The sequence below is a fragment of the Triticum dicoccoides genome, chromosome 5A, assembly GCF_002162155.2.
Source record: "Triticum dicoccoides isolate Atlit2015 ecotype Zavitan chromosome 5A, WEW_v2.0, whole genome shotgun sequence".
Lineage (NCBI taxonomy): Eukaryota > Viridiplantae > Streptophyta > Magnoliopsida > Poales > Poaceae > Triticum > Triticum dicoccoides.
The window spans coordinates 351,632,307-351,704,395 of NC_041388.1; positions in this window are offsets into that span (position 1 = coordinate 351,632,307).

Sequence of the window (72,089 nt, forward strand, 5' to 3'; positions counted from 1 at the left end):
TAAACCTACATCACCATCGCATGACGCGGCTGATCGGCCACCTCATGGCCATGACAGAGAGGCCTCACGGCCCTCCGCTCAAGCTGCACCCCGACGTCGCTCGAAAAATACCAAGGCACGGGGAAATGCGCCAGACCTGCGTGATATATTGGAGGACAAGGCAAGGCAAACAAGATCGATCTACGGATCATGTGCGCGCCCCACGACATGAGATGATAACCGTCATGCCGGATATAGCAAATTCGGCCGGGCCGAACACAGCAGACAAAGCTCATTTGAGCTACGTCGTGATATAGCCCAATATAGAGGCGCCGCACACCCACTATGCTTCACAGATGAAATAATGGATCATCAAATCCCAGAGGGTTTCAAACCCGTAAACATCGAATCATACGATGGCACAACAGACCCTGCGGTATGGATCGAGGACTATCTCCTTCACATCCACATGGCCCGCGGTGATGATCTACACGCCATCAAATACCTCCCACTCAAGCTTAAAGGACCAGCTCGGCATTGGCTTAATAGCTTGCCAGCAGAATCAATTGGTTGTTGGGAGGAACTGGAATCCGCATTTCTCGACAATTTCTAGCGCACTTATGTGCGACCACCAGATGCCGATGACCTAAGCCACATAATTCAGCAGCCAGAGGAATCAACCAGACAATTCTGGACACGGTTCCTGACCAAGAAAAAGTAGATCATCGATTTTCCGGATGCAGAGGCCATAGCAGCCTTCAAACATAACATCCGTGATTAGTGGCTTGCCCGACACCTAGGGCAGGAAAAGCCGAAATCCATGGCCGCCCTCACGACACTCATGACCCGCTTTTGCGCGGGAGAAGACAGCTGGCTAGCTCGTAGTAACAACATGACCAAGAGCCCTGGTAATTTGGATACCAAGGACAACAATGGCAGGTCGCGTCGCAACAAGCACAAGTGTCGCATTAACGGCGACAGTGCTGAGGATACGGTAGTTAACGCGTGATTCAGAGGCTCTAAACCCGGTCAGCGGAAAAAGCCATTCAAAAGAAATACTTCGGGCCCATCCAGTTTGGACCGAATACTCGATCGCTCGTGCCAGATACAGGCACCCCCGAAAAGCCAGCCAATCACACCAACAGGGATATTTGGGTGTTCAAGCAGGCAGGGAAGTTACATGCCGAAAACAAAGACAAGGGGCTACATAGCGATGACGAGGAGGAGCCCCGGCCGTCGAACAATAGTGGACAGAAGGGTTTGCCCCCACAAGTGCGGACGGTGAACATGATATACGCAACCCACATTCCCAAGCGGGAGCGGAAGCGTGCACTCAGGGACGTATATGCGTTAGAGCCAGTCGCCTCAAAGTTCAACCCATGGTCCTCCTGCCCGATCACTTTCGATCGAAGGGACCACCCCACTAGCATTCATCATGGAGGACTCGCCGCATTGGTTCTTGACCCAATCATTGACGGATTTCACCTCACTAGAGTCCTCATGGACGGCGGCAGCAGCCTGAACCTGCTTTATCGGGATACAGTGCGGAAAATGGGCATAGATCCCTCAAGGATTAAACCCACAAAAACGACCTTTAAAGTCGTCATACAAAGTGTAGAGGCCAACTGTACAGGCTCAATCACACTTGAAGTGATCTTCGGATCTCCGAATAATTTCCGAAGCGAGGAGTTAATCTTCGAGATAGTCCCGTTCCGCAGTGGCTATCATGCACTGCTCGGGCAAACTGCATTTGCCAAGTTCAATGAGGTACCGCATTACGCATACCTCAATCTCAAGATGCCAGGCCCTCGAGGAGTCATTACGGTCAATGGAAACACCGAACGCTCTCTCCGTATGGAGGAGCATACGGCGGCTCTCGTAGCGGAAGTACAAAGCAGCCTCTCAAGGCAATTCTCCAGTCCGGCCATTAAACGTCAGGACACCGTCAAGCGCGCCCGGAGTAACCTACAGCAAGACCACGCGCCTGGCACGTTTCGAGCAGGCATAGCAATGCGGCCCCAACCCCAGCCCTCACGAACTTGCGAAACCAGTGCTGCATGTACACAACTACGCTCTGGAAATACCATGGATACAGGGGGAAGGACACCATCACGGCACGCCCAAAACATGGCTTAAACCGCACTAGGGGCTGCCGATTTCTTACTTTTATCTTACTTTCAGGTCTCCATTCTTCGGAAGGCCTAACGGGCAGTACAATTGCCGCACAAACGATTCAAGAACTAGGGAAGCAGAAAGCCACGCGGCACTACGAAACTCCCAGGTGGTCTCTATAATGAGCAGTATACCTGTTTCGCATACCGTTCCGCAGCCCGCCCCTGGAAAGGACATGTCAAATAGTCCAACCTTTTGCTTATCGCACTATTTGTATCATTCTGCTTTGATCACAGCTTTTTTAAATAAACAATGCATAGCTTTTGTCTATTATTGCATTACCTTTTTTTACAAATATATGTTCATTAATGACATGTTGCATCCATACACTTTGGTACGGCCAATACGCCAGGGGCTTAAGTACCCCACAACACGGTGTGAAAAGTCCAAACACTTTCACAAGTGCGGCACCCCGAACTTATAGCATTATATGCATCGGCTCCGAATCATGTCTTGGGTCAATAGTTCGGTTTGCCCGGCTCCTATGTTTTGGTACCTTACGTTCCGTTATATCGGCTAAGGTAGCGCTAGGAGAACTACTGCGATTGTGCCCCAGTTGAGCTGGGCTAAGCACCTCAGTAGAGAAAGCTAAAACTGACCGTCATGATGAGGCGAGAGCTGGTCGCTATTCGAGAGGTTTTCGAGTCCCTAAAGACTTATGCTGCTTAGAGCGAGGAGTCGGCTTTGTCCGGCCTAGGCATGGATAGTGCCCCGATCTCGGTCTTCCGAACACTAGGGGCTTCGCTGAAATTTAAAATTATAGAATTCTATGGCTAAGTAAGAGTGTTCAAGCATTATAGTCCGATTGCCTTGTTCGTTGTGTTGAGCGCCTCCCTCGAAGGACCCAAGAATGGGAAAAAGAGCGCTCAAGTTTATCCCGAACACCCCAGCACTCGCGGCATGGGGGCAGAAGCCAACGACTCCCATCTCTCAAATTTGATAAACGGCCGCACAGAAGGTAATATTTTAAATTGAAAAATCATTGCTTAGCGCACATGAACAAGTTTTCAGCGCACAGGACAAAACGAGCGAGTTTACTGAAAAATTACATCCCTGGAACATTCATCCGCCATAAAGCGGGCACCCTTCAGAACGCCCTCATAGTACATCTTGGGGTGGCGATGCTCCTTGCCTGGCGGTGGCCCGTCCTTCACAAGCTTCTCCGCATCTAGCTTGCCCCAGTGCACCTTAGCACGGGCAAGCGCCCTACGGGCACCTTCGATGCAGATGGAGCGCTTGATGACTTCGAGCCTTGGAAAGGCCTCCACCAGCCGCCTCACCAGCCCAAAGTAGCTCCCAGGCAGAGCCTCTCCAGGCCACAGCCAAACTATGAGGCCCTTCATGGCTTGTTCGGCCACCTTGTGGAGCTCGACCAGCTGCTTTAGCTGGTCGCTCAAGGGCACAGGGAGTCTGGCCTCAGCATACTGAGACCAGAACACCTTCTCTATCGAGCTGCCCTCCTCGGCTCGGTAGAATGCGGCGGCATCGGACACGCTGCGGGGCAAATCTGCGAATGCTCCTGGAGAAATTCGGATTCGGGTAAGTAACAAGTAATTTACTTTCACATGCTTGCTTTGCATAAAGAAAGCCTTACCCGCCGCTATCTTTTTCATTGCCTCAACCTCCTGGAGGGACTTCTGGGCTTCGGCCTTGGCAGACTTGGCACTCTCAATGGCCACCGCGAGCTTGGACTCTCGCGTCTTTGAGTCAAGTTCCAAACTCTCATGTTTTTTCATGAGAGCCTGGAGCTCTTGCCGCACCTCGCCAACCTGCGCCTCATATTTCTCCCGCTCGGTGCACTCCGTGGCCGCCCTCTTCTCGGCCTTGGACCACACTTGCTTAAGGGTCGCCACCTCCGTTGTGGCCCCCTACAATAGCCACGTTAGTCCTGTCACTTTTTGCAATTGCACCTTTTATATATTTAAATGAGGTATTTCTTACCTTCCTTATCCTCGAGCTGCTTCTTGGCAAGCCCGAGCTCCTGCTCGCACTACTCGAGGTTCTGCTTCAGCGCGTCCACCTCCGCAGTCAGTGCAGCGGATGCCAGCAGCGAAGCCTGCATACGCATATTGACTTACTTTTGTTAGACTCCTGCGAATGTTATTAGATCCTCTATTCGGCTTTTCTTTCCGAACGCCAAACAGAGCATCAGGGGCTACTGTCTATGCGGTAATATTTTTACATATCCTTTACTTACCTCAAAGCCTGTTAGAAGGCTAGCATAGGCTTCAGTCAGTCCGCTCTTGGCGGACTGAACCTTCTGGATCACCGTACTCATCACAGTACGGTGCTCCTCGTCGATGGAGGTGCCGTTAAGCACCTCCAGCAGATTGTCCGGCGCCTCTGATTGGACGGGGGCCACCGACTCAGTAGGCTTGCTCCTCTTGGAAGGAGATCGCCTGCCGGACTCCGAAACCTTTAAAGGTTCCGGAGCAGTGTCTGGCCTAGGGCCGGACTTGGAGCCCTTAGGGGTTCTATCCCCTTGGCGCCTGGAGTCCGGGAGGTCGCCCTGCGGCGCCTCTAGGACCACCTCCTCCTGGCTTGGAGCCTCTTGGGACAACACTTCCGCGTCATCCGTAGGGCGGGGGGAGGTAGCCGTCGGAAGAGATTTTACATCCGACGAGTCCAGGGAACCGCTCGACGACACGTCGAGCCGATCTTTGGGTGGACTGCATAATCATGTTCGACGTAAGGAAAAGCCGTGCATTTAAGGAATACTATGACTTACTCTGGTATCCGGATACTCACAATTTCGCCAGGGGCTTGGCCTTGTGCGGTCACTCCTCTTCACCGTCGTCGGCGTTGGTGGAGTAGTCCGGAAGAAGGGTTTTCCCCTTCTTGGACCCTCTGGCCTCCCCAGTTGGGGCGGCCTTCCTTTTCTTTCCTTCCCCCGCTGGAGGGGGAGAGGTCTCTTTTTCCTCCTCCTCATCTTCACGGGAGGATTGCGTCTCGGAGTCGTCGGACGACGAATCCGACACCTCCACACGCCGGGCACTCTTTCGAGTCCTCGTGGCCTTCTTCTTGGCCTTCTTCTCTGGCACCACATAGGGTGCCGGAACCAGCAGCTTTTCCTAGTGAGCATCTGCTGGGTCTTCGGGCAAAGGAGTTGGACAGCTGATCTGTCCGGACGTCTCCTGCAAATCCTGTCAAAGGTAAGGGAGTTTAGATCCTGCATAGAGTCAAACTATGCAAACAAAGAACCTGTAAAAGGTAAAAACAGCTTACCGCACTAGCGTGACGCTGCGTGCTGAATCCGCGATCCTCGGTAGCGGATGCGGCAGCCTCGGTGCCCTTTAATAGCACCTTCCAGGCATCTTCGTACGTCATGTCGAAGAGCTTGTCCAGAGTTCGGTGCTGCGCCGGGTCGAACTCCCACAGGTTGAAGGCCCATTGTTAACACTGGAGGATCCGGTGGATGAGCATAACCTGGACTACGTTGACAAGTTTGAGCTTCTTGTTCACCAGGGTTTGGATGCATGTTTGCAGTCCAGTCACCTCTCCTTTGTTGCCCCACGACATGCCCGTCTCTTTCTAGGACATGAGCCGCATAGGAGGTCCGGATCGGAACTCGGGGGCTGCGACCCATTCAGGGTCACGCGGCTCGGTGATGTAGAACCACCACGATTGCCACCCCTTTAGGGTCTCCACGAAGGAGTCCTCGATCCATAGGACGTTGGGCATCTTGCCCACCATGGCTCCTCCGCACTCCGCCTGGTTGCCACACACCACCTTTGGCTTGACATTGAAAGTCTTGAGCCATCGGCCGAAATGGGGGCGGATGCAGAGGAAAGCCTCGCACATGACGATAAACACCGAGATGTTGAGGACGAAGTTCGGGGCCAGATTGTGGAAATCTTGGCCATAGTAGAACATGAGCCCCTGGACAAATGGGTGGAGAGGAAGCCTAATCCTTGGAGGAAATGGGGGAGGAACACCACCCTCTCATGGGGCCTAGGGGTGGGGACGAGCTGCCCCTCTTCGGGAACCCGGTGCGCGATGTCGTTAGACAAGTATCCGGCCTTCCTTAGTTTTTTGATGTGTCCCTCCATAACGGAGGGGACCATCCACTTGCCTCCCGCTCCGGACATGGCTGGAGAAGGTTGAGGTGGGGAGTGCGGACTTGGGCGCTAGAGCTCGAGTGCGCGGAAATGGATAGGCAAAGGAGGAAGAAGGCGTAGGTGAAAAGGTGGATCCTTATCTTCTTATATGGGCGGATGCAACTACGTGTCCCCATCAGCCAGGTAAAACTCGCTTATCTCCCAAGCGCCGTAATCAATGGCGCGGTTGGGTTACCCATGCCCGTATTGATGAGAATCCCGAAATAAGGGGCACGATCTCTGCTTTGACAAGACGTGCCAAGGAAACCGCCTCGCTAAACATGCGGAGGTGGTATAGTAAAAACGATTCAAGTAAAAGCTTGGCCGTGGTGTGATGTCACGCCATGAAATACGTCAACAGATTAGATTTGTGTAAATGTTATTCTCTCTATGGCAATATGTGGAACTTATTTTGCAGAGCCGGACACTATCCTTGTGTTCGCAATCTTCTATGAAGTATTCGGAGGGTGAACCCGCCTTGCAATGCCGAAGACAATCTGCGCGCCGGACTCGTCATCATTGAAGCCTGGTTCAGGGGCTACTGAGGGAGTCCTGGATTAGGGGGTGTTCGGATAGCCGGACTATACCTTCGGCCAGACCCCTGGACTATGAAGATACAAGATTGAAGACTTCGTCCCGTGTCCGGAAGGGACTTTCCTTGGCGTGGAAGGCAAGCTTGGCGATGCGGATATGTAGATCTCCTACCATTGTAACCGACTCTGCGTAACCCTAGCCCTCTCTGGTGTCTATATAAACCAGAGGGTTTTAGTCTGTAGGACAACAACAAGAAGAACAATCATACCATAGGCTAGCTTCTAGGGTTTAGCCTCCTTGATCTCGTGGTAGATCTACTCTTGTACTACCCATATCATCAATATTAATCAAGCAGGAGTAGGGTATTACCTCCATCAAGAGGGCCCGAACCTGGGTAAAAACATCGTGTCCCTTGTCTCCTGTTACCATCCGCCTAGACGCACAGTTTGGGACCCCTACCCGATATCCACCGGTTTTGACACCGACAATCATGTATATAGGCATCACGTCTGAGACAAGTAGACCGACTCCTGTCTGCATCTACTACTATTACTCCACACATCGACCGCTATCCAGCATGCATCTAGAGGATTAAGTTCATAAGAATGGAGTAACGCCTTAAGCAAGATGACATGATGTAGAGGGATAAATTCATGCAATATGATAAAAACTCCATCTTGTTATCCTCGATGGCAACAATACAATACGTGCCTTTCTGCCCCTACTATCACTAGGAAAGGACACCGCAAGATTGAACCCAAAGCTAAGCACTTCTCCCATTGCAAGAAAGATCAATCTGGTAGCCAAACCAAACTGATAATTCGAATAGACTTGCAAAGATAACCAATCATACATAAAAGAATTCAGAAGATTCAAATATTGTTCATAGATAAACTTGATCATAAACCCACAATTCATCGGTCTCAACAAAGACACCCCGAAATAAGATTACATCGAATAGGTCTCCATGAGAGAGGGGGAGAACATTGTATTGAGATCCAAAAAGAGAGAGGAAGCCATCTAGCTAATAACTATGGACCTGAATGTCTGAGGTAAACTACTCACACTTCATCGGAGAGGCTATGGTGTTGATGTAGAAGCCCTCCGTGATCGATGCCCCCTCCGGCGAAGCTCCAGAACAGGCCCCAAGATGGGATCTCGTGGGTACAGAAGGTTTTGGCGGTGGAATTAGTTTTTTTTTGCTCCATATCTGATCGTTTAGGGTACGTAGGTATATATAGGAGGAAGGAGTACGTCGGTGGAGCAACATGGGGCCCATGAGGATGGAGGGCGTGCCTGGGGGGTAGGCGCGCCCCCTACCTCATGGCTTCCTGGAAGCTTCCTTGACTTAGGGTCTAAGTCTCCTGGATCATGTTCGTTCCGAAAATCACGTTCCCGAAGGTTTCATTCCATTTGGACTCTGTTTGATATTCTTTTTCTGTGAAACTCTGAAATAGGCAAAAAAACAACTATTCTGGGTTGGCCCTCCGGTTAATAGGTTAGTCCCAAAAATAATATAAAAGTGAATAATAAAGTCCAATAATGTCCAAAACAGAAGATAATATAGCATGGAGCAATCAAAAATTATAGATACGTTGGAGACGTATCAAGCAGCTGATGTATTTTACATCTAGCACTTTGTGGTTATGCATTTTACGTCATCTATTGGAGATGCTATTAGAATTCCACTCAGGTTAACGTTGTCTCTCTTGTCCTGGTTCAGCCTCAGCGTCGTACATCTCACCGGAGCTGCTCCAACGACGAAACCCTCCATCATAGCAGAGCAGTACCCCGGGGTCCACCTTAAGATGCCTAAGATCTTCTTCCCCTCCTCCGACAGCCAAGTCCGCCGGATCATCCTCACCGACCAACCCATTCATGCTGAGATCGACATGGCTTCACCAAAGAGGTTGTACACTTGTTGCATCTATTGTTTACTCTACATGTTATATATGTTGTCCACTGAGCACATGTAGTAATGTGAAATACGATTAGTTTCTCATACTATATGACAAGTAGTGAGGTACCAGGAAACTTAGCTATCCGTGATGGACTCTCTTGAATGCCATCAGTATTTATCTCTACATATTTGAGCTGTGCATTTGTCGATGGGCCTGGGAGTTGAGCTAGTAGGGAAGTGGCCTGGGTCCAAAGTAGTAGAAGTAGCAAAAAAACATTTTTTGAGTGTAGGCTTTTCATTGCTCAAGCCTGCCTACTAAATCGCCAGTGCTTGAAAGGAAAAGTGAAGGATAAACATAGGAATTGGAAATTTTCCTATGGTACTACTATTCATGCATTTGGTTCAAAGGAATGGAGCAAAGGAAAACTGTAGGATTTGTTCCTTTAGTGTCTCCTTGAAAGAAAAACCGTAGGAATTTTAATATCCACTTGTCCTCCTTTTCAAATTCCTATTCATGAAGCACAAGACTAAGAGATAGTAGCATAATAGCATTATAACCGTACATTTTCTTGTGGTTTGACTTAATCTCACCATGCTTCTTTGCATCCTGTGATCTTCCAATTCTTGTGAACCAAACACCCAGATTGGCAGAAATCTTGTGTTTTTTAATTCTCTGTTTTGCACGTGCATTCCTATCCTATTACTGTGTATTTCCTATCCCTGTGTTCTTAAATCCTCCAATTCAAATGAGCCCTTACAGAATTACTTCTCTTACAGATAGTTGTCAAAGAAAACCTTGTGTGGTTTGTCCCGCTCCCGCTGCACCATCGTCCACCCCAGCTCAGCTGCTCCAATGACAGAAGGGTCTAGCACAACGGGCATCTGGCCTCCAGATTGTCTTTCGGCACCTCGGATCTTCTTCCCCGCCGCCGGCAGCCATGACAACTGCATTACCATCATCAACCGAGCAGATGTCCTCGAGGACTACACGGGTCTGCAAGAGAGGTCGCACTCTTTCATGTCTGCTTACGTTATGCATCACTTAATATTACATGCTACTTTATCGTCATGTCCACCGATTAGACTCTGATTCGGCTCCAAACTAATGGTCAAACTTGAGTTTTTAATGGTTGTGGGGTACATATCGGGGCCACAATTAATAGTATCTATCTACTATCTGGTTAATCTCTGGTGTCTACTATGAGTTTCATGTTGGGTGGGAAACAAACAGTAAAGAAGCCATTATCTGTATTTTTAACTAAAGCCATTATCTGCCTGCTATCATTGGTTTTGGGTCTATCCACAGGTTGCTACCATCACTCTGGATTTATGCATGCACTCCTTACATAATCTCACTATGTTTTATTCCTATGCATGTTAGTTATTGTACACAATGGAACTGAACATGTAGAGCAAAAGAGACGAGCCTTGCGTGGCAAACAAAATTTCATGCAGACGTCACTCCATGGTAGGCGCAAAGGAAGCGCCCCTCCACCCATTTCGGATTGTAATCGAGAGGAAGATATTTGTTCTAAGGGGGGTTCAGAAGGAGAAGACCACTCCTATTTACCCCCTGAGGTCTTCGCTGTAACTTGGCATGCTGATGTTAGTTATATCATGCATATGGTGCCTTGCATTGCTTACTTTATACATCAAATATGTCATCTGCTTAGTTTAGACATGCTTTGTGTGAATGCCATCTTTTTAGTTTATTCTTCGTTTATGTGAATTATGCAATGCCAACTTGTTTAGCCAGGCATCATATATGTGAATTTTGCAATGCCATCCTGCTTAGCCAGTCATCTTATATGTGAATTATATCAGGCCATCCTTTTTTTTGTTGTGTATTACATTTGTCAACAATTTTAGTACATTAAACTACTCTTCGTGTGCATCAGCCATTTGACACGGCGATGGAAAATTCTGGAGTGAAAACAAGGTCTTCAGAGCAGACTATGCTATCTGATGAAGCGCAGATCTCGCTGGTTACGGATAGCTCCTCAAAGGAGTGTTCAGAGACAGATGACCAGTCCTATTCCCCCCCGAGGTGTATGCTCTAACTTGAAAGGGTTATGTTGCTCATATCATGCGTATGGTGTCTTGCATTGCTATGTCATTTGATTAGTTTAGACATGCTTTGTGTGAATGCCACCTGTTTAGTGTCTAATTACCATATATGTGAATTATGCATTGCCATCTTGTTGCAAGACATTATATATGTGAATTATGCAATTCTATCTTGTTGCAAAGTCATTATATATGTTAATTATGCAATTCCATGTTGTTTAGCCAATCATCATGTATGTGAATTATATCATGCTATCATTTTTTGTATTACGTGTTCCATTTGTCGACAACATTTGTATATTCAACTACTCTTCCTATGCATCAGCCATTTGAAGCAGTAATGGAAGTATCTCAAGTGAAAACAAGGTATTCAGAGAAGACAATGCTACCTGCTGAAGCAGACATCTTGTTGGTTATAGAGAGCACCTCAGAGGAGGATTCAGAGACTGATGACCAGTCCTATTTCCCCTTGAGGTCTATGCTCAAACTGGGTAGGGTTATATTACCCATGTCATGCATGTTGTCTTGCATTGCTTAGTTTTTACGTCATATATGGATTGCCATCTGCTTACTTGCTTACTACATAACTCATATATTTGAATTATATCATGCCATCATGTTTACATACACATCATCTATCTGAATTATGGCATGGCAACCCATTTAATAAAGACATCATATAGTTATATCAGCTCATCCTGTTTAGTGTTTACAGTCATCATATTTTGAATTATGTCATTCTATCAGTGAATTATATCATGCTATCATGTTTCCATAGGCAGCATGTATGTGAATTATGGCATGCCAACCTATTTAATAAACATGTTATATAGTTATATCATGTCATCCTGTTTACATAGTCATCATATTTTGAACTATGTCTGTCGGAGTAATGGGCCACGGGTAGGCTAACCCGTGGCCCAGAACCTTTCAAGACATCGGGGCTGACTGCGCCCCTTAAGAAGCCAGGATGGAGAGCCGCCTTCTGGGGGGCGGCTGGAGGGACATCCGGCTGCCTATAAGCGGCCGAGTCGTCGAAGCGAGGGCAAGACAAGTGGACTCCTATCCGGAGGCTTCTAGAGAAGCCGGCCCCGAGGAGTCGGCCACAGCACCAGCAAAGCCCGTGCCCTCATCAAGGGGGGCGGGACGGGAGGTGGCTATAGTATAGCCTATCCCCTCCCCTTTTCCAGGGGCTAGCGTGGCCACAGTACACCGTACGGCGGAGATCTCCGCCCGGCGCGGCACTGTTGCCATGCCATCCCTGACATCATCACAAGCGGGTGGAGTCCTGTTCCCACGATGGCCTGTCGGTACGGCCCCAGGATGGCGGGCCCCGCCAGTCAGCGAGAGTCCAGAAGACGGCGAGAGCCCTACCAGTCGGACTCGATGGAGGTCGGCCCCTAGGAGTCGGCCTGCCCCTTCCACGGGCCCCACGCTCCATTAACCAGACGAGATGCGGAGTGGCTACAGTAATCGTCCGCCAGACGGCGAAGCTATAGCCACGGCCCCCTAACCAAGCCTGCGTCATTAGAGACACGACTACAGTGACCAGCTGCCAACAAGACCCGAGGGCGGCGGAGACGTCCTGTCGGCCCCGTACCCAACCAGTCAGCGGGGCGCACCAGGCGGCGGGCCCCAGCAGTCGGCGGAGAAGCCGACGGCCGAAGAGACTGACGGCTGGGCCCTACATCCGTCCAGATTACCATTGTACCCATAGGGGGTAGGCCTATATAACCCCCCCGGGGCACCCATGCAAAGGGTTCCAACCCATTAGGACTAGACCAGACCATAGAGGAAGGAGAGAGCTAGCCTTGCCTTCTCCTACCTCTAGGATACAGCTCCAGGAGCACCTTTGTATTCACTTGTGGCTTAGTGATCATGCGGAGACCCCGCAGTGCAGGACTAGGTGTGTTTTCTCCTAGGAGAGCCCCGAACCTGGGTAAAGTACGCCGGTGTTCGTGTCTACGCCTCATCCCGCTTCCGGGCACCGGCGACGTTCTACTCGCTCCCACCATGATAAGCCATCCCCTGGCATATGTCGCACCCAACCTCCGACAATGTCTATCCATCTTTTTTAGTTAGTCAGCATAATGTGAAATTGTTTCATGCTATCATGTTTAGTTAGCCATCATATATGTGAAATTGTGTCATGCTATCCTGTTTGGATAGACAACACAACTGTGAATTATTTCATGCCCTCTTTTATTCCCCACTATCCATTGCACCTGTCTACCGGAAAATGTTTGTACATTCAATTACTTTTCTTGTTTATCAGCCATTCAAATTGGAGAGGGTGATGGCAGTATCTAAGGGAGTAACAACACGATCTTCAGAAAAGATAGTGCTACCAGTTGATGTAGATAGAACCACGGTTGTACTTGCCCAAGAACCAACCCCACCACACATAACCCAGACTCTCGTAGATTGTACCCCTACCCAGTTGGACACAGAACCAGCTACACCCCTTCTAACCCCAACCCCAGCAGATAGTAACCCAGTTCCAGTTGACACAACACCGTTTCCACCACAGAGCACCCAAACATGAGTAGTTAGTAAGGGAACTGCAGTGCCCAAAGCACGAGGACCACCACTCCGAATCCCAACTCAACGCTTATAGGAGAAGAAGAATTGTTCTTAGGTCACGTTTTGTAGCTATGGTTCATACTCCTTTGCTCTTGCATCACTGTATTTACTCATACCAACTATTTTCAAATTTCAAGGATGGAATTGAAACTCCAATGGTGCAACAGGTATGTTTAAACCTGTTTCTTTAACTGGTTTGCTGTTGTAACTTGCTCTATGTTGATTTCAGTTTCAATTGAATAAATAGTTATGTTCTCATGTCATGCACATTACAAGTGTTGTTATTGCTCTATAGTTTCCCACACTTATATTCTGTCTATTCTACTTTGTCTTGAACAAATATTATTTGAATTGTGTCTCTATGTTGATTTGTCAACAAAAACGAGAATGATATAGACCATAAAGTGACAATGGTATCTAGATATATATTTGTTTCATGTTGTTATCCTGTCCACTTTACTACTGAACTGATTTACCAAAATGAGTTTCATATACAACATGGTAAACCTGTCATGTGCCTGCTTGTTTCTCTTTTAGAATGCGGACAAAATATTGGAGAACAGTACCCCGTTATGCAATGGTAAAGGAAGTAATGCAGATAAGGTTCAAGATAGTGAGAAATCCCTGTTGGTCTCCAAGAAAGCTGATAAAAACTATCTTGACGATAGTGAGAGAACCCAAAATTCATGTCTTGATGTAGTCTTCAAGTTACTGGCCACTACTACTGGCACAAGTACTTCGAACTCGCTTCTTGAATCAGTTCGTCTTCTTGAGTCTGAACTTCAAGTTGAAAGACATCGATCAGATGTGCTACGACAGGAAGCTGAAGGACTGAGGAAGTCTCTGCAGAATTCAGATGCATACTTTCTAGTGCAACACCAAGCACTGGATGATTTAAGCGCCAAACAAGAGAAAGTTAATAAGCTTGCTAAGCATCTTTCCAGCACTATGGGTACCTAGGATATTGTTTCTTGAGCTCTTCTGAAGTGGTTTCAATTCTGGACTTGTTTTGCTGTGGCGTTTATTTTCACTGGTCGCCAACTTTGACAACCAGTGTATATGATATGCGGCTTTGTTCCCTATATTTGCACTGGTGGCGAACTTTGATGCCCAGTGGATGTAATATGTGTAATAGTCGTGATAGTCAACCGTAAGTTTCTTGCTTATTTATTTCCTTGTTGTCTTGTTTATTTGTTTGCTTGTAGTCAGTGCAGTTCTTTTTCCGCGGTTTGCTAGTGGCCGCAATAACCTATTTTTTAAGACTAGGCCACAATAACCATGGGCTACATATTTACTGTAGTTACCATGGGCCTCCTACGGGTCGTAGAAACAATGGGCCTTCTAAGGGCCGTAGTGTCAATGGGCCTTCTAAGGGTCGTAGCATCAATGGGCCTTCTAGGGGCCGTATGATCGATCAGCCAAACATGGGCCAATAACATACCGCATTATGGGTCGTAAGCGGGCTAGATTTGGAATCACCCGTTCATGGGCCGACCATAATGGGCCATTGTTAATCGGCAGTATTTGATGACGCTATGAAAACGGCCCAACAGATTAACGGGCCACAAACGGGCCGATTGTAACCACAGGCTGAGTTTGGCCCACAAGCAGAAAAGGCCAGTAATGGGTTGTAAGTAACCGAATGCTGGAAATAAGCCCAATAATAAATGGGCCCTGAGAAGGCCGAAACATAACATGGGTTGGAAATGGCCCAATGGAATAATGGGCTGTTAATGGGCATAAAGCGATACATTGTTCATTGCGGGCCAGATTTACCACGGGTCATTAATGGGCCAAGAGTTAAAAATGGCCTCGTATGGGCCGAAAGACATCATGGGCCATACATTGGCCGGAAGTTACAACGGACTGGAATCATATTGGACGGCCCAGATGAAGCTACTGGGCTTAATTCTAATAGGCCATAACGGGTCGTGAGTTAGCGGGCTGTAAATGGGCTATATATAAACAGGCCGTTAACATGCTTTCCCTGGGCTAGCGCGTTACCTTTTGACCAAGTCAAACAGGCCGGCTTTTTCACTTGAATGGGCCTCTGTTGGGCCATACCACGTGTCGACGTATGATAGGTTCCTCCTGTCCAATGAATGGATGGCATCTGTCCCAACGGTGAGCCAACACGTGTTTCCTCCGGCCAATGACAATTTTACATGTGGAAAATGCTCATTGGTCCGGGCTGTTAACGGGTGATACGTCTCAAACGTATCTATAATTTTTAATTACTCCATACTATATTATCTACTGTTTTGGACTATATTGGGCTTTATTTTCCACTTCTATATTATTTTTGGGACTAACCTATTAACCGGAGGCCCAGCCCAGAATTATTGTTTTTTTTTGCCTATTTCAGTGTTTCAAAGAAACGGAATATCAAACGGAGTCCAAACGGAATGAAACCTTCGGGAACATGATTTTCTCACCGAACGTGATCCAGGAGACTTGGACCCTACTCCAAGGGAGCCAAGAGGTGGTCACGAGGGTGGGGGTGCCCCCCTTAGGGCGCGCCCCCTGCCACGTGGTCCCCTCGGAGCTCCACCGATGTACTCCTTCCTCCTATATATACCTACGTACCCCCAAACGATTAGATACAGAGCCAAAAACCTAATTCCACTGCCACAACTTTCTGTATCCACGAGATCCCATCTTGGGGCCTGTTTCGGAGCTCCGCCGGAGAGGGCCATCATCACGGAGGGCTTCTACATCATCATATATAGCCCCTCCGATGAAGTGTGAGCAGCTTACCTCAGACCTTCGGGTCCATAGTTAGTAGCTAGATGGCTTCTTCTCTCTTTTTGGATCTCAATGCAATGTTCTCCCCCTCTCTTGTGGAGATCTATTCGATTTAATCTTCTTTTTGCGGTGTGTTTGTTGAGACCGATGAATTGTGGGTTTATGATCAAGTCTATCTATGAATAATATTTGAATCTCCTCTGAATTCTTTTATGTATGATTGGTTATCTTTGCAAGTCTCTTCAAATTATCAGTTTGGTTTGACCTATTAGATTGGTTTTTCTTGCCATGGGAGAAGTGCTTAGCTTTGGGTTCGATCTTGCGGTGTCCTTTCCCAGTGACAGAAGGGGCAGCAAGGCACGTATTGCATCGTTTCCATTGAGGATAATAAGATGGGGTTTATTTCATATTGCATGAATTTATCTCTCTACATCATGTCATCTTGCTTAAGGTGTTACTCTGTTTTAACTTAATACTCTAGATGCATGCTGGATAGCGGTCGATGCATGGAGTAATAGTAGTAGATGCAGGCAGGAGTCGGTCTACTTGTCTCGGACGTGATGCCTATATACATGATCATACCTAGATATTCTCATAACTATGCTCAATTCTGTCAATTGCTCAACAGTAATTTGTTCACCCACCATAGAATACTTATGCTCTCGAGAGAAGCCACTAGTGAAACCTATGGCCCCCAGGTCTATTCTCATCATATTAATCTCCATCACTTTAATCTTGCTTTGCTTTTTTGCTTTGCCTTTTACTTTTCACTTTGCATCTCTATATCAAAAACACCAAAAATATTATCTATCATCTCTATCAGATCTCACTCTTGTAAGTGACCATGAAGGGATTGACAACCCCTAATCGCGTTGGTTGCATTGAGCTATTGTTTTGTGTAGGTACGAGGGACTTGAGCGTAGCCTCCTACTGGATTGATACCCTAGTTCTCAAAAACTGAGGGAAATACTTATGCTACTCTCCTGCATCATCCTTTCCTCTTTGGGAAAATCCAACGCAAGCTCAAGAGGTAGCAATGGGTTATCGGATCCAAAACCGGACCCGATAGCTTAACGGCGACCCGTTATGGTGGATGCGACGTGTCAGTCACCCTTGACGAAAGCACTTCTATAACTCATGATTTATTGTCATGGAAGTGGACACTTTCGTGATGATAATTTTGGTAATTTCATGGAACACTTCTACGACAGCACAGGTATGACTATCTTGATTCTGTCATAAAATCTTCATGGATGTGCATGCATGACAGAAAATTGACCTACTATGACAAACACGTATCATCACGGAAGTGTATTTTGTTCGTAGTGACATGTGTGCGACAGTATGAGAGACGCGACACATGGACACTGTCATGGACTTAATACGGCAGATGTCCTAGCAAATGGACTTAGGTGTGGAGCCATCGCGACGTAGTTAGCTTGAAGGGGTTAACCGGGACAAAGGACATAGAGAGTTTACCCAGGTTCGGCCCCTCTTAACAAGGTAAAATCCTACTCCTTCTTTAGGTTGTATTGCTTGGGTTTCGATTACCAGGGAGTGAATGCGCTTGACCTAGTTCTCGACCTCTTGTCTCTTGAGTTAACCTGCGGATGGATCACCCCTTTATATACACCGATTGATGCCCGGCGGCATACAGAGTCCCGGCCGGCTCATACGCAACGTGTCCGGATCGGTGACTAACTAAGCTTGCCTTACAATACAAGTTATACATCTAGCGGTTCATCCTCTTGGGCCTCAAGTCGCCTCTGGGTCTTGGGCCGTCAATAGGCTTGCCATGACCCGCCAACTTCATTATAAGTCGCAAGTGGTATGACCCGGCCCCTCCTGGGCGGCTCATACCCAATAGTTATATCCCCAAAATTAGGCCCCATGTTGATATGAACTTGTTCACATCAATCTTCAATACTTGACTTAGTAGAATCTTGCATCATCAATTTTTATGAACTTGCTATAACCCGCCATGACGTCAGCTCACAGAATCATTTTAACCTGCCATGACGTCATCTTGCATTAACATCACACATAGCTCAGAACATCTTAACAGATCTTTATCTTTAATGGACATTCCAAAATTTGAGGCACCCGTGCAGCCACATAATCATTTTTTGGCCTCCTCGATTCCCGTGCATGCCTGTTATCCATCTCCTGATAAATAGGGACAGGGGTCCTTTTCATTTTTTCCTTGCCTCCTCGTCTTCGTCTTCCTCTGCAAACCCGAGCTCCGCCGCCGCCGACCTCCGTCCACTTCATCATCTCAGGCTACTGCATCAGCCTGACTAGACCAGAGAACGCCGGCGCACCACCGCCGTCCATCAGCATCTATAAGTACTCATCTCCTTATACCTCATATCTACATTAGGGTTTGCTTTGTTCATCGGTGTTCTTCGTCGTTCTTCGTTTTCTCCTTTAGCTCAAGTAGATTTTAGATCTGAACTGTAGCGATCCGACCTCAGACGGTCAAATCTCTATGCTTAAGTGTCATCCCTAGATCGGTAATGCTGACACACACAGTACTCGAGCATTTATAACAGAATTCAATCGCACACTTATTACATCGAATGTCTCAAAAGAGAACTATAACAATAATATGGCTGAAGGCCATCTAATCAAGATAACAGCGCAAGCTTCAAAGGTAGATGAGTCCATCAACTCCAACGGTATAGCTGAGTGCACGACAACGACCTAGCACACCTTACTCTTCATCTAAAAACTCTGCAACATAATACGTTGTAGCCTGTGTAGGTCAGCACATGGAATATGCTGGAAAAATGACACTACAGAGCAATGAACATGTAACAGCTATAACTATATGCATATTTGGTTGGTGGAGGCTCTATATTTATCATTTGCAGAAAGCTAGTTTTTCCCTGCAGCGAAGGAATAGATTTTATTTAACTACAAAGTTTGTTGAAAACATTGAGAAGGTTCCTCCAACTCAATCCCAGAATAATAATTATCAACACAACAAATTAATTAAGTAGAGTGAGGGAGTCCTGGATTAGGGGGTGTGCGGATAGCCTGACTATACCTTCAGCCGGACTCCTGGACTATGAAGATACAAGATTGAAGACTTCGTCCCGTGTCCGGAAGGGACTTTCCTTGGCGTGGAAGGCAAGCTTGGCGATACGGATATGTAGATCTCCTACCATTGTAACCGACTCTATGTAACCCTAACCCTCTCTGGTGTCTATATAAACAGGAGGCTTTTAGTTTGTAGGACAACACATAACAATCATACCATAGGCTAGCTTCTAGGGTTTAGCCTCCGTGATCTCGTGGTAGATCTACTCTTGTACTACCCATATCATCAATATTAGTCAAGCAGGACATAGGGTTTTACCTCCATCAAGAGGGCCCAAACCAGGGTAAAACTTCGTGTCCCTTGTCTCCTGTTACCATCCACCTAGATGCACAGTTCTGGACCCCCCACCCGAAATCTGCCGGTTTTGACACCGACATAGAGTGATGAGATAAAATCAATAATTCAAATACCAGATACTCAAGATGTCCATAACCGGGGACACGGCTAACCATGATTAGTTTATACACTCTGCAGAGGTTTGCACACTTTTCCCCACAAGACTCAATCTCCTCCGTTGGATTTCTCGCACTACATGATGTTTGAGAAACGGATGACCGAGACATAGTATTTCCGAAGAGGTGCCCTTATCCGATAGATAGGCCGGTACAACTACAATCCCCTACATCTGCTAGCCCATCATGGAAAGGATTCCCACAACTTACTCAACTATGCCAGAGCCCATAATGGCATGTGGCTGCACACGGAAGTTTCCAGCATGAATAATCTTATGTCCCTTTGAGCATGGGTGGCATTCCATAGGATGATCACACGGGTACTCCGGGATATCCCAGGACAACGCTGGATTGCTCCAGGTGCCCAGACAACCATTGGGTGCTCCAGAGTGCCTCAACCAATCCACCCAGATGTGTGTTAAAGTAGCCACCTTAAGTTAACCATTAATTAAAATTCTCACATCTGTCATGGATCACTCATACCAAACCACGTCTACGAGCATATCATAGCGGTAATGGCATAACGTAGAAGTAACTCCCAGGGTTTGTAATAAAGACAATAGGTTCTACCTCATCAACTACTTCCCGATACCCACATGTTATCAAGTCCTAACCATGCAATGTTTGAGGATTGAAAACTAATGCATAAAAGTTGGGTAACAAAGGTGTCGGCATTCTGGGAATGGGGGTCCCCAGACTTGCCTGCCTGCGGCCCACAACGTGGCTCTACTAGCAGCCCCGTACCGCCCATCTTCACTAGCAAGCACTTAAGACCCTCGGGAGGGGCCAAGCCTCGCGAGGCGGATGACCAAAGACCTCCTCGGGAGAGGCCTCACTAGGCTGGCTCGCGAGGTGCGGAGAGATCAAGGCAAGGGGTACCTCGCGAGGTTCCCGTGATGCAAGCCATGAGGACCAAGGCCAGGCGGGCGCCAGCGATCGCAGCGTCCTCGTTTCCTCTTTGTTGCTAAGGAGGCAAGTGCAGGCGAGGAGTAACGAGGCATCAGGAAAAGGTTTCCATATCGGTGCAATGAGACCAAGACCAGCAGGACGGAGGTCACCGTGGAGCCCAAGATGGCGTAACCACCAGAGCCTTTGGCAGGCAAAGACCACCTTTAGTCAGGATAGCTTGTACTAGTTGTCCCCTTTCAAATTGGCCGCTGTAGCATCCCTTCCCGCTCAATATTTGGGAAGAGGAACAGGGCCTCTATAAATAGGACTAGCCACCACCGTAGGACGAAACTCATATTGAGCAATCCTCACCCACACACATTCACCAAGAACAAGAACACCTCTCATCAGGAGGCTGTTCTTCCCTTGTATTGTTCGTCCTCAGCCCGAGAGGCAATCCACCCCCACCACACTAGAGTAGGGTATTACACCACAACGGTGGCCCAAAACAGTATAAATCTCGTGTCCCTTGTGTTGTGAGTTCGACGAGCCAGGCTTTGAGATCACGGTGAGGCTGAGGGCATGATTAGTTAGGGAGATATCTTCGTGCGCACCCCAGTGTTCGAACCTTAAGGGTTTTGTCGGAACCCGAAATCTGACATTTGGCGGGCCAGGTAGGGGTGCGCCGGAGTTTTCCTTCCGCTGATCTGCATCCCATCGCTTCATCTCATCCATGTCGGACGCCCGCCGAGCCCGCGCTGAGTGCAGGGCCGCCCTCGCTGCCCGCGTCGCTCAGACGGTGTCGGATGTGGCGTTCCGGCAAACCCTTAAGGTTCGAACACTTGGGTGCGCGCGAAGTATTTCCCTCCTACCGATATACGCCCTAGCTCGCTAAGATCTCGTAGACGAACTCGACGAACTCGCAACACAGAAAGACGTGAGGTTTGTACTGGTTCGGGCCACCGTTGTGGTGTAATACCCTACTCCAGTGTGGTGGTGGTGGATTGCCTCTCGGGCTGGTGATGAACAGTACAAGGGAAGAACAGCCACCTGAGGTTGAGGTGTTCTTGTGGCTAGGCGCTCAATCGGGTTGGATCAAGCTAAGATGAGATGCCTCTACTATGGTGGCTAGCTCTGCTTATATAGGCCCTGGTCCTCTTCCCAAATATCGAGCGGTAAGGGAGCCAACAATGGCGGGCAAATTTGAAGGGGGATAGCTAGTACAAGCTATCCTGACAAAAGCGGTCTTCGCCTGCGAAAAGCTCTGGTGGTGATGCCGTCTTAGGCTCCATGATGACCTCCGTCTTGCCATCCTTCTGGTCTTGGTCTCGTTGCACCAATGTAGCAACCATTGCCTGATGCCTCGGTACTCTTCGCCTGCGCTGGCCTCCTTAGCACCAAAGAGGAAATAAGGACGCTGCGTGCGCTAGCACCCGCCTGGCACCCGCCTGGTGTCGTTCGTCATGGCTCACGTCATGAGAGCCTCATGAGGTTTGCCCCTCCTTGATATCTCCGCTCCTCGTGAGCCTGCCTGGCTAGGCTACTCCAGAGGAGGTCCTGCATCGTCCGCCATGCGAGGCTTGGACCCTCGCGAGGGTCTTGGATGCCTTGTTGATGAAGATGGGCCGTACAGCCTGCTTGCTTAGCCACGCCGGGGGCCGAGGGCAGGCAAGTCTGGGGACCCCCGTTCCCAGAACGCCAAGAGTAGCCCCCGAGCCCAAGGTGTGCTCGGGCTTGGCTTCGCGGCGAAGCCAACGGTCAAGTTCGGAGCACCGAGGGCCCCAAAAGCCTGCGGGCTCGGTTGATGCATGGCAGTTGATTGGACATGGGCGTCTCCGCTTCCCACGCTGCCTTGGCAACTGCTTGACCTGACAAAAGGCTGGTGCAGACAGCACTTACCTTCATTGCTTCTTCCTTGCCTCGCTCCAGATCCCCTTTCTTGCTCCTCGCCACCGCTACCTCGAGATCCGCTCCAATCTCATCCTGCACCCACAATCCATGGCGCCGCACAAAGCCAAGACTTCCTCAGCACCGGCTTGGTATGAGCCGGCCCTTGAGGCGCCCACCATCACGGAGAAAAGCCTCACCTCCGTGCGCCTGCTGACGGCGGGCGAGAGCAATGAGTGGGGGGCGACCGAGCTCTGGCTTGCCTCTGACGTGCCGGAGCCCGAGGGAAGCACCTTCTTCCCCTTCTTCTCGAGCGGTCTCGCCGTCGGGTTGGTTCCTCCCTTCTCTGATTTCTTCTATGAAGTCCTCGACCACTATGGTCTGCAGGCGTTGCATCTCCATCCCAACTCTGTCCTTCTCCTCTCCATCTTCACCTACTATAGTGAGGCGTACCTGGGCGTGATGCCGTCCATGGCGTTGCTTCGCCATTTCTTCTTCCTTCATGTCAGCGAGGGTCACATCTCCGAATGCGCTAACTTCGTCGCATGCGGCAAGGCCAACTCGATCTCGAGCACCGGGAAGAGGGCTGACAACATCCGATCCAAATGGGTCATGATGGATGCCCAGCGTGCCGATCCGCGCCTGGCGTTGCCGACGGAGGCGCCTCGGCGGGGCAAGGGGTGGCCCAAAGCGGAGCTTGTCGACAAGCGGGCATCATAAGTGTTGGGGCAGATGATGACCGACCTAAAGCCGGGCAACGCGAGGGTGGCCAAGATAACAGGGGCGATGCTCCTGAGGGAGTTCTTGATGGTGTGGGTTACCCCACTCCAGGCGCACGCACGCCCCCTCTGGGAGCTTGAAGAAGAGGAGAACATGACCCTCCTGAGGCCAGGGGATCTACCTGGCAATGAATTGGACGCCGTCCTGCGCCTCATAGTCAGGGACAACCAGGAGTACCCTCCTAGCGCCTTCGTTCCCCTGTTCCAACGCAGGGACTGGGAGGAATTCGTCGGCTCCAGGCCAACTTTTGATGCGCGCGGGCTGGTGCCGTCGGCGCTTCCGGGAGCTCCTCCGGCATAGAAACTGGTGGAGGTGTCTTCTGGCAAGTCCCGCGGAGATGGGGAAGAGGAGGTGGACTCGGAGAAGACCCTGGAAGAGGTGGGGGAGACTTCCCCTCTGAGCAAGGCCGAGATTCTCCGCGCTCTTCTTGATGATGCCGAGGCCGACGCCTACCAAGGGGAGAGGGAGAAACCCCTGATCCCGACGAAGGGTAGGTCGTCGCTGGTGGCCCGTGGTGCCGCCTCCACCCTAACACCTCCTGGGGCTGGCTCCGATTCTGCCTCCGAACTGCCTGGCACCGCCGGAGCCCGAACGCCTGCCCCTCAGGTCCCGATGCTATCAGGCTTCAAGCTTCACGGTGGACCGGTAGGTGCCTTGAGCTTCGCTATATCTCTGATGGAACTTGCTATTTCCTGACGCTCACCCTTGGTTGATCAGGCCGACATCTTCGGCGAAGAACAAGAAGGAAGATACGGCGGTTGTGCCCCCCTCCATAGAGAAAGGAGGCAGCAGCGCCTGCATCTCCCCAGCTCGGTCGTCCTCGTGGGGCCAAGAGGAACGTCGCTGCGAGGAATCATCCCCCATGGCCTCGCTGGTTGCGTAGGTGCCGGCGCTTGGCGCGGCTGACGAGGTCCCAGCTACTCCGGGGCCTGTGGTCTCCCAAGCCCTGGTGGCGATGTCGCTTCCTCCTACTGCTGCACCTCCACCCCGTGGTTCTTCCGCTCCTGCTTCTGTCTTGGAGCGTGCCCTTTCGGAGATGACCCAGCTGCAGGCGGATATCCTGAGCGCGGACCCACGCCTGGTGGCCGGGCGTTTGGAGTTGGCCTCTGGCTAGCTTCACTCCGACCTGGCGGTTCGCACGGCGCTGGGCCAGGCTGCTGCGGCTTCCAAGAAGGAGAAGCAAGGAGCCGCCAGCACTGCAGCCGATCGTGAGGCGGCGCTAAAAGACGCCAAGGCTGCCCGTGACCACTGCCAAGTGCTGGAGGGCGAGTTGCAGAGCCTGAACGACAAGCACGCCGATGAGGTACGCTGCCGCAAAGCGAAGGAGGAGGAGATGAAGGCCCAGGAGGAAGCTGTCAAGAACCGTGATGCTGAGCTGGCAGAGATGGGGAAGAAGCAGGCTGCCGAGCGCAGGCGGTTGGAAGAGTTGGAGTGGAAGATGGGGACGAGGGAGGCCGATCTTGATGCCAAGGCGTGAGTCCTGGACGAAGACCGCGTGGCCTTCGCTGATCTCGAGAAGAGATCTCGCAAGGCGCTGAAGTTGCTCTACGAGCACGGCCTGGAGAAGCCGCTGAACACCAATGAGGACGGCCCCGCCCAGCTGCTTCCTCTTGTGGCATTGGTCCCATGGAGGAGGCAGAAGCTCGCGTCCTGTCTTCAGTTGCACTGACTCGCGTCTTCATCCACCTGCACCTCCGCGACCCCAACGCTCGCCATGATGAGCTGCTAGTGCCTGTGGCTGAAGATCACTGCGAAGCCGCCGCCGCAGCTGTACAAGGTCAAGTGGAGGACTTGCTGGAGTGGTTCCGTGGCTTTGTCTCCGATCCTCTATCTGGCGACACCGTGGATCCTGCGGCTGGTGGTGAAGGTGAGAACATTGTTACCCACGGGGGAGCACCTTCCGCAAGCGATGGCGATATCCAGGGGTGACCTGCGGCTATTCTTCCCCTTTCGTTCCTGCATCATACATCAGGCCTCATGGAGGCGTTTAGACTTTTCATTTAGTATTGTGAGAACAATATGCTTGTAATATTTGCTTCGAGATTTTGCGATTTCCTTCCTATTTTCTTTGCGTTCTGCGTCGGTAGAGCCCGGCTCTGCGCATACGTCAACCGCCATTGGGCCGACCGGAGACCAGGACAGACCATGGAGTGAGGGGCTACGTGACCAATTAGGCTCCTGAGTCGCGATGCTCAGGGGTCCCCCTTGACGTGCAAACAATTTCCATACGTGCCCTCGCCAAGGCCTAGGGAGGGGCGCGACGCCCAGGTCCGGGGGACCTGGTTTGGGTGGCGTGCGCTTGGGCGTGACCCGAGCGCAGCCCCCTACCCAGCCCCCTCATGCGACTCTCCCGAGGGAAGGCGTCATGGTGAGGCTGGGCCCTGAGCTCTGGGCTCCCTGAGGTTAGTGCGACCGTGGGGCCGCACTCAGTTGTTTATCACCAACGCGGAGCATAGTGCTTCCGCTTGTGCACGGGCATAGCCGCTCCTCGGCAGTGTCAACAGCCAGCGCGGAGCATGGTGCTTCCACGTGGGCGTGGGATGGGGCCCCCTCCAGGAGGAGCCCCCGGGGCGTGTACAGCCCCGCCCTGACACGTGGCTTGCACGGCAGGGCTACGAGGTGTATCTGGGCACTCGTGAGCTAGCGCAGAACTCACGAGGTCCTACCTCAAGGCGGGTTGCGCCTGGTCTTGAGTCTTGGTGACTGTATGTCCCTGCAAGGAGGTTAGATGCAAGCACTCTAGGTCCTCAGGTCCTGGCCCTCGAGCGAGCTCAGCCGCCGCTGGTATGCCAGGTCACGATGCCGTGGTCAAGGACAGGGGGTGAGGGCTGGAGAGCCAGTAAGCGCTCCTGAGTCGTGATGCTCAGGAGCCCCCCTTTTAACCTGCAAGTGAATTGCATAGTATGAACAGACCCGTGGCGGGTGGCAATCGAATGGGCGATAGCCGTTGGCAGGTTAAGCATGGAGAGCAGATCAACTTGGATAAATGCAGGAGGATACATGCCACTAGGTCCGGCCCGAGCGGCTTGGGGATGATGCAGCCCAAGGGGCGCCCCCAGCAAGGTAAGCTAAAGACATAAGGAAAAGGATACATGCCACAGGGTCGGACCCACGTGGCCTGGGAATAATGCAGCCTTAGGGGAGCTCCCAGCTAAACGAGCTTGGAAGATGTCACCTGGTTCTGTAGACGAAGTAGAGTTGGTGCAGTTGAAGGCGTCCGTTGAAGAAACGACTCCTCATGAGCCACAGGGACCCCGAGCCTCGGGAGGCTCTGGGGGCTCGGGAGGTTCCCTGAAGACTGTCTCCATCTCCTCCAGGACGACATGGTACCTGACCTCCTGAGCCGCCAGGACACACTGCAGGTCGCATTGATAGGCTGATGCCACGCTCGGCAAGCCGAAGGGCATGCGAACGTAGCTGTGTGGTGGGCCCTCGCAGCGGCCCACATGAGATGGCCAGAAGCACTCCTGAGATGCGGTCCTGTTGAGCCCGGGGACGTCGATGCAGACATGCAGCCCAGCATCCTCGCCAGGATGCGGAGCTGCGCCTCGTGAGTGGCTGTCGCCGCGCATGGCCCTTGCATCTTGCAGCTCCTGAGTGGTCTTGGTGATGAACTCCTGAGTGGTGGGCACTCCTTGCCCTGTGCTCTCCTGAGGGTCACGTGCCGCGAAGCACGCCTCCAAGTGGTGCCCAAGTGCCTCCCTTGTGTGGTTGGCAAGGTCTGAGGCCCTCCAGAAGAGAGCCCCCGAGCCCTGACCGAGGAGGGCACCGGGCGTGCTTTCCTATGCGATGGAGGGAGGCGCCCCTGGAGCGGGCACTGATCCTGACGAGGCTCCTGCCGTGACGCCGTCCTCCTGACATCCTGTGCGGCGCGGCTGCTTCTTCTTGGGGATGGCTTCCGGAGGGCCTTCACTTCTGTTGTCAGTGTGGTTGATTCCTGCGGCTTGAAAGGCGCGCTCGAGGGAGCACACCGCATCCCACACCTCACACGGGACCGTGATGATTCCTCCACTTCCTGGTGTCGGAGTAATGGGCCACGGGTAGGCTAACCCGAGCCCCTGAACCTTTGAGACATCGGGGCAAGCTGTGCCCCTCAAGACGCCAGGACGAAGAGCCGCCTCCTGGGAGTCGGCCGCGAGGCGGCCGACTGCCCACTCGCGGCCGAGTCCCAGCGACGACCTCAGGACAAGCCGACTCCTTTGGCGACTTCCAGAGAAGCCGGCCATGAGGAGTCGGCCCGCCACACCAACCGACTCCATGCCCTCATAAGGAGGGACAGGACGGGGAGTGGCCACCGTAAGGCCCACTCCCGCCTGATTCCAAGGGCAGGCATGGCCTCGATATGCCGTACTCGCTGAGATCTCCGTCCGGCGCAGCACTGTTGCCATGCCAGCCCTGACGACCGCCCCAGTGGGTGGAGTCCTGTACCCACGATGGCCTGCCGGTACGACCCAGAGACGGCGGGTCCCACCAGTCAGCGGGGGTACAGAAGACGGCGAGAGCACCACAAGACGGACCCGTTGGGAGTCGGCCCCCGAGAGTCGGCCAGCCCCTCCCATGGGCCCCACGAGTAGTTAACCAGACACGATAGGGAATGGCAACAGTGATCTCCTGCCGGACGGCGGGACTGTTGCCATGACCCCACGACCAAGCCCGCATCATTAGAAGCATGGCTACAGTAATCCACAGCCGGCAAGACCCGCCCGCGGCGGACACGGCCTGTCGGCTCCATATCGGGCCAGTCAGCGGGGCCCACCAGTCGGCGGGCCCCAGCAGTCGGCGGAGAAGACGGTGGCCTGAGAGACAGACGGCTGGGACCCGCGCCTAGCCGGATTACCATTGTACTCCTGGGGGGTAGGCCTATATAAGCCCCCCAGGGCACCCATGCAAAGGGTTGGAATCCATTAGCACTAGACCAGATCATATAGGAAGGAGAGAGCTAGCCTTGCCTTCTCCTACCTCTAGGAAACAGCTCGAGGAGCAGCCTTGTACACACTTTGCCATAGTGATCATGCGGAGACCCCGCAGAGCAGCACTAGGGGTGTTATCTCCTCGGAGAGCCCTGAAGCTGGGTAAGATTCGCCGATGTGCGTGTCTTCGCCTTGTCCCGTTTCCAGGCACCGGCAATGTTCTACTCGCCTCCACCATGATAAGCCATCCCTTGGCATATGTCGCACCCAACCCTCGACATTTGGCGCCCACTGTGGGGCATGGTGCACCATCGTCCGGAGACCTGCTCTGGACGGGAACCCTTTTCCTCCCTGGCGAGCGCAGCCAGCCCGGCACGCCAGACGGAGTCTGCGCCGACGCGCTGCACGGTGCTGAGATCGCCTGCGCAGCCAGCTGCCTCGCCGAACTTGTCAGTGAGGTTCGCCTCTCCGACGAGCCTGCATCCGACGTAGGCACGGGCGGCCCCGAGAGCCTCCTCGCGGGCCTCCTTGATCAACTCCATGTCGCCGTGGACCTGGAGTCCGTAGGCTCCACCGACCCGATGTTGGTCGACTCCGACACTGCGTCGCTCGACGCGTTCCCCACCAACGTGGGTGTCTACGACGAGCCGTTCCCTCCCACGGAGAGAAGCGGGAGCACCGTCACAGAGGTGCTCGTCATCGGTCATGGTGGGCACTTCGGCGGCGGAGCTCATGACCCACTCGACGCGGCACTGCAAGACCTGACCGCGCCATTCTAGAAGACGCTGACTCCGAGACACTGGAGGCGCGCCGCCTTCAGCTCGTCGAAGGTGTGAAGAAGCTGGCAAGCATGAGAAGCTTGTCAGAAGCCTACCAGCGTGAGATGGATCGCGCTGTGGGCGGCTCGCCAGCCCCAACTGGGCCTAGCCGCCTAGGCACGGTCCAGCAGCGCGGCATGGCCATCGCCAACCTGTTCGGGGCCAATCGCCCTGTGTACACCACACCTGCGGAGAACATCCGAGCCGCCTAGGCGGCGGCGGACGAGCTAGACAACTTCGAGGGAGAAGAGCGCCGCCTGATGACGGAGCGAATCCAGCGGCTCCTCGATGCGGCTGCCGCGCAGAACGAGGCCAGCTGCCGCACAGAGGCGCCGCAATGGCAAAACGACGACCCTCCCCGCCGAGACCAAGGCGCGACGTCTCGGACACCTACTGGCGGCGTCCGCGGAAGGAAAGACAAGGATCCAGCTGTCAGCCACAGTCGGACTCGCATCACCATCGAGCACGACCAAAACGGCTGCCCAAGAGCAGTGGAACGGCGGGACGACTATCTGCCTCCTCCTCCTCGCAAGGAAAGACGATTCTCCCCGCCACCCGTTGAGCATTCGACTCTCGGTGACCGCCTTGGCCGCCGAGAGGGAGTCGGAGAAAACAACGCATGCCACCGGATCGACCGACTCCACCGATCCCTGGCGCTGGAAGAAGAAGACGAGTTGGGCCCGCCCTGTTTTGGACCCCGCATCCGAGATGAGCCCTTTCCAAAAGGGTTCACGCTCCCCCGAGATACGCGCAAGTACACCGGCTTTGTGAAGCCGGAGGACTGGCTGGTTGACTACTCCACGACCGTCAACATAGCGAACGGCAACAAGTGTGTTGCCATAAAATATGTTCCGCTCATGCTCCAGGGCACGGCCCGGACATGGTTGAACAGCCTAAGGCCCCGCAGCATCAACAGCTGGGCCGACTTCACCAATGCCTTCGTCCGCAACTTCACAAGCACGTACAAGCGACCTCCCAAGCCTCGCCAGCTTTCCTTGTGCATGCAAGGCCCCAACGAGTTGACTCGCGACTACCTCACGCGTTGGGCCGAGCTTCAGAACTCCTGCGAGGGCGTGCACGAGGTGCAGGCTATCGAATACTTCACCACCGGGTGCAGAGAAGGCACCCTCCTCAAGCACAAGCTCCTCTGCGACGAGCCAGAGACCCTGGACGAGCTGCTGATCATAGCAGACAAGTATGCCACAGCCGACTCCATGAAGACGGAGATTCAAGTTAGTACGACTGGCAAAGTGGCCCCTCAGGCTCCCAGAACTCTGGCTGGAGACGCCAGTCGGCGACAACAGCAGAACGACCACAAGCGCAAGGCCCCGCAGCCGACTTCCAGCAGCCGGCAGGTGGCGACAGTCGAAGACCAGTAGCCAGTGGGGCAGCCTCCTCCCAAGCGACAGAAAGGCGGCAAGTCCAACTAGTTACCGGCTTTCTCTTACGAGCAAACTCTTGATGGTCCTTGCAAGTTCCACAGCGGCGCGAAGCCGTCAAACCACACCACCCGGAAGTGCCACTGGCTCACTAGGATCGCCAAGGGAGACGGCCATCTGCCTCCCCCGCCTACTGGGCAGCCGCCTCTGCCTCCACCCCAGCAGCCGGCTGTCAGACCAGTCGGCGCAGTACAAGATGAGTACCCACAAGAGCACAAAGCTTATGTGGTGTTCACCAGCATGGATGACGATCGATGCAGCAGGCGGCTGCAGCAGCAAGAGGTGAATGAAGTGGCATCAGATACACCAGAGTTCATGCACTGGTCCGAGAAGCCTATCAGCTGGTGCAGAGCTGATCACCCAGAGGTGATGCCTAGTCCGGGCTCCTACGCCCTGGTCTTGGATGCCACCTTTGCCACAGATAGGCGGCCCGCGCATTTCTCATGAGTCCTGATAGACGGAGGCAGCATCATCAACATCCTGTACAAGGACACCATGGAGAAGTTAGGGATCAAGCAGAGACAGCTTCAGAGCAGCCGGACTGTATTCCATGGCATAGTTCCTGGCCTTTCCTGCTCACCAATCGGCAAGATTCTAATAGATGTCCTCTTTGGAGACAAAGATCATTTCCGCTGAGAGTCAGTTTGGTTTGAAGTGGTGTACCTTGAGAGCCCATACCATGCGTTGCTTGGCCGACCTGCTTTGGACAAGTTCATGGCGGTCCCCCACTACGCCTACCTCAAGATGAAGATGCCGAGTTCCAAGGGGATTCTGACCATAGCCGGCGACTACAAAAAGTCGTCCGCTTGTGCGGCAGAAAGCAGTCGGCTAGCCGAGTCCCTGGTAATCGCAGCTGAGAAGTGGCTCCTCGATCGGGTTGTGGCGATGGCCGGCAAGCAGCCGGAGATGTCGCCCAACCCCAAGGAGTCAAAGGTTGAGGGCTCGTTCAAACCGGCTAAAGAGACGAAGAAGATACCCTTGGACCCAGAGCACCCAGAGAGGTACGCTGTCATAGGTGTAAACCTCGACAACAAATAGGAAGCCGAGCTCGTTGATTTCCTCCTTCAGAATTGGGACATCTTCGCATGGTCCCCCAAAGACATGCCAGGTGTACCGACGGAATTCGCCGAGAACAAGCTACATGTCCGATCTGATGTGAAGCCCGTCAGGCAGCCCTTGCGCCGCCTTTCGAAAGAGAAGATAAGAGTTGTTGGAGAAGATATAGCCCGACTCCTAGCAGCCGGCTTCATTATGGAAGTGTTCTTTCCAGAGTGGTTAGCAAACCCGGTCCTGGTGCTGAAGAAGAACAAGCAGTGGCGGATGTGTATTGACTACACAAGCCTCAACAAAGCTTGCCACAAGGACCCATTTGCTCTACCGAGGATTGATCAGGTGATAGACTCCACAGCCGGATGTGAGCTGTTGAGTTTCTTAGATGCATATTCAGGATATCACCAGATCAAGCTGAATCCGGCTGACAGACTGAAGACCTCCTTCATCACATCGTTTGGAGCCTTCTGCTACCTAACCATGACGTTCGGCTTGAGGAATGCCGGCGCCACCTTTCAGCGTTGCATGCAGAAGTGCCTCCTGAAGTAACTCGGCAGAAACGCCCACGTTTACGTAGACGATGTGGTGGTGAAGACAGAAAAGCACGGAAAACTATTGGAAGACCTCAAGGAGACCTTTGAGAACCTGCGCCGATTCCAGATCAAGCTCAACCCTGAGAAGTGCGTCTTCGGAGTACCAGCCGGCCAACTACTTGGCTTCCTGGTCTCTCAACACGGCATAGAGTGCAACCCTATGAAGATCAAGGCCATTGAGAGGATGGAGGTACCCAGCCGACTGCTGGATGTGCAAAAGTTCACTGGCTGCTTGGCGTCAATCAGCCGATTCATCAGTCGGCTGGGCGAGAAAGCTCTCCCTTTATACCAGCTCATGAAGAAGACCACCTTTTTCGAGTGGAACCACAAGGCGGACGAAGCTTTTCTCCAGTTGAAGAAGATGTTGACTACTCCCCCCGTGCTGGCAGCTCCGACTCCTAAGGAGCCCATGCTCCTGTACATTGCCGCCACCAGCCGGGTAGTCAGCACAGTCATTGTAGTTGAATGTAAGGAGGAAGGCAAAGCACTACCTGTCCAGAGACCGGTATATTACCTGAGTGAAGTGCTGTCGACCTCCAAGCAGAACTACCCCCACTACCAGAAGATGTGCTACGGCGTGCACTTTGCCGCCAAGAAGTTGAAGCCTTACTTTCAAGAGCATCCAATCACTGTGGTTTGCATAGCCCCACTAGCCGAGATCATCGGAAGCCGAGATGCTTCTGGCCGAGAGGCCAAATGGGCCATAGAGCTGGCTCCCTACACCATCTCCTACCAGCCCCGCACCGCCATCAAGTCGCAAGCACTGGCCGACTTCCTTGTCGACTGGGCCGAGACCCAGTACCTGCCGCCAGCGCCCGACTCTACCCACTGGCGGATGCATTTCGACGGCTCCAAGATGTGCACCGGCTTGGGAGCCGGCGTTGTCCTCACTTATCCAAAAGGCGACAAGCTCAAGTATGCGCTGCAGATCCATTTCGCCGCCTCCAACAATGTCGCCGAATACGAGGCGCTCATTCACGGGCTCTGGCTTGCCAAAGAGCTTGGCATTCGCCGGATCCTGTGTTATGGCGACTCCGACTTGGTGGTCTAGGAGTCGTCTGGCGACTGGGACGCCAAAGATGCAAACATGGCAAGCTACCTCTTCCTCGTGCAGCAACTCAGTGGATATTTCGAGGGGTGCGAGTTCCTTCATGTGCCAAGAAATGACAACAGCCAAGCAGACACCCTGGCATGAATCGGCTCCACCCGCCAAGCAATACCATCCGGCATCGCTCTTCAGCGCCTCCTCAAGCCGTCTGTCAAGCCTTCACCAGAATCAGACTCCATCTTTGTGCCGTCTCCCCCCGAAGAAGTCGGATCCGACTCAACAGCCCCAGTAGACGGTACGAGAATTCTTACAGATGACTCCAAAAGCGCCGTAGTCGAAGCCAGCCCGGGGACATCAGAACCCGGCCCGGGGACTGCGGCGACCAGCCCGAAGATTCCAGAACCCGGCCCGAGGACTGCACCAGTTGGCCCGGGGACTTCATCAATCCAACAAACGGTGGCAGACTCCAGCCCGCTGCCTCCCAGCCCAGCCGCCCTCATACAAGTCGCGATTCTGGCAGTCAAAGAAATAGCAGCACCCTCATGGGCCCAGCCCATCCTCAAGTTCCTGGTCAGCAAAGAGCTGTCGACCGATGAGATCTTGGCTCGGCAAGTACAACGCCGAGCAATAGCCTACACCATAGTCAACAGAGAACTGGTCAGTCGCAGCGTCACTTGTGTCTACCAGCGCTGCATTGAGCCAGAGCAAGGCCAAGCAATTCTCAAAGACATCCATCAAGGCGACTGCGGCCACCATGCAGCCTCAAGAGCACTCATCGCCAAAGCCTTTCGACACGGTTTTTTCTGGCCGACTGCCCTAGAAGAGGCCAAGGAATTGGTCCAAAAATGCAAGGGGTGCCAGAAGTTCCGCTCCAAGCCGCATCAGCCGGCTTCAGCACTCAAGACTATCCCCATCGCCTGGCCCTTTGTAGTTTGGGGCCTGGACATGGTGGGACCATTCAAGACAGCGCGAGGCGGCCTAACTCACTTACTTGTCGCAGTGGACAAGTTCACCAAGTGGATAGAAGCAAAGCCCATCAAGAAGTTGAATGGTCCGATTGCAGTAACCTTCATCTCCGACATCATGATTCGGTACGGCATACCACACAGCATCATCACCGACAATGGCACAAACTTTGCCAAGGGCGCCTTGGCCCGTTTTTGCGCGACACAGGGCATCCGACTGGACTTAGCGTCCGTTGCCCATCGGCAGTCAAACGGCCAGGTGGAGCGAGCAAACGGCCTCATCATGTCCGGCATCAAGCCCCGACTGGTCGAACCGCTGGAGCGTTCGGCAGCTGTTGGCTTGACGAGTTGCCAGCCGTCCTCTGGAGTCTACGCACGACTCCAAACAAGTCAACCGGATTTACGCCTTTCTTCCTCGTCTACGGTGCTGAAGCCGTCATCCCAACGGACATAGAGTATGACTCCCCGCGAGTTACCATGTACACCAAGGAGGAAGCAGAAGAAGCACGTCAAGACAGCATCGATCTGCTGAAAGAGGGCCAGCTGTTGGCACTCAACCGGTCCAGCATCTACCAGCAGAGCCTGCGCCGATACTACAACAGGAAGGTCAGGCCGAGATCTTTCCAAGATGGAGACCTTGTGCTCCGACTGATCCAGCGAACAGCCGGCCAGCACAAGCTGTCGGCGCCTTGGGAAGGCCCTTTTATCATCCACAAAGTGCTGGGCAACGACTCCTACTACCTGATCGATGCTCAGAAGCCCCGAGCACGCAAGAGGGACGACTCCGGCAAGGAGACGGAATGGCCATGGAATGCGAATCTCCTCCAAAGATTTTACAGTTAAATGCAGTATATACCGCACTACCCTTTGTATTAAAGTACCAAGACTTCGAGCCCCCTGAGAAGAGCTCGGGGACTGCCCCTTTTGTTATCTATATGATAAGAATTATGCCTTCGAGTATGCTACTCTTTGTTATTCCGCTTGGCACCGGGTTCGACTAGTCGGCCCGGGGACTTACCGCCTTGCGCTATGAAATGCTTCCTGCAGTCGGACAAGTAGTGTGCGGCGCCTAAGCCGTCTCCGGTCAGAAGCCGCGGCTCGCAAAGCGACTGTTTGGTGGGCAGGAGTAAGGAAGAATGGGCGCCCACATGAAAAATGGCTAAGGACTCAAAGCATAAACATGCTTAAGCCGGCTTCCAGCCTCTCTTCGCAAAACCGACTCTTGAGTAGTCGGCTTGCCGCCTTCTATCAGACTTGTTAAAAGACTGTAAAAACGGCTAAGTACTTGCCTTCCCAAAAGTAGCCAAGCATTTGATCCAGCGGCAGGCCGCAGAGCGGTTGTCCGACTGGCATGACGGTGACTAAGGAAAGGCGGCAAAGGAAAAAGCCAAAGGAGCAATGAGCAAGAAAAGATAGAATTCGGATAAATATTTACATAACATAGGCCCTTGGCCGAATCTTCAAGCAGAAGTTCAAAATACACCCCGCGGGTGGAATTGTGCAAATTAACAAGTTCTTCAAAGACTACTAAAGCAGATAAAATAAAAGGCAAGGCGGCAGCCTAGGAAGCGGCAGACGGGTTCGGAAGGTCGGAGAAGATGGCGGTGTCAGGCACTGGGGCGGCCGGCTGGGCAGTCTCGGCTTGATCGTCTCCGGCGGCAGCCGGCTCGGTCGGGCACGGCTCGTTGCTGGAGGCGCGGTCGAGCTGAGGCTGGTCGCCCGCTCCGTCTTCTAGTGCCTCCGTCTCGTCTCCGTCCTCCGCCTCGCCTTCCTCCTTGGCGCTGGAGCTGATCACCTCCACCGAGTCCTCGTCATAAGCTGGGTTCATCCCGAACCACTCCGGCGGCGCCTCCCCGCTGTCTTCAGCCCGCTCAGGGACGAAGACGCTGGTGTTTGTGTAGTCGGCAATCGCCGCCGCACGCTCGATGAGGGCGTCTTCCACAGCTATCAGCTCCACCTGGGCCTCTGACCGGAGCGTGGCCAGCCGGTCCAGGTCCAGCCCTGGATACCATGCCTTGACGAATTCCAAGGCCCGGCGCGCTCCAACCCGGGCCGAGGAACCCTTCCAGGCCTCAAGACGGCCAGCCGCGACCTCCAGCCAGTCGGCAGTCTGACTGGGAGTGCGCAGAACCGGCATGTCTGGCCACAGGGCAGCAATCGCCTGGGCGCCGACACGTTGAAGCCGGCGCAACATCCGATGGGCCGGCCGCAAACGAGCGTCGATGCTCAGAAGCTGCTCATCAAGGGTCCTGGGGGCGTTGGCGACAATCTCCGCACCATTTGCCCTTCGCGCCTCGCGATCAGCCTTGATGGCTTGAGTGGCAGCCTGCGTGTGGCCAGGGAAGAAGTCTGCCAAGACGAAAAAGAAGCAAGTCAAAAAATCAGGAGTCAGCCCGACCTACAGTCAGCGGCTCAAAGAAAGAAAGTAAAGAAACTCTCCGTCGACGATGTCTTCAATCTCATGTAAGCCGGAGGTCAGCATTGCCTCCTTGTCAGTCCAGGAGGAGCGCTCGCTTGCGAACTCGGCCAGGAGGGCGGTCTCCTTCTCTTCCGTCTCCTTCTGCGCCTTCTTAAGTAGCTCCTTCTGCTCTGCCAACTGTGTGGCCAGCAGGTCACGCTCTGCGGCAAGCTTGTCGCACTCCTCCCCCTTGGCACGCAAGGCGGTGTTGGTTTCGCCCAGCTGCTGCTGAAGAACGGCGTTGGCCTCTGAAGAAAAAGAAGAAAGAGGATGTTAAGTCATCAACAAAGAAGGTCGCAAGGAAGATCCGGCCTGACTGCTCAGCAGTTGGCCTGAATCTCGGGGACTACAAAGAAGGTGCAACAGCGCGCCCCCGTGAAGAAGAAAGAGGACTCACTCCGGCTCTCCGACAAGTCGGTAGTCTGCCTGCCCCGCTCTTCGACGTTGCGGTTGAAGGCGGTGACACGGAGGTTGTGATAATCATGTGATAAGTATTTCAGACAAAAGTCAATACTTGGAACTCGCCCAATAGAGTTCTGAGCCGCCTGCTCAGCAGCCGGCCCGAAACTCGGGGACTACACCCGGTGGGTGCGCTGGCGCGCCCCCACAGAGAAGAACAAGAAAAACAAAGACAAAAGAGAAAGCATACCCGGACGGCTGCCCGCGACGCCAGATGCGCCTTGGTGTAGTTCTGGATGGTGTCGCCCTCGGCTCGCAGGTTCGTCTGGACGTCCAGAAGCGCCTGGTTTAGCGGGCCTGTGCCGCCTCCCACCCAATGGGGGCGGCGCTCGTCGTCTCGGCGTCTGGGATTGTCGAGCTGGCGGCGCCGGTCTCCAAGGGGCGTGACGCCGAAATTGCCTTGTCAAGCCGGTGGCACGCTGGCGAGGCAACTTGAAGGAGCAGCTTCGCCACAGCCTCGTCTTTAGTCGGTGGTACCGGCGGGTCCGCCAGCTGTTCGCCTCGCGCGCTCCTAGACAGCGGCGGAGGCGGCGGTGGCGGCATGACCGCATCCAGCATGGAGGTCTCGCCGCCTTCCCTCTCCACGATGGGGTACTCGCCGCCAGCTTCCCCAGTCTGCTCCGTGAATTCCGAAGGCGGCCGCACTGAGTTCAGCGGGATGACAAACATTGCCGACTGGCGGTGCGCGGCTTCCTTAGCCTGCCGCCTTGCTGCGACGGCGGCTACAGCCTCATCCAGCTTCTTCTGGGCGGAGGCCGCCGTCTTCTCGGCCTCCGCCTTCTCCAGACGGGCGGCCTCTTCCTCGTTGCGCTTCTCTTGCGTGTTCCGCTCCATTGCCTCCCGGAGGTCGGCGGCGGGGTCAATTCGCCGAGTAGTGGCTGACGTCTCTGCTGACCCCATGACGGAGGCGGCGGCAACCCTCTCAAGAGTAAGGGGAGCCCTGAAGCGAGGAAAGCATGTAAAAGATTTGGACAAGATCCACCAGAAGAAAATAAGACAAAGGGCGGAAGCACTTACGCAGAGACCAGTGGCGGCTTCTTCACTTCCTTGCAGAAGCGGTTGGCCTTTGCGACCGCCTCTTCCCGCTTGGTCGCGGCGGCCGCCCCCTTGAACTTCTTCGTCCGGCCTCCAAGAGAACTCGGCCCGGCCCGGCGCTTCTTCGCGCCGCCTTGACCATTCAAGACGGCGGAGGAATTCGCGCTGGGCTGGCCGACCTTTAGCTGAAGGCGCGGGGCGACTTCCCCCTCGGCGTCGTCGTCAGGCCAGTCGGCAAAAGTGGCCGAGGGCCTGAGGCCGCCTGCTTCTCCTCCTCCTCCTTCGGTGTCGGCCTCCATCGCTGCCGCCCCAAGTCAGGGTCGTCTTGCTCTTCGCTCGGTCGGGGATGAACTGACGGGCCGGTCCCGTGGTGCCGGCCGAAGGCTGGACGAGGGGGTTCTGAGTCAAAGACTAAAAAACATTAGAAGTCGGATTCGGCTGCAAAAGAAAACAGAAGAAGAAGAGAGACGACTTACCACAGGCGGGGGGATGGCGCGTGAGTACGGCTCCTTGCCGAACCGCCAATCCTCCGAGAGACCACAGTTTAGGATGTAGTTCACCGTGTCTGCCACCTCCGTGTGGGGCATGTCCTTGGAGCACATCCGACTTGGGTCCCGGTGGCCACTCATCTGGCAGATCATATGCGGTCGGCCTTGGAGTGGGAGGACTCGGCGCGCCACGAAGGCGGCCAGCAGGTCGGCCCCGGTCAAGCCCTCCGACTGCGTCAGCACTCAAAGTCGCGCGACAGCGGCGGCGCCAGCAGGAGACAGCATCCTGGCCCAGTGGGACCAGCTGGGGAGTCTTCCGGCCAGCGCGCCAACTTCGTAAGCCGGCAGGTTGACCCAGTCGCCTTCTAGGGCGACGTTCTTCATGTAAAAATAGGACCGCTGCCACATCTTCACCGACTTAATCAGCAAGATGGTGGGAAACGGGTTTTCGGCCCCTGGTCTCCGCATCGCGAGCAAGGCACCGCACTGGGCTGGCACGCCGGTGACATGCGTGCCGAGCTTGGACTGGAAGAATTACCCCCATAGCTCGATGGTGAGGAGGACGCCGAGGAAGCCTTCGCACAGGGTGGCGAAGGCAGCCAGCAGCACCACCGTGTTTGGAGTAAGGTGGTGCGGCTGGAGCCCATGGAACTCCAAGAAGGAGCGGAAGAAAGCACTCGCCGGCAACCCTAGGCCGCGCATGAGGTGCAAGAGGAATATGACCCGCTCGCCCTCCTCCGGCGCCAGTGATACCTCCCTCGCCGGCGCGGCGCAGGCCCGCACTAGGTCTTTGCCGGGGAGACGACGCGTATTGCGAAGGAAATCAATGTGGTCATTGTCAACCTCGGAGCCGTCCCACACGCCGGAGTGCACGGCGGGAGGCGCCACGGCGGAGGAAGAGCTCATCGCTGCGGGCGTGATGTGGTTCGGCGCGGCGGCGGTGAAAGGAAGAAGAGGCAAGAAGGAGCGAAAAGGAGTAGGGAAGATGGGCATGCGTGCTTCGCCGCCCCTCTCCTCCCGCCTACTTATAGGCTCGTAGGCTGAGAAGCCGATGGGGCAGTCGTGGGATTAACTGCACCCAGGGCCCCACGACCCCCATGATTTACCACACGAAGTTACTGCGTGCAGTTACTACACGGGAACCCCAACCGTCCGCACGGCCACAACGGATCCGTCGCATGCCGAGGTGCGGTAGTGGTGGGCCCCGCCTGTGGGCCTGTATCGTCGCGCGTGGGTGGGCACACTGGCCCAGCTGCATGGCACCTCAGGACGGGCCAACAACGGGCGGCGACCTGGAGGCTTATCAAGCATGCTGCCTAACTCCCGCCACGACATTCAAACCTTTCGAGGGCAAGACGACCTGAGCAAGCTCGGCTCCTGATAGTCGGCTTGAAGGAAGATGGCGAGCTAGGCCTAGATTCAACCACCGGAGAGGAGAAACTGTTGAGGCTCCTCGACATGTCCCCCTCAGCAGCTCACTAGCTTCGGGGACTACTGTCGGAGTAATGGGCCATGGGTAGGCTAACCCGAGCCCCTGAACCTTTCAAGACATCGGGGCAAGCTGCGCCCCTCAAGACACCAGGACGAAGAGCCGCCTTCTGGGAGTGGGCCGTGAGGCGGCCGACTGCCGACTCACGGTCGAGTCCCAGCGACGACCTCAGGACAAGCCGACTCCTGTCTGGCTACTTCCAGAGAAGCCGGCCATGGGGAGTCGGCCCGCGACACCAACCGAATCCATGCCCTCATAAGGAAGGACGGGACGGGGAGTGGCCACAGTAAGGCCCACTCCCGCCCCATTCCAAGGGCAGGCATGGCCACAGTACGCCGTACCCACTGAGATCTCCATCCGGCGCAGCACTGTTGCCATGCCAGCCCTGACGACCACCCCAACGGGCGGAGTCCTATACCCACGACAGCCTGCCGATACGACCCAGAGACGGCGGGTCCCACCAGTCAGTGGGGGTACAGAAGACGGAGAGAGCACCACAAGACGGACCCGTTGGGAGTCGGCCAGCCCCTCCAACGGGCCCCACGAGCCATTAACCAGACATGATAGGGAATGGCAACAGTGATCGCCCGCCGGGCGGCGGGACTGTTGCCATGAACCCACGACCAAGCCCGTGTCATTAGAAGCACGGCTATAGTAATCCGCAGCCAGCAAGACCCGCCCGCAGAGGACACGGCCTGTCCGCTCCGTACCGGGCCAATCGGCGGGGCCCACCAGTCGGCGGGCCCCAGCAGTCGGCGGAGAAGACGGTGGCCTGAGAGACAGACGGCTGGGACCCGCGCCCAGCCGGATTACCATTGTACCCCTGGGGGGTAGGCCTATATAAGCCCCCCAGGGCACCCATGCAAAGGGTTGGAATCTATTAGCACTAGACCAGATTATATAGGAAGGAGAGAGCTAGTCTTGCCTTCTCCTACCTCCAGGAAACAGCTCGAGGTGCAGCCTTGTACACACTTTGCCATAGTGATCATGTAGAGACCCCGCAGAGCAGTAGTAGGGGTGTTATCTCCTCAGAGAGCCCGGAAGCTGGGTAAGATTCGCTGGCGTGCGTGTCTTCGCCTTATCCCGTTTCCAGGCACCGGCGATGTTCTACTCGCCCCACCATGATAAGCCATCCCTTGGCATATGTCGCACCCAACCCCCGACACCTGGAATCTTGAGCATGTTGTAGCCGTGATGAGTGACTGCCATGAACTTGGCCAGGGCAAGATACCCGAGGATGGCATTGTACGGCAGGCGGATGTGCGCGACGTCGAAGTTGATGAGCTCGGTGCGGTAGTTTTTGCGCTCCCCGAAGGTGACATGCAGGCGGACCTACCCTATCGGTGTGGTGGAACCGTTGGTCACTCCTGAGAAAGGCTTGGTGGGCTGGAGCTATTAATATGGCACTTGTAGGTTGTCGAACATGTCGACAGACAGGACGTTGAGCCCTGCGCCGTCATCGATGAGGGTCTTGGTAACTTGCACATTGCTGATGACTTTGGAGCACAGCATAGGGAAGGCGCCAGCGGTGGCTGCGCACTTGAGCTGATCCACCGAGTTGAAAGTGATGGCGCATTGGGACCACTTGAGCGGGCGCGTGGCCTCGAGCTTGGGGAGCACCGCGTTCACCTCGCGAGCGAACTGTTTGAAGATGCGCTGAGAGGCTGGGGCCTAGAAGCCGCCCAAGATGCAGGCGATCACACGCGGCTCCTGGAAGCCCCCAGCCCGGTCGTCCTGGTGGTGGTCGTCGTTCCTTATTGGTGGCGGCAACGGGGGAAGACCGGTGTTGCCCTCGAGCGATCCTCACGAGGCGGGTCCCTCCAGGTGCCCTCGTGAGGTTGGTCCTACCAGCGGTCTTCACGAGGCCGGTTGCGCCACTCCTGGCGCAGGCCATGGTCGTCCCAGCGTCCGCCTCCACGTCCTCCTCCGCAGCCGTAGCCCCGGTCGTTGCGCTCGGGGCGTCGACCGTAGCGTTCTTCCCATATGGCTCTGAGCTCTTGACAGCCACTGCTGTTGTGGGTGTTCAGGTTGTGAAAGGCGCAGAACAGTCGGCCGCTCTTGGACGACTCGGGCTGATCTCTGCCCCGCTTGGTGTCGGGATCCACTGTGAGCACAGCTGCCTCCTTGCGCTTCACGTCCTTGGCCTTGGCCTTCTTCTATTCCGTGCCCACGACTAGCAGCTCAAGGAGAGAGAGGCGCCCCTCCTCAGCTCTTGCGCACTTGGTCGCCAGGTTGAACAACTCCTGAGATGTGCTGAGCTCCTCATGGATAGCGAGCTCTTCCTTCATCTTGACGTCGTGGACACCGTCGGAAAACGCGGAGATGATGGCCTCGTCCCTGACCTTGGGAATCTTGAGGCGGGTGTTGTTGAAGCGCTGGATGTACTTCTGGACGATCTCTCCTGGTTGCTGCTTGATGCGGTGTAGATCACCCACGGCCGGTGGGTGGTCGCGAGTGCCCTGGAAGTTGGCGACGAAGCGGTCGCGCATCTCATCCCAGGAGGAGATTGAGCCGTGCTACAGGTTCAGGAGCCAGGAGCGAGCCCCATCCTGGAGAGCCATGGGAAACCAGTTCGCCATGACCTTTTCATCCCCATTGGCCGCTTCGAAGCTCAGCTCATAGAGATGCAGGAACTCCGCGGGGTCGGTGGTGCCGTCGTAGCGAGGAGGCAGATCCAGCTTGAACTTGCATGGACAGGCAACACTACGCAGCTCGGGGGTGAAGACACGGCAGCCAGCCGTGGTTGCTGGGGCCGCTTCGGAGGTGGAGGTTGGTCTTGATGAGGTCCACGCTACGCCGCCGCAAGCAGCGCGCGGTCTTGACGAGGTGGCGCGGGGAGCGCAGGTGCAGCTTCTCGCGGCCGCGGGATTTCGTGGCAGCTTCTCTCTTCGCGCATGGGAGCCGGATGCGGCGGATCACACCGCGGAGCCGCGCGCCTTGGTGCCAAGGCGACGTCTTGGGCTGAGGTGGTGGAGGCACGCCATGAGCCCCATCGCCCGCGGCTGGTTGACGGGGAGGCAGAGAGTGGAATGGCGCCGGAGAGCTCCCTGCGGCGCGAACGATCTCGGCGACGCGGTCGAGCCACTCCTCGTTGAGGTCGTCGACCGGGCGGTAGCGCAGGAGCTCGTTCGCCGCGAGGAGCGCGGCCCATGCCTCCATGGGAGTGCGGTGCGCGTGAGACGAAGAACCGACAGGGGTCAGTGATGGAGTAGCGGTGCGGCCATCCTGCCGCACCGAAGGATGCAACAAGGACGCCTGCTGCTTGTTCCCCGCCGGGCCTGTGGCAGCGTTGGCGGCGGGAGACGGAGAACGACAAGGTGGCCCGCCGACGGGAGCCGTCTGAGCGACACGGGCGGTGACGGCAGCCCGACGCTCAGCCCGAGCACGGCGAGCGTCCACCATGGAGACGACAGAGCGACGGAGCGACGAACTGATGGAAGGGAATCTACGGTGCATCCCTACCTGGCACGCCAAATGTCGGATGTGGGGTTCTGGCAAACCCTTAAGGTTCGAACACTGGGGTGCGCGCGAAGTCTTCCCTCCTACCGATCTATGCCCTAGCTCACTAAGATTTCGCGGACGAACTTGACGAACTAGCAACACAGAAATACACGAGGTTTATACTGGTTCTGGCCACCGTTGCGGTGTAATACCCTACTCCAGTGTGGTGGTGGTGGATTGCCTCTCGGGCTGGTGATGAACAGTACAATGGAAGAACAGCCTCCTGAGGTTGAGGTGTTCTTGCGGCTAGGCTCTCGATCGGGTTGGATCAAGCTAAGATGAGATGCCTCTACTATGGTGGATAGCTCTGCTTATATAGGCCCTGGTCCTCTTCCCAAATATCGAGCGGGAAGGGAGCCAACAATGGCGGGCAAATTTGAAGGGGGACAACTAGTAGAAGCTATCCTGACAAAAGCGGTCTTCGCCTGTGAAAAGCTCTGGTGGTGACGCCGTCTTGGGCTCCACGATGACCTCCGTCTTGCCGTCCTTCTGGTCTAGGTCTTGTTGCACCAATATAGCAACCTTTGCCTGATGCCTCGGTACTCTTCGCCTGCGCTGGCCTCCTTAGCACAAAAGAGGAAATAAGGACGCTGCGCGCGCTGGCGCCCGCCTGGTGTCGTTCGTCATGGCTCACGTCACGAGAGCCTCATGTGGTTTGCCCCGCCTTGATATCTCCGCTCCTCGTGAGCCTGCCTTGCTAGGATACTCCAGAGGAGGTCTTGCGTCATCTGCCTTGCGAGGCTTGGACCCTCATGAGGGTCTTGGATGCCTTGTTAATGAAGATGGGCCATACGGCCTGCTTGCTTAGCCACGCCGCGGGCCACAGGCAGGCAAGTCTGGAGACCCCCATTCCCAGAATGCCGATAGACTGCTCCTGTCGGCGGGCCTCCCCGTCGTTCTCCGTCACCTGCCGCCAATGCCGCCACTAGCCCGATGGGGAATGAGCAGCAAGCATCCTTGCTGCACCCCTCGGTGCGGTGGGACGGCCGCACCGCCACTCCATCGCTGACCCCGGCTGGTTCGTCGTCCCACGCTCGTCGCACTCCCACGGACGCGCAGGCCGCGCTGCTCATACCACGCGAGCTCCTGCGCTACCGCCCCTTCGACGACCTCCATGAGGATTGGCTCGATCGCATCACCGAGCTCCTCAGCGCCGCAGGGGGCTCCCCTGCACCGCCCCTCTCGCTGCCTCGCCCTCCGCCAGTTGCGGGTGACGTAGCTCATGGAGCGCCTCCACCACCTATGCCCCAAGACGATGTCCTGGCGCCAAGGCGTGCGGCCCCCAGACGCGACCCTTCGCGTTCGGTGCCCGCGCGAGAAGAAAGAAGCTGCAAAGAAGTTCCTCGACTGCAAGAAAACGCTCCCGTACTCCCCGCGCCACCGCGACTAGACCGCGTGCCGGCCGCGGTGGCGGTGCGCGGTCATCACCAAGGGCAAATTCTGCATCAGCGAAGGGTCCCGGTAACCACAGTAGGTTGCGCGCCTTCTCCCCTGAGCTGTGAAGCGTCACCTGGCCGGGCAAGTTCAAGCTGGACCTGCCACCTCGCTACGACGGCACCCCGACCCCCCGGAGTTCTTGTAGCTCTACGAGCTGAGCATCGAGGCGGCCAACGTTGACGAGAAAGTCATGGAGAACTGGTTCCCCATGGCTCTCAAGGACGGCGCCCACTCCTGGTTCCTAAACCTGCCTCCAGGCTCAATCTCCTCCTACGACGAGATGTGCGACCGCTTCGTCACCAACTCCAGGGAACTCGCGACCGCCCCCCGGCCGCGGGTGACCTGCGTCGCATCAAGCAGCAGCCAGGAGAGACTCTCCAGAAGTGCATCCAACGCTTTAACAACGTTCGCATCAATTTCCCCAAGGTGATAGACGAGGCCATCATCTCGGTGTTTTATGATGGCATCCGGGATGTCAAGATGAAGGAGGAGCTCGGCATCCACGAGGAGGTGTGCACGTCTCTGGAGCTGTTCAATCTGGCGACCAAGTGCGCAAGAGCTGAGGAAGGGCGCCTTTCCCTCCTCGAGCTCCCACCTGCCTACCCGGAGGAGAAGAAAGCTAAGGCCAAGGACGTGAACCGCAAGGGAGTGGCCATGCTTGCGGCAGAGCCGGACATGAAGCGCGGCAGGGACCAGCCCGAGTCATCCAAGAGCAGCTGACCGTTCTGCGCCTTCCACAACATGCACAACCACAAAACCAACGACTGTCAAGAGCTCAGGGCCATTCGAGATGGACGCTTCGGTAGATGCCCCGTGAGCAACGACCGGGGCTACGGCCGAGGAGGAGGACGTGGCGGAGGACGCTGGGACGACAGTGGCCCTCGCCAGGAGTGGCGCGACCGGCCTTGTGAAGACCGCTGGCAGGACCAGCCTAGCGAGGGCGCCTAGAGGGATCAGCCTCGCGGGGACCTCCCTCAAGGCAACACCGGTCTTCCTCCGCAGCCTCCACCGCCAAGAAGGAATGATGGCCACCATCAAGACGAGGGGACTGGGGGCTTCCAGGAGCCGCGCACTATTGCCTGCATCTTGGGTGGAGCTCAAGCCCCAGCCTCTCAATGCATCTTCAAGCAGTTTGCTCGCGAGGTGAACGCAGTCCTCCCCAGGCTCGAGGCCACACGCCCGCTCAGGTGGTCCAAGTGCGCCATCACCTTCAGCTCGGTAGACCAGCTCAAGTGTGCGGCTACCGCTGGTGCTCTCCCGATGCTCTGTTCACCCGTCATCAGTAATGTGCAAGTCACCAAGACCCTCATCGACGGTAGCGCAGGGGTTAACGTCTTGTCCTTCGAGACGTACGATAGCCTTCAAGTGCCCTATGATCAGCTTCAGCCTACCAAGCCCTTCTCAGGAGTGACTGGCGGTTCCACCACTCCGATAGGGCACGTCCAATGCCATCCTCGGGTATCAGCTTCTGCCTCCCTGTCACCTTCGGACAACGGGAAAACTACCGCACCGAGCTCATCGACTTCGACGTCGCCCACATCCGCCTGCCGTACAATGCCATCCTCGGGTATCCGGCCCTGGCCAAGTTCATGGCAGTGACCCACCACGGCTACAACGTCCTCAAGATGCCAGGAAGCGGCGGGATCATCACGGTCCCCTGTGAAGAAAGAGATGCGATGTGCTCCCTCGAGCGTGCCTTCCAAGCCGCAGCAATCGAAGACCCAGACAACAAGGGTGAGTACCCTCCTGAGGCCATCCCCAAGAAGAAGAAGCAGCTACTTCGCACAGGGCCTCAGGGGAGCGGCGCCTCAAGCGGTGTCACGTCAGGATCGGTACCCGCGCCTGGGGCGCCTCCCTCCCTTGCATAGGAAGGCGTGCCTGGCGCCCTCCTTGAGGGCTCTCTTCTAGAGGGCCTCAGACCTCGCCAATATCACGAGGGAGGCGCTCGGGCACCACTTGGAGGCGTGCTTCGCGGCACGTCTCCCTCAGGAGGGCACAGGGCGAGGAGCGCCCATCGCTCAGGAGTTCATTGCCATGCGGGGCGATCGCCGCTCACCTAGAGCAGCTCCACATCCAGGCAAGGATGCCGGGCTGCATGTCTGTATCGACATCCTAGGGCTCAACAGGGCCGCATCTCAGGAGTTCTTCTGGCCTTCGTGCGTGGGACATTGCGAGGGTCCACCTCACAGCTACATTTGCATGCCATTCGGCCTGCCGAACGTGGCATCCGCCTTCCAGCGCAACCTACAGAGCATCCTGGCAGCTCAGCAGGCCAGGCATCACGCAGTCCTGGCGGAGATGGAGGCGGTCCTCGAGGAACCACCTGGGCCACCAGAGCCTCCCGAGGCTCAGGGCCCCAGTGGCTTGTGAGGAGCAACCCCTTCGCCAAGCATCTTCAGCTGCTCCAACATCCCTTCTACAACAGAACCAGGTGACATTTTCCAAGTTTATTTAGCTGGGAGCGCCCCCAGGGCTGCATCATTCCTAGGCCGCGTGGGTTCGTCCCTGCGGTGTGGATCTCTTTTTTATGTCTTTAGCTTACCTTGCTGGGGGTGCCCCTCGGGCTGCATCATCCCCAAGCCGCTCGGGTCCGACCCAATGGCATGTATCGTTCGAGCGTTTACCTAAGCTAGTTTGCTTTTCATGCATAATCTATCTGTGATTATCACCTACTTGATTGTCGCCTACCACAGGAGCTGCTCACGCTGGCACGGTGCTTGTGCTTCGGTCCGTCCCTGTAACGTCGACAAATCTGAGTGGTCGAGCTCTGGCCCACGACATGCCTTACGCGCGTCACCTCACTAGGCCCTCAATGCCTTCATTCTCTTACGGAGCGACCAGTGGCCGCCCGGCAATTATAATGGCAATCTATGCCCCTCCTCGCACTGGCTTGCAGGAACCTCCCGAGGACAATAGCGGGCGGTACCGCGGGCTCCCTCTTCTCCCATGCGATTTGCTGGCGCGTTAAAAGGGGGGCTCCTGAGCATTGCGACTCAGGAGCTCCTACTAGCTCTCCAGCCCTTACCCCCTGGCATTGACCACGGCATCGCGACCTGGCATACTAGCGCCGGCTGAGCTCGCTCAAGGGATGGGACCTGAGGACGCAGAGAACGAAGGAGAGTGTGGAAGAGGGGGAAGCATGCACGGGCCTAACCTAGCTGCGCCACGACCGCCGACGCACGAGTCTGGCACGACGCAAGGAAACGACTCCAGACTACCAAGATAAGTTTCGCGCTTGAATCAACCAATCGCTATGACACATGATTCCCACTCGCTGCAGCCCTATTGCGGTAACGTCGCCTCACTTTCTTACCTTTCGGTGGCCGCATGTGCGCTAAAGGGGACCTCCTGAGCATCGCGTCTCAGGAGATCTTACTGGACCTCTGGTCGCTCACCTCCTGGCCTTGACCACGGCATCATGACTTGGCATACCAGCAACGGCTGTAGGCTGCCTGGGGACCGGGACTTATCAGCGTAGAGCACCAAGCCGTCGCGAGGTTGGAAAGGGGAAACCGAGCCGGAATAGGACGCGCACACACGCAATTTCATAATAAGGATAATATCAACAAAAGACATTACAGACCCTTTACACGCCCCCACGGGGTACTTCTCGATTCCTTGCAAGGAACAAAAGAAAAGAACTTTAAGGAGTCCTATCTACACGCGCCCCCATGGCCAACACCATCATCAACAGTGGGCCACGGGAGGCCGGTGCGAACCTCATCCAGATCAGCAGCGGCCAAACGCTGCAGCATTGCTATGGGCGCGACGAGAGCTCGGGGGCACGTAGCTGTCGTCGCTCGTCTCTGGAGTCTCATAGAGCTCGGTAGAATCACTGGACTCCCAAGTGTCGCTGCTGCTACCAGAGGAGCCGTTGGCGAGGCGGACAACAGGCCCTACCCCTGCTGCGACGCCGTCCTAACGGTCCCTTCCAGGGCAGAACGCCAAGCGACGGCCTTCCGCGTCGAAGACCTTGAAGGACAACGTGGAGGCGCCATCATACTCGAAGTGGATCGTGAGGGCGCCTTCCGCACAGCAAACCTGGGTGACCTCACCCCAGCCTCGGTGAGGGAGTCCTGGACTAAGGGGTCCTCGGGCGTCCGGCCTATTAGCCATGGGGCGGACTAATGGGCCGTGAAGATATGAAGACCGAAGGCTGCACCCGTGTCCGGATAGGACTCTCCTTGGCGTGGAAGGCAAGCTTGGCGGCCAAATCTATAGATTCCTTTCTTTGTAACCGACCTTATGTAACCCTAGATCCTCCTGGTGTCTATATAAACCGGAGGACTTCTAGTCATACAGGCTAGACTTCTAGGGTTTAGTCATTACGATCTCGTGGTAGATCAGCTCTTGTAATACTCATATTCATCAATATCAAGTAGGGTATAACCTCCATAGAGAGGGCTCGAATCTGGGTAAACATTGTGTCCCGTGTCCCGTGTTACCATCGACCTTAGACACACAGTTCGGGACCCCCTACCCGAGATCCACCGGTTTTGACACCGACATTGGTGCTTTCATTGAGAGTTCCACTGTGTCATCGTCAAAAGGTTTCATGGCCCCTTCAATCGACAACAAAGACGGTGTCCAAGGGGAAACCTTCCCCCCAGACAGATCTTCGTGTTCGTCAGCTTCGTACTGCGGGCCAACTCGCTTGGCCATCTGAAGCAGAACGGCAGCTACGCCCCTGGCCACCAGGTCAGATTCGGAAGCTTGAACTACGTTGCGGACATCCATGGAGACTTGATCTTCACCGAATTCGAGACTGTAGCGGCCACTCCCTGTCACCCCAATACACATGATCTAAATCTGTCATCAGACCACACTCAGGAGATTGCTCCTGTGGTTGCTCCGTCCCTAGACCCGGAGCAGATCGTGCCATCTGAGGACGGGGATCTCAACCCCACCATGGATCCCGCGGCGTTGGAGCCATGCACAGACTTAAACTCATGGGACATCTGCGTTACCGAAACTCCAGACTCATCTTTGGTTATAAATTCCGAACCACGTACGCCTGCGGACGCCGAGCTCGATCAGTTATCGATCTTCGAATTCAGCACCGCAAACATCTTCCAGCACTCGCCCTTGGGCGATGTGCTAAACTCATTAAAGAGCCTGTCACTGGCTGGAGACTCATAGCCGAACTATGTCCGGTTCAAACTAGGGGCTGATAATGAGGAATTTTGCTTCCCACCCGCCACCCACTTTGTCGGATGTGGGGTTCCGGCAAACCTTTAAGGTTCGAACACTAGGGCGCGCGCGAAGTCTTTCCCTCCTACCGATCTACACCCTAGCTCGCTAAGATCTCGCGGATGAACTCGACAAACTCGCAACACAGAGAGACACGGGGTTTATACTGGTTTGGGCCACCATTGTGGTGTAATACCCTACTCCAGTGTGGTGGTGGTGAATTGCCTCTTGGGCTGATGATGAACAGTACAAGGGAAGAACAACCTCCTAAGGTTGAGGTGTTCTTGTGCTCGGTGAGCTGGTGGATCCGAACCTTTTCCTGCTGTGGTGGTTGGCTCTACTTATATAAGCCTTGGTCCTCTTCCCAAATATCGAGCAGGAAGGGAGCCAACAACGGCGGGAAAATTGGAAGGGGGACAACTAGTACAAGCTATCTTCACAAAAGTGGTCTTCGCCTGTGGAAAGCTCTGGTGGTGACGCTGTCTTGGGCTCCAGGATGACCTCCCACTTGCCGTCCTCCTGGTCTTGGTCTCGTTGCACCAATATAGCAACCTTTGCCTGATGCCTCGGTACTCCTCGCCTGCGCTGGCCTCCTTACCACCAAAGAGGAAACAAGGATGCTGCGCGCACTGGCGCCCGCCTGGTGTCGATCGTCATGGCTCATGTCACGAGGGCCTTGTGAGGTTTTGCCCTGACTTGATATCTCCGCTCCTCGTGAGCCAGCCTGGCTAGGCCACTCCCGAGGAGGTCTTGCGTCATCCGCCTCGTGAGTCTAGGACCCTCGCGAGGGTCTTTGATGCCATGTTGATGAAGATGGGCCGTACAGCCTGCTGGCTTAGCCACGCCGTGGGCCGCAGGCAGGCAGGTCTGGGGACCCCCATTCCCAGAATGCTAACAGTAGCCCCCGGGCCCAAGGTGCGCTCGGGCTTGGCTTCGCGGAGAAGCCAAGGGTCAAGTTCAGAGCGCCGCGGGCCCCAACAGCCTGCGGCCTTGGTTGACGCGTGGCGGTTGATTGGACATGGGCGTCTTTGCTTCCCAATGCTGCCTTTGGATCCGCCTAGCTATGCAGCTCCCTTTTCTGACATAGTTATTCCTCCGTCGCCTGCGCCTCGCTTCCCCAATCTCCCTACTTCCTTGAGACTCTGCTTCCCTTCTCCGATCTGACATGCCCTCCCCTTGCTTCGTTGCCATGGCGCCAAAACAAGCGGACGGGGGGAAGAAGCTAGTGTCTCCGTCAGGCGCACCTCCAGCTATCGAGCTGGTGCTAGGCCGATCCCGGGTGCTCAACAACGAGGCCATGGACAAGGTGTGTCCGATGCTTGCTTCCAGCTTCAATGAGTGGGTAGAGATGATGGCTTGGCCCGCGTCTCGCACTCGCATGGCTCGGACAGACACCGAGGTCCCAATCTTCATAGATGCCCTCTGGGCTGGCCTGATTCCTCCCTTCTCCGCCTTCCTCAGCGCCGTGCTAGAGCATTACTAGATCCACATGCTGCATCTTGACCCCCAATCGGTGACTCTTCTTGCTGTCTTCGCCTTTGTGTGTGAAGCCATGGTGGGTATCGCTCCTTCGGTGGCCCTTCTCTGTCACTTCATCTCATTGCACCTGGCCAACCCTCAGCAATGCTCGGGGTGCGTGAGCTTCCAGGCCGTGGTTGTTTGTTAATGCTGGCGTGCTCCCTTCATCCACGAGCGTGTTTCGTACACGATGGGTGTTTGTTAATGCTGGCGTGCTCAGCCCCCTGCTCCATCTCCCGACAGGGCCTGCTGTTCCCAACTCCGACTAGAGCCACCAGAAGCTCTCGAGCCCCCACCTTGCTCTCGTCTGGGCCAGGCTAAAGCTGTTGAAGGACCGCGGCGTGACCGCGCCCATGGTGGTGAAGGAGTTCATCAAACGCCGGGTTGCTCCGCTTCAGCGCCACTCTCGCCCAATGTGGACCTTTCTCAACAGACAGGACCACATGAGGTTCCAGGAGTCTGGGCTCCCTCTCGGGACGCGGCAAACAATGCTCAAGGTCTTGACGAGTGTCCCTTTGCTGGCCGAAATGCCTGGGAAGAATTTCCTGTTATATCGCTGCAAGAACAAGGATGAGTTTGCAGCGAGCATGCTTTCCTTCGACGAATGGGGGCTGCGGCCAATCGGGTTGGTGGGGCCCCGCGAGGACCCCGTCGTCGTGGTTCCCTTGCTCGCCGCCGGTGCCGAGCTCGCCTAGGTGAAGGTGAGGGAGGGCAAGCTCCAACGGGGGTCGGTAGCTCGAGTCCTGAGGAGCACATGCCGAGTGGTGATCCTGGGGCGTCGTCCTTGGGGGCCAGCGACCCTCCTCCAGAGGCGCCGATTATTGAGGAGGTGCAGCATGCGGCTCCCGAGGCCAAGGCTCCAGGAGCCTTGAGAGGTTGCGGTGAGACGGTGCCCGGCTGTTTGCCACAACCGTGCACCCCTGAAGACATCCTTCCAGGCTCTTCTTCGGCCCCGCCGCGTACCGGCCGTCACGTCCAGTGTTTTGGTCGCCTTTGTGTGGACTTCGAGGAGCTCCGCAAGAGGAAAGGACCCCTTAGCGGCAGCAACATCTTCGGGCCGTTGAAGCGGCGAAAGTACATCGCCATTGATGCGTAAGTATCTTGTTGTCACGGCTTCCTGCGTGTAGCCTCCTTATCCTGACGTCGGTTCTTCAGGGCCCCTTCCGTTGAAGCTGTTGCGTCTCCCGAGAAGCGGCCTCCTCCTCCATCGACTCTCCCATCGGCCTTGAGCGTTCCTGGCCTTCTTACCACTGCTAGAGCTGGGCCAGTTGGAGGAGCATCTCTGCCTTCGTGGCGCGCTAAGCCCGCAGCTTGGCCACCCCTCCTCCTTGATCTAGCGTGGAGCTTGGTGGGCATGCCCAAGACTCCTCCCTTGATCATGGGCAGCAGTTGGTTGGCTTTGATCTTTGGTTCCTCTTCAAGCAGCGAGCCACGACCGGCTCGAGCTTCTCGCTAGGACAGGCTGGCGGCAGGTACGGCGTTAGCCCACAGCCCCCTGCCGGGGGGTGGCATGCCACTTGCCGCCCCGCTCGCGGCCCCCGAGGTGGAGGATGAGGTGGGTCGTGCGTCCGAGCTTGAGCACGGGCAGAGCGTAGTTCATCACGAGCTCTTCCAGGAGGGGATGGGTGCGATGAGCCGGCTTGGTGAAGAGCTCGCGGGTGTCGACTCGTGCCTTGAGGCTGAAGGTCTCCGGCTGGTGGAGGAGCGGCGCAAGCTGAGGGTGGCCATCAACCTCGGTCGCTACCAGTGCGACCTTGAGAATGCGAAGGCCGAGGCATCCCTCATAATCGCCCATGAAGCCCGCCAGCGAGCCTTGGAAGAGGCTCGCGAGGCTGACCGCCGCCGCGAGGCTGTGGAGGAACGCACGTGGGAGCTCCAGGCCTGGAGCGCGTCCCTTGAGCAGCAGGTGGAGGCGCGCAGGGCCGCTCTTGCATCCCTGAGGGGGACGCCTGTGGAGGATGAGGAGGTCCGGAAGCGCGGTGAGACGCTGGCCCTGGAAGCTGTGGAGCGCAGCCTCGAGCTTGAGCGACTAGAGACGAGGGAGCATCAAGTTGCTCAAGCAAAAGATGCCGTCGGGGCTCGCGTGGCCGGAGTTGAGGAGGAGGTGAATCGTCAGGTGGCCGAGGCGCGCGCGGACCTAGAGGGTAGGTACGACCTGAAGCTGAAGCACGCTGGTACGGAGGATGCGGGAAGGGATGCTGCCCTCAGGCCCAGGTTGGACGAGGCTGAGAGGCGCGCGGAGGCCACGGCCGCCGCCCTGGTTACGGCGCAGGCGGACTTGTCCTCCGCCCACGCCGAGCTGCGCTCCCTTCGTAGGCGGGTTGATGACACTGAGGCCGTTGCACGGCAGAACACGGAGGAGGTGCTCCAACGACGAACGCTGGAGCGCAAGCATGCTCCTATGCTTCAGGATCTCCGAAATAGGGCCAACACCGCCCTAGGCCATATTTGCGATGTAGAGGTGCCGGCCCCTCACTCGAACGACTATGCCAGCCATCTAATCTTCTTCACTAAGGTGGTGACGCGCCTAGAGGCTCGATCTGCTAGAGCTCGGCAACTTGTGGAGGAAAGGGGGCGTGGCCTGCTTGAGCGCGCTTTCTCCCATGTTTTCAGCCACCTTTTTAATGCCGACCCCAACTTTGATTTCGATGCCGCCATTGCTCCCGTTCCCACAGTCATCCGGGATGACCTGGCGCATTGGGTTGAAGACAACGTGGACGCGTTGGTCAGGGCCTTCACTTCGGAAGATGACGGGGTGGTGGTTGCCGTAGACGAAGGAGACGTGGTTAATGACGGCGTCGGGGGCGTCACCGGTGGCGGCGACGATGCCGACGAAGACGATGATGACACGAGTGACGCATCCGCGGGTGATGTAGCAAGCGGCATTTCTGGCTGATCCCATGTTCTCCTGTCATTTCATCCTGCACACGAAGCTCGGGCATGGCCCTTGGAGAACTAGTGAGAGCATTTTGGGAGGGGTAGCCCCTCATGTAAGCAAATTGCAGTTTTACTTTCCTATGTGGTGTGAGTTTGTATCCTCGCGGATTCATGAGTCCAGGTGTGAGTTCTCTGTCATGGTTTACCTAAGTCAGCACCAGCTTTGAGCTGGGTCGCAAGGCGTCGAGTTTCTGGGAATCCTGCGGAGCTTGTCACCCCGTCACAAGGGGCCCCACGAGAGGTGAGCACTAGTTGTAGTGCTAGCGCGCGCTTGGCGTGCGCGTGCTTCGTGCAGTCCCGCTTGCGAGGAGCTCATGAGGGGAAGGCGATGGACATGAATCCTAGAAAAAAGAGATCCAGAAGGCAAGAAATTGCTCGAACGAGAAAAGGCTCCCCCGCGCGCATCGATAAAAACTCAGCTTCAACTCAAATCCAGATCCAGAAAGCAAAGCTACAGAAAGAGAGATCCAAAGCAAAAGGCCGCGTCTGGCACCTAGTCTTTTCTTTTGGTCTTAAAGTCTTCTCACCAGCTGTCACATCCCTAGCTTCTGGTTTTGCACTAAGCTAGCTTCATGTGTGCATCATGTCTAAATTCTGAAAGTTGAAATGAGGAAAGTGAGAGCCTCAGAAATCATTTTAAAAGAAGGGCAAGAACCCTTTAAATTGCATTCATTGTTTCCAAAATGCCTTCATAAATGTTCGATAATTTTTGGCATGGCTTTGAGACCAAACCAAAAATAGTGAACATTTTTGAGGAATATTTTGGGCACTGAATTTAAACCACTATTGTATTTGAATTTGAATTTATATTCCTAGTATATGGAATGTATCCCCAAATGCCTCTGAAATATTTGTGTGCCTTTGGAAAATCCTATCTAAGCCACATGAATATTTATAGAAAGTTTGGCACTGGTTTGAAATTGTTTTGAATTTGGAATCAGTGGAAAATAAATAAATAAAAACAAACAAAACAAAAAGGAAACAGGGAATCATAAACCTACCTGGCACTTACCGCAGCCCACCTAGCGCCCCAACCGGCCCGGCACTATGACAGCCCAACCGGCCCGATTGGCCCAGTGGCCAATCATCGTTCTCCTCTTGCCAGGAGGACGCAGCGCGCGTGGTCGCCGCGCGCCGGCACGCGCCTCGCCAGCTCCTGCTTGCCGCCGACGCCCTGGATGCCTCCGTGCACGCCACGCAGACCCCCTTGACTCTCTCCCACTCTCCCTCGCTCTCACCCCCTTTCCTGTATCTCTCTCTCTCTCGTATTTGAGCGAGCTCATCGCCGCCGATCACTACTGCCGCGGCCACCGCCTCCGCCTCGCCCCTCTGACGTGCCTACGAGCTCCGCGACATCGTCCTCGTCATCTCCACCGAGCCAAGCAACGCCGGACGCCCCGAAGCGACCTCCATGCCGTCTTCTTCAAGCTTGGCTCACCGAGATCGATTTCGCCGCTCCGTCCGCTCCAGAGCTTCCCCGGGCCGGCTGAGCTGCTCTTATGGACCAACGTGAGCACCCGCCCCTTCCCCCTTGCTCACCCCTTCCCTTCCCATTCGCTAGCTGCCGTCCCCGCGAACCTGAGCTCCGGCTGCCGCCCAGCTCGCTACCGTCACTGCCACTGACCACCCCAGTTCGCCCCGCGTGCTCCACTAGATGCGCCTCACCGCAACATGTCCGTAGAGCCCAGCCATTCAAGCTCCCGTCGCCGGAGATGGCCAGGCGAGGAGCACCGCCGCGTTCTGTTAGCGCCGGCAGTTAAACGCCGGTTAGGTGACGTGGCAGGTTAGTTTAGCCACTAACCCCGCGGTTAACTTAACCCATGTGCCACTGACGGATCGGCCCCACGCCCTAATTAATCCCCGACATTTATTTCCTGTTAAACTTAGACTAATCCACTGGGCCCACATATCAGGTTGATTTTGCTGACGTGTCTGTTGACCCGGCCCCACCTGTCAGCGACACTAACCATCACCGTGTCACTGACTGATGGACCCCACTGATCAGGTTTGACCTATACTGGCCCTGTTGACTGCTGACAACACAGTGACGTCACCCTGATGCAATAAGTGTTTTTTTGGATTATTAATAATCCAGGAAATTCCATAAATTAGTATAAACTTCTAAAATTCATATAAAATCAACCGTAACTCAGAATGAAATAATTTATATATAAAAATGATCAAAAAAATTCAATTTATCCATCTGTACCATTTTCATGCATGTTAGAACAACTTATAATTGTTGTTTAGGCCAAATCATATAAACCGCATTTAAACCCTCACATATGGAGTTTGAATTTGAACCTTTGGTTCAAACCAACTCCATTTAACTTGTTGCTAGTTGCATTAGGCCAATCAACAGCATATTGCCATGTCACATTCATGCATCTCTTTGCATTGCATTGATTGTGTTCTTTCTGTGTTTGCCGGTATTTGTCCCCTCTCAGTAGATGACATTCCGATGATGAGTTTGATGACACCGATGAAGAGTTATATCATCTTCAGAAGTACCAGGCAAGCAAAAACCCCTTGTTCATTCCGATACAATCCCACTCTCTCGATCCTGCTCTCTTTTACTGCATTAGGACAACAACGCTTCAACTGTTACATGCTGCGGTAGTTGAACCCCTTTCCTCTGCATGACCTGTCATTGCCACAGTAAATATATGAAACCCACTAGCATGAGTAGGAGTTGTTTGAGCCCTGATGTGCCTACTCATTCATGCTTGTTTGTCATGCCTGCTATCGCTTAGAGCTGAGTCAGGTCTGATTCATCAGGGATGAATCGGAATATGGTGAACATGTCCTACTGTTGAGAGCTAAGTGTGTGAACACGATTTGGCAAAGGTAGCGGAGAGAGGCCATGTAGGAGTACATGGTGGGTTGTCTCATTGCAGCCGTCCTCAGGAACTGAGTTCTGTGTTTGTGATCCATGAATAGCTACTACCACGCATTGGAATGCTTAAGTGCCCCTCTCGACTTATTAACCAACCTGATCTCTGTCCAGGAGTTGCAACTAGTTTCTGCTGTTTATAGGTAGTGTTATTAGTCTACCAAGTAGCACCCGATACAAGTGGGCTTGGGACAGAATAGGCACAGTGGCATGGTGTACCAAGTGGCACCCGGATGGTGGGCTTGGGAACCCTGATCGCACCGTTTGGGGCCGTGGGCGACACCCCGGCCGGATCTCCTTGCGGATGGAACCCGAATAGTTGATCAACCTGGACTAGAGACTTGTGTGGTTAGTCAGGTCGTGGCCGACTCCCTCGCCAGGCTTCCGCTTGAAGATTGCTGAGGTACATGATGTGTACATGGTGGTAAGTGGCGAGAGCATGTGTGAAGAAGTACACCCCTGCAGGGTTATCATTATCTACTCGAACAGCCGGATTCCTCGGATATGGAAACTTGGACCCCTTGCATAGTTCATAGACAAGTGAAGGTGGATACTCTAAAATGCGCAAGATAAGCGTGAGTGCTATGGATGGCCTTCTCGTAGGGAGACGGGAGCGGATCCATAGTGGTGTATTGACATGGTGAATATGTGGACTCATGCGTGCCACCTCAAAAGAGTTACTTGCAGTCGTAGTTTAGGATAGCCACCGAGTCAAAGCTGGCTTGCTGCAGTTAAACTCCACCACCCCCTTTATTGATTCCGATGCATATTTAGATAGTTCTGATGTAAGTCTTGCTGGGTACATTTGTACTCATGTTTGCTTATTTTATGTTTTGCAGAGAGACGTCAGTCTCGCTAGTAGTTCCGTGTGGACTTCGACGTTTAGCTTGGTACCTCAGCTACCATCTTGTGCCCTCGGCAAGATCTGGTAGATAGTCAGGCTTCTCATCCTTTTTTCATTTGTAGATGTCTGTACTCAGACATGTTAAGCTTCCGCATGTGTTTTGACTTGTATGCTCTGTATGTTGGGTCATAAGATCCATGTTTGTAATACTTGGCTCCTCGGAGCCTAATGAATAAATACTTGAGTCGTAGAGTTATGGTGTGATGCCATGTTGTATTTACACATATCGAGCATATTGTGTGTATGATTGAAATGCTTGGTATGTGTGGGATCCGACGACCTAGTTGTTTATCCTTGGTAGCCTCTCTTATGGGGAAATGTAGTCTTGTGCTTCCATGAGACATAGTAGTCCGCTATAGCCCGGTTCACCGGAGTCCTGCTAGCCCAGCACTACTGCTCCGGAACACTTGACTGGCCGGCATATGATTCACTTCGTTCCTGTGTCTGTCCCTTCGGGGAAATGTCATGCGGTGACATCCGGAGTCCTGCCTAGCCTGCTACAGCCCGGGTTCCCGGAGTCCTGCTAGCCTAGTGCTACAGCCCGGATTCACACGCTGCTGACCGACATGCTCGATGTTGTTTCATGTATGGCTGTCCCTGTAAGTTAGTGCCACTTTGTGTTCACGACTAGTCATGTCGGCCTGGGTTCTTTGTCATATGGATGCTAGCGACACTATCATATACGCGAGCCAAAAGGCGCAAATGGTCCCGGGCCAGGTAAGGTGGCACATGTGGGAATATCGTGCGTGAGGCCACAAAGTGATATGATGTGTTACATGCTAGATCGGTGTGACTTAGGATCATGGTCCTGACAGCTTTGGTATCAGAGCCTGACTGCCTGTAGGATTACCAAGCCAAACTGGTCGAAGTCGTGTCTAGAAATGCTTTAGTTATATAAGGGAATTGATTGTGGAAGGGAACGTAAGGCTCCTTTTACTCCTTTACCTTATGCCCTTCTGATCTGAGTCAACCTCTTTTTTTCTACAGGGATTAAGAACTAGGCCTTCTCATCTATCTATCAGGATGACGTGTTACTAATCCATAGACTTATAGGATTGATGGGTTTGAGTCTCAGACCAGTATCTAGTACTTCTGTGTGTTAACAGTTGATCTCAGAACCTCTATATTGTGATGTGGACTGGTTATGCTACCATTTTGTATGATGTCTCAAATCTTTTTGAGCATTTACAGCCGTTATGCTGTCCGAGTCATCCCAGGTTTCTAACCCATCTGATGCATTTGCAACATCCTTTCCCTCTGTTTCGCGTCCCTTTGGGCCAGATTAAGCACACTAACCGGTCTGTTGAGGTACCCTATTGCCTCGACATATATGTTGGAGCTATTATTATGACCCTAGGTGTTTTAGGGAGTCACCTAGTAATCTAGCCATGTTTTGTGTTCCCGATGTGATGATTCTGGCCTCCATTCTTGGAAGCATCTCGTGATGCCATTTAGTAGTAGGTATTCTATTCCTGGGTTTTGAACCCGAGATTCACCCTACTTACTTCATGTTGATAGTGTTAGCTCGTCCCTTTAGGTTATTAGTAACCTTTGCATTAGACCTCGAGGTCCGTGGTATTTCCTTATTCCAAATACTATGAACCACTTATGGCAGAAGTTTCTTGGATCAAAAGATCACAACGGGAGTGCTCTCGATGAGTTTCCCATTCTATATTGTGACTCTGCCAATCCTACCTCTCTGCATGGGTTATCCAGAAGAAACCTGTTGAACTTGATTCGACATACTAACCTATGCACCCACAACTCAGAAAGTTATATGTTCCTTTGAGTTGTCCCTCTTTAGTTGTATCCGGACCCTCGGCTATCAATTGATTGTCAGGAGTAGTTGTGCATTTGTGTTATCGATGCTTATTATTCTTGTGGTCCGTCAGGCCATTCTATTTTGGAATGACTAGGAGAAACAAACTCCAGTACCTTATCCATTTCTAGGATTGGGTCAAAGCAGTTGTATTCCGCAGATCAAAATGCCAATCCAGCTTTTGCTCTGTTCTACCTTGGAGTGTTACCATCTTTATGTCAAGAATGTCATGAGAATTGCACCACCTCTTATGAATTCTTGACGCAGTGATATTTCTCTCCATCATATTCATTCCTCGGACCCGTGTTAATGTAACCGGAATGCCGATAAGTGAATCGTGATGTGTGAAATCAATACTCCTAGCAACTTTGTTGCTTGGTAGTAAATGGGCAATGTTCTCATTCTTAGCGTGTAGGTTACTAAATCATCATCCTAAGATTGATCGTGCTACCTAGTCCTTATTTCTAGTGCACTCTTCGATCAATGAGTTAGAATTGTGTCAATCCCTCACTCTTTTGATCATATCATCTTGCCCTAAAAAGCAAGGTTGTTCTCGAGCTTAGTAACATATCGGTGGTTCGTGATGTTCCGAATATCTTCTCGGAAGTATTACCAGGTTGACACCTGACCGCTATGTTGAGTTCATGATCATGTTGGTTTTCCTCCAAACCACCCATTCTCCAAGAATCTGTGTGGGATACCCCTGAGCTAGTTGGTTAAGCCAAACAACAACTTGGAGAGTTAGAAGATAAAAGCTTGTCTGATTTAGTTCATGTTAAGGGATATCCTTGTGTGTGTGTGTTGAAGAAAGATGATATCTCCATCGATTGGTCCTCGTGATCAGTTGTTGGATCCATTGCCTTGTCAAAACTTTGACTTGAGTATGGGCTATCATCAAGTCAAATCAGAACCAACGATGTTCATAATGTTGTCTTACTCGTGGTTGGTCCCTCGAGCATACACCATTACATCTTTTGGTCTGACCAATGCTATCACCATGTTCACATGATGGTGGAAGTCCAGTGATATGGAAATCCCGGTGAGTTGCTGTTGAGCACATCAGCAGCATCTTGTCTCCCCCATGATTCGTGTTAAACATTAAGCTAGTGTTGGAAACTTTGTAAACAATGCCTTCATGTTCTGTTCATGAAGCATATGTTTGGGTGAAAGTAGTGACTTCCTCTTATTCATGTGCATCTGATACAAGTTGCCGCCGTGAATTTGAGAAAGTTTGTTTCACTTCCTCTGGAATCATCCCAAGTCAGTCATGCATATGTGCGAGGTATTTTGTGGTCTGGAGACATGCAACCTTCATGCTATATAAATCCCTAGCACACCAAGCCACTGATTGATTTGTTCAAGGAGAAGAAGTTTCTTCTTAAGAGCTAGACTTACGCAATGACTTCAATATCCTCGATGATGGTTCCCCACCTGAACTCGGTAGTGTTTTATTATAAGACTACTACATGATCATGCTTGTCTGGGACAGTGTGTTCACATGTATGTAGCAGAACCAGCTCATGTTTTGAAGCTTGCTATCGTAGTTCATTTCCCGAGAATCTTGCAACGTCATCTCGTTGATTTGTGTTGCAAACATTCTTTTCAGACATGCTGAGTCTGAAGTATCCTATCACCAATCGGATCTGAATCTCAGGCAGATATGATGGTTGGAACATTCCCAACAGTCGCATTTTGTTCCAAGCTTGCACCGCCATTGTGCCAATTCCCCATGGGCTGCCCTTTTCAGCAGTTGTTGTCCAAAATCATCTTCCAAAGTGGACTTGTCATGGGTCCCATCCATTTCCGATGATAAGCAAAAGCTATCCATTGCGTTGTCTTCAACAAGGTAGTCCACATCATCCATCCTAGTCCGAGTATGCCATTTCTTCGAGCTATTTCAAACGATCAATTGTAAATTGCCTTAAGCTAGTATGAAGAGTTTCAATGATCTATGGATCAAAAGTAATTCATTTTTCCACTTAAGGGAACAGTTCAACGAGTCACCTTTTCCAAGGTGCCCCATTACGGGATCATGGCAATTATTTCCTCGCCACCTTGACAACATCCACCATCTTTCTAAGCATGGAATTGTTGCCCACCAAATCAAACCCCGTCGTTTGTTCTTCCATCCCTCTCGATGTGTTTTGTGTCTCAACTCGAGATGTTTCAACATCTCATTCCATGAGTTGATTTTGTACAGCTCGATCTTTGAGAAGATCAATCCTAATAGAGTTTCTTTCCGTCGTCATCGCGTGGATGAAGATCTCAAAAGCGAGGATGTCAAGATCAACGTTTGCAACGAATCAACAACCTTATGAGGTGCAACCTGGATCGTGAAGATCGTGTTGGTCTTGTGCCCCCTCTGTCTTCTTACCTTATGAGGTGCAATTATTTTGGCATGGCTTTGAGACCAAACCAAAAATAGTGAACATTTTTGAGGAATATTTTGGGCACTGAATTTAAACCACTATTGTATTTTAATTTGAATTTATATTCCTAGTATATGGAATGTATCCTCAAATGCCTTTGAAATATTTGTGTGCCTTTGGAAAATCCTATCTAAGCCACATAAATATTTACAGAAAGTTTGGCACTGGTTTCAAATTGTTTTGAATTTGGAATCAGTGGCAAATAAATAAATAAAAACAAACAAAACAAAAAGGAAACAGGGAATCATAAACCTACCTGGCACTTACCGCAGCCCACCTAGTGCCCCCACCGGCCTGGCACTATGACAGCCCAACTGGACCGACTAGCCCAGTGGCCAGTCATCATTCTCCTCTTGCCAGGAGGACGCAGCGCGCGTGGTCGCCGCGTGCCGGCACGCACCTCGCCAGCTCCTGCTTGCCGCCGACGCCCTGGATGCCTCCGTGCACGCCACGCAGACCCCCTTGACTCTCTCCCACTCTCCCTCGCTCTCACCCCCTTTCCTGTATCTCTCTCTCTCTCGTATTTGAGCGAGCTCATCGCCACCGATCACTGCTGCCGCGGCCACCGCCTCCGCCTCGCCCCTCTGACGTGCCTACGAGCTCCGCGACATCGTCCTCGTCATCTCCACCGAGCCAAGCAACGCCGGACACCCCGAAGCGACGTCCACGCCGTCTTCTTCAACCTCGGCTCACCGAGATCGATTCCGCCGCTCATATGGACTGATGTGAGCACCCGCCCCTTCCCCCTTGCTCACCCCCTCCCACTACTAGGGAAAAGGCTAGCAGCAGCGCAGGTTTTAGGTGTATCAGTAGCGCGCGGACTGGCGCTACTAATAAGGTGCTACAGCTAACACGTAGCAGTAGCGCGTGCTCACCAGCGCTACTGCTACACAAGTGTAGCAGCAGCGCGCTTAGTGGAAGCTCGCTACTACTAATAGCTATAGCGCGCTTCTCCCGTGCGCGCTACTGCTACTACCGCGCTGCTACTAACTTTTCTCCACTTGCTACTGCTAATTTCAGTAGTTTTTTGTTTTTTTCACATATTTGTTTTGTATTTGAACAGACTTTATAGAAGAATCTTTAGCACATACAAATGTCATCATGATACACATACAAATGCCTGCGAGATAGCATATACATACAAATAGTCTCATCATAATCATCATCCAACACAAAGTGGTCTCTCGTCATCATCTTCAAAATAGCGATACAAGTCTCGATTACTTGAAAATACATCGTCATCCATCTAAACAATGATATACGCGAGAAGAGCTATCACTTTGAGTACATGAGTTTGTATCCCTCTCTCGCATTAGCATGAACCTAAACTAACTACTGCCTGCCGCTCGGAAACCGGAAGCCGGTACACCTGGGCCTGACACTCCGGCCACTTGTCGTATATATACTCCTGGCATAGCACTTCTTCGCCATGTATGATCTATGCACCTGCATCATCACATGAGTCGATGATATGCAACATATATAGTTGAGCAACAGAAAGAGACAAACTTGGCAAAAATAGAAACAACATATCATAAGCATAAATAACGAAGTTCATCGTACCCCAAAATGCCCTAACTAGAGTGATTTTCGCTAGTCGAGGAGGAGGATGGTTTAATTACATCACAAATAAAGTTTCACCGTGCATAACTCAAATTTTTGTCATATAGAAAGTATGGACTAAACGGACACATTGTCATATATCGACAATCACTCCAACATGTCGTTCCATCCATCTAAGTCAGGGAGATAGTCCCCGAGCCTACTGAAAGGCTTCAGGTCGAGACGCTGAGAGGCTATCCATGTTCGGACGTCTTCCCGCGACATTTGTCCTTCTCCGTAGAACATCCCTGTTTTTCCGACGACCTCCTTCATGATGATTTGGGCAAGTTTGCGCTAGATGTTATAGAACTCAGCTCGAAGTCGATGATCCTCGATATCTCCTATGTCCTTTGCCCATTGCAGAATATGGGCATCGCCGGAAGAAGGTTCCATGCAAAGGTTCTAGTGATCCCGTCTGTACTCCAGCATGTGGTGTAGGACATAGAATCCATCATTAAGAGAATCGTCCGGTTGCTGGATGCAGCAGAAGTTGGTCTTATGGCGGAAGGCGACCCTGCCACCCCTCATATTCTTGTCCCTGACCTCTCCACCCAGTGATTGGTAGTGATACATAGCACTGTCGAGAACATCCTTGATGTGGGTGTAATCCTTTTTGTGAATGTTCTTTGACGTGTCGAAGTAAAAAGCGTGGGAGAATCGGGGGTAGAGGATGATGAGGATGGCGCGCTCGCCGCTGCGCAAAATAAGTCCTCAAATTAATTAGCCTCCACCGTGCAAATGAATGATTGAAATCAAAGGAAGGATAGCAGCGCGGATGACTTACACGGGATGATAAGGCACGAGAATCGCCCCCTTGTCCTTATTGGTGAGCATGAAACTGACGATGTAATCCCTCGCGTATTCACGGTGATTTGCGCAAACTCCCAAGAAGCCCTCATGCATGTAGTACGGGTCAGCGACACAGATATGGGAAATCTGCTCAACCCCGATGATGTAGTTCATGTGCGAGGCATAAAGGCGGACAAACGTAAAATCCAGCTTCTTCACGTGAAACATGTCGAATATGTAATCGAATCGGAGGAAGAACTTATCCGTGGGGAAGCTGTCGACGTACGACATTTGCTGCGGAATGTTAACCACGTAGAGTGGGTATCCTGGATCTTTTGAGGTGATGAGGTCTTTCTCTACCCACAGCACATCGTCATGAAGTCTCTTAAGATCGCCGAATCTGGCCCGTAGCACTGTTGCAGGTAGGATTGGTTGACCGGGGATATGCCATTTATCTGCACCGGGGATATCTATACGGTCCTGTAGCCGAGGCTGCTGAGGCGGCTGGATCGTAGAAACAACTTTTTTTGCCTTTCCCCGCTCTCTTCCTAAACTTCTTTACTACCGGAAGGTCGTCCATAATATGTTGAGATGGCAATTCAGGCACCGACACATGATGCTCAACTATCATACCTTGCTGAGGCTGCGTGCTCGTGGGTGTGCTCCCGGCCGCCTCCAGACAAAGCAGACTCTTTGGCCACAACAGGACCCACCCAGCATTGCAACAATCACCAAGCCGCCGCGGTGTCTCGATGTCCTCCCCCAGTAGTACTGGAGGAGGCAAATTCTCGTGGCCCGGTTTGACACTGGACATGGAAACCTTGAAGACGTTCGGGGGGATCGGCAGGCTGTGGAACAATGGTTCCTTCGGCTCCATTATCGTCGCCTTCCCCACGTCCACAATCTGGTCGCCGATGGTGTACAATATGGTGCACGGGGTTTCGTCAGCCTGCAAAGAAAAGTCTGCGACGTGAGACATCCGAAAGGCAACGAAAACGGGAGATTATACATTTATATTGAAGGGGGCCGGTGTGACAGATACCGTGAGGGCGTCGAGCTCAGCCAAAGATGAAGCACCGCCTAGCACGTCCGGTGCGGGAGCCGGTGCGGGAGCAGGTGCAGCTGCAGGTGCTGGTGCAACGCAAGTCGAGCTGCTCCCTGCCAAGAAGTCAGCAAGGGGAAAGTCCGCTGCATCTTTTTTTGGATTTAGCCTGGTCCAATTGAAAACGGCCGGAACCAAGGTAGTAGAAATATCTAAAGCCACCTGTTTTGCGGTAGCTACCGCTGTTGCGACTGTCTCAGTTGATTTCTTCTCAAACGCAATCTCAACCCTCTTTTCGATGTTTTCTTCATTTAACCTTCGTCTTTCCTTTCTCTCCTCCGTGGTCTCACGGTAGCACTTCTTCCATGTGGCACCGTCTCCAACACCGTGCACGCGTCCATACGACGGTCGAGTATCCACCAGTTGTTGTTTCAATATGTTCAACGCCCGGTTGAATGGAGTGTCCCACTTGGGCCTCGCCAATGCCTCAGACGGCGAGTCGCTTTCGGCCACAATCCTGTGCTGCTCTCTCTGCAAAAGGCACAACGATCGTTTACAAATATGACTAACGTGTGCAGTCGAATTGATCAGAAACTAAAATTACCAGCAGTCTCATGAACTCCGTAATGACCGGTGTTGTCTCATAAACCTTTTTCACTGGGTCCCAATGGTGCCGGGCCCTGAGGACGTCCCGCTCTTGCGGGACGGTGAACTCCGCCAAGGGGTCTGGGATGCCCAGACTCGCGGCTTTCGCGTCCTCCTTGGCCCATTTGGACCTCTTTCCGCCATAATCACGGCTTCCGAGGTGGTGGCTCCCAAGGTTCCTCTCTTGAAGCCCCTTCATGTACTTAGACTTTTTTTGGCATCTTCGGCCTCGCAAGCCTCCTTGAATATTTGAAACTGCTCTTCCGTGATTGTCGGATTATCCTTTACAATCTCGGAGTAGGGTTCCTTCTTGTCGATGATCCTTACTTTCACTCGATTTTTCCAGGCGGCCAACGCGTCGCTAAACTTGGTCATGGCGTGTTTGTTTATCTTCTTCATTGCCGGGTCCTCATCTGGATCTTTATAATCCTTCTCATTCCGGCCCGGGAACATGAATATCTGGTGAAACTTCTTTAGGAGGGAGCTCCCCATATTTTCTATCTTCTGTAGTTTCTCATCGTTGATGGTGGCCATTGTCCGTACGATGCAGCCTATTTGATTGTCGTAGCATCGACGCACTTCCTCGGGCGCCATTGGCTCAAAATTGCCGTCGTCCACCTCCGTGACCACCACTCTAGTAGTCCTGAGTTTGTTAGGAACCTGTTGCCTCTTTGCTTTCGGTTCTACACCGGCTCCACTCCCCGAGGCAGCGCCGGTCTCAGTCTCAGCGCCAGTCTCGATGCCGGTCGAAGTCTGAGCGCTGGTCTCAGTCTCAGCACCGGTCTGCGTGTCGGTCTCCGTCCCCGATGCCACCGGTGGGCCCAGCAATAACATCGGTTGATCATCGGTAAGGATAAAAAATTCGTCTGCCGCCCGGTAGGCGTCGTCGCAATGACCAGAACCCTGTCCTTCATCGTTGCTAGCCATGTTTCCTATGATTAAATCTAGTCAATTAATTCTAGACCTAATAAAATGAATAATGAGATAAAAAAGGCCTATTATTTTGCAGGAATGTTGACTCCTTCCTGGTGCGGCAAATCACGGGCACTCGATATGTCCTAGTTTGTAGCACAAGTCATGCCGAAATTCACGGAAAATTTCAGCATGACCTTTGCTAAAAAGTGGACAAATCGAGAACCTGAAATTTGTCGGAAAAGAAATGAATCAACATTGCGGCAAAACATATATAGGCCACTCAGCTTCATTGAGACAACAAAGCCACTTGGGCACAAACAACATGACCACTTCAATGAAAAGATATAATCAACAATGAAAGTCTAGGAAGGGATCATCTTTAAAATATAACTTGCCTAATTAACCTAGATAATTCACCTAATTAAACTAGTTAACCTGACTAGTTCTCTGTCAAAGCCCTAACTAAATTTTTGCACTAACCTAGGTAATTAACCTAATTAAACTAGTTAACCTAACTACTTCTCTGTCAAAGCCCTAACTAAATTTTTGCCCTAACCTAGATAATTAACATAATTAAACTAGCTAACCTATGCATGAGAGAGAGAGGAGGGGTGGGGGCTTACAGAGGATGGCTCCGGTGGTGGCGAGGGAGGCAGTGGTGGCGAGGGAGGCAGGGGCGTCTCCGGTGACGGCGAGGGAGGCAGTTGTGGCGAGGGAGGATCCGGTGGCGTCGATGGTGGCTCCAGTGGCGTTGATGAGGCTGCGTAGCTCCGTGGCGTTGGGGGCGGCTCCGGTGGCGTCGATGGCGCACGGCTCTGGTGGCTCCGGGGACGTCGACGGCGCACGGCTCTGGTGGCTCCGGGGGCATCGACGTCGGCAGGATAGAGCCGTGAAGTGGGGCGACGGCGAATCGGGGAGACGGCGGCGGGGCGGGTCGAGAGATTTGGGGGGCAAGTGGTGGCCGGGGGGAAACGGTTTTTGGTTAAGTCAAAACTAGCGGTAGCGTGTTCCGCAGAAAGCGCTATAGCTAAGGTAGCTACAGTGCTTTTTCCAAAACGCGCTACTGCTATACCTATGTAATTTTCTCCCTTTTTTTATTTCCTTTTCTGTTTCTATAGCGGGGGTCCAGCAAATGCGCTGCAGCTACGTTAGCTATAGCGCCTCTTACTAACACACGCTACAGCTATGCCTTTCTCTGTTTTTTCGCTTTTTCATTTATTTTGCTTTACATTTTATTTTATTTTCTTTCTCCTTTTTCTGTTTCTTTCATTTTCATTTACTTTTCTATTTGTTTTTCATTTTATTTTATTTCCATTAGCAGTAGCGCTCTTACTGGGAAACGCGCTGCTACTCATGCCTTAGCGGTAGCGCGCTTCCTGCAAGCCCGCTACTGCTATGCGTAGCCCATCGGTCCACCAATGGGAATATTAGTAGTACCGCTTTTACGGCAAGACGCGCTACTGCTAAAATCGTATCTGCAGTGCGGTTTATTCCGAACCGCTACTTCTATCTAGCACTAGCGCCCTTTTTTGACCCGCGCTATTGCTAAATTTCTGTGTATAAGGTTTTCCCTAGTAGTGTCCCTTCCCATTCGCTAGCTGCCGTCCCCGCGAACACGAGCTCCGGCCGCCGCCCAGCTCGCTACCGTCGCTGCCACTGACCACCACAGCTCGCCCCGCGTGCTCCACTAGATGCGCCTCACCGCAACGCGTCCGTAGAGCCCAGCCACACAAGCTCCCGTCGCCGGAGATGGCCGGGCGAGGAGCACCGCCGCGTTCTGTTAGCGCCGGCGGTTAAACGCCGGTTAGGTGACGAGGCAGGTTAGTTTAGCCACTAACCTCGCGGTTAGCTTAACCCATGTGCCACTGACGGATCGGCCCCACGCCCTAATTAATCCCCGGCATTTATTTCCTGCTTAACTTAGACTAATCCACTGGGCCCACACGTCAGGTTGATTTTGCTGACGTGTCTGTTGACCCGGCCCCACCTGTCAGCGACACTAACCAGCACTGTGTCACTGACTGATGGACCCCACTGGTCAGGTTTGACCTGTACCGGCCCTGTTGGCTGCTGACAACACAGTGACGTCACCCTGACGCAATAAGTGTTTTCTAAATTATTAATAATCCAGGAAATTCCAGAAATTAGTATAAACTTCTAAAATTCATATAAAATCAACCGTAACTCAGAATGAAATAATTTATATATGAAAAATGATCAGAAAAGTTCAATCTATCCATATGTACCATATTCATGCATGTTAGAACAACTTATGACTGCTGTTTAGGCCAAATCATATAAATGGCATTTAAACCCTCACATATGGAGTTTGAATTTGAACCTTTGGTTCAAACCAACTCCATTTAACTTGTTGCTAGTTGCATTAGGCCAATCAACAGCATATTGCCATGTCACATTCATGCATCATTTTGTGCATTGCATTGATTGTGTTCTTTCTGTGTTTGTCGGTATTTGTCCCCTCTTAGTAGATGACGTTCCGACGATGAGTTCGATGACACCGATGAAGAGTTATATCATCTTCAGAAGTGCCAGGCAAGTAAAACCCCCTTGTTCATTCCTATACAATCCCACTCTCTCGCTCTTGCTCTCATTTACTGCATTAGGACAACAACGCTTCAATTGTTACATGCTGCGGTAGTTGAACCCCTTTCCTCTGCATGACCTGTCATTGCCACAGTAAATAGATGAAACCCACTAGCTTGAGTAGGAGTTTTTTGAGCCCTGATGTGCCTACTCATTCATGCTTGTTTGTCGTGCCTGCTATCGCTTAGAGTTGAGTCAGGTCTGATTCATCGGGGATGAATCGGAATGTGGTGAACATGTCCTACTATTGAGAGCTAAGTGTGTGAACACAATTTGGCAAAGGTAGCGGAGAGAGGCCATGTAGGAGTACATGGTGGGTTGTCTCATTGCAGCCGTCCTCAGGAACTGAGTTCTGTGTTTGTGATCCATGAATAGTTACTACCACGCATTGGAATGCTTAAGTGCCCCTCTCGACTTATTAACCAACCTGATCTCTGTCAAGGAGTTGCAACTAGTTTCTGGTGTTTATAGGTAGTGCTAGTAGTCTACCAAGTGGCACCCGATACAGGTGGGCTTGGGACAGACTAGGCACAGTAGCACGGTGTACCAAGTGGCACCCGGATGGTGGGCTTGGGAACCCTGTTCACATCGTTTGGGGCCGTGAGCGACACCCCGGCCGGATCTCCTTGCGTATGGAACCCGAATAGGCGATAAACCTGGACTAGAGACTTGTGTGGTTAGTCAGGTCATGGCCGACTCCCTCGCCAGGCTTCCACTTGAAGGTTGCTGAGGTACATGATGTGTACATGGTGGTAAGTGGCGAGAGCGTGTGTGAAGAAGTACACCCCTGCAGGGTTATCATTATCTATTCGAATAGCCGGATTCCTCAGATATGGAAACTTGGACCCCTTGCATAGTTCATAGACAAGTGAAAGTGGATACTCTAAAATGCGCAAGATAAGCGTGAGTGCTATGGATGGCCTTCTCGTAGGGAGACGGGAGCGGATCCATAGTGGTGTATTGATATGGTGAATATGTGGACTTGTGTGCGCCACCTCAAAAGAGTTACTTGTAGTCGTAGTTTAGGATAGCCACCGAGTCAAAGCTGTCTTGGTGCAGTTAAACTCCACCACCCCCTTTATTGATTCTGATGCATATTTAGATAGTTCTGATGTAAGTCTTGCTGGGTACATTTGTACTCACGTTTGCTTATTTTATGTTTTGCAGAGAGACATCAGTCTCGCTAGTAGTTCCGTGTGGACTTCGACGTTTAGCTTGATACCTCAGCTACAATCTTGTGCCCTCGGCAGGATCTGGTAGACAGTCAGGCTTCTCAGCCTTGTTCATTTGTAGATGTCTGTACTCAGACATGTTAAGCTTCCGCATGTGTTTTGACTTGTATGCTCTGTATGTTGGGTCATGAGACCCATGTTTGTAATACTTGGCTCCTCGGAGCCTAATGAATAAATACTTGAGTCATAGAGTTATGTTGTGATGCCATGTTGTATTTACACATATCGAGCATATTGTGTGTATGATTGAAATGCCTTGTGTGTGTGGGATCCGACGACCTAGTTGTTTATCCTTGGTAGCCTCTCTTATGGGGAAATGTAGTCTTGTGCTTCCATGAGCCATAGTAGTCCGCTACAGCCCGGTTCACCGGAGTCCTGCTAGCCCAGCACTACTGCTCCGGAACACTTGACTGGCCGGCATGTGATTCACTTCGTTCCTGTGTCTGTTCCTTTGGGGAAATGTCACGCGGTGACATCCAGAGTCCTGCCTAGCCTGCTACAGCCCGGGTTCCCAGAGTCCTGCTAGCCTAGTGCTACAGCCCGGATTCACACGCTGCTGGCCGACATGCTCGATGTTGTTTCATGTATGGCTATCCCTATAAGTTAGTGCCACTTTGGGTTCATGACTAGTCATGTCGGCCCGGGTTCTTTATCATATGGATGCTAGCGACACTATCATATACGCGAGCCAAA